The 72,089-nt window shown below is 40.4% G+C and overlaps 2 protein-coding genes across 6 annotated transcripts; both read right to left on the bottom strand.

Annotated features, from left to right (window-relative positions):
* Window positions 1–2,874: 2,874 nt before the first annotated feature.
* Window positions 2,875–49,887, bottom strand: svild (supervillin d). 5 transcript variants are annotated; one of them, XM_040039227.1, is made up of 29 exons: window positions 49,515–49,887; window positions 32,842–33,331; window positions 27,607–27,641; window positions 24,181–24,239; window positions 22,211–22,308; window positions 20,980–21,082; window positions 19,234–19,811; window positions 18,961–19,090; window positions 12,705–12,852; window positions 12,304–12,381; window positions 12,070–12,156; window positions 10,942–11,125; window positions 10,684–10,856; window positions 9,966–10,121; window positions 9,639–9,775; window positions 8,426–8,573; window positions 8,091–8,236; window positions 7,705–7,880; window positions 7,166–7,301; window positions 6,770–7,070; window positions 6,406–6,560; window positions 6,185–6,287; window positions 5,840–6,047; window positions 5,629–5,762; window positions 5,373–5,528; window positions 4,974–5,117; window positions 4,556–4,668; window positions 4,153–4,305; window positions 2,875–4,038 (listed from the first exon to the last, which is right to left on the bottom strand). In XM_040039227.1, the coding sequence occupies exons 2-29, from the start codon at window positions 33,219–33,221 to the stop codon at window positions 3,952–3,954; spliced, it is 4,506 nt and encodes a 1,501-aa protein (XP_039895161.1). In that variant the 5' UTR covers window positions 33,222–33,331; window positions 49,515–49,887; the 3' UTR covers window positions 2,875–3,951. The 5 variants fall into 5 exon arrangements, with proteins under 5 accessions (XP_039895161.1, XP_039895163.1, XP_039895164.1 ...); XM_040039229.1 differs by lacking the exon at window positions 49,515–49,887 and adding an exon at window positions 41,061–41,995; XM_040039230.1 differs by lacking the exon at window positions 49,515–49,887 and adding an exon at window positions 34,415–34,427 and having other exon boundaries at window positions 32,842–33,247.
* A 1,965-nt stretch (window positions 49,888–51,852) lies between these two features.
* On the bottom strand, window positions 51,853–58,095 carry LOC120738146 (glycylpeptide N-tetradecanoyltransferase 2-like). Its single transcript, XM_040039233.1, has 12 exons — window positions 57,775–58,095; window positions 57,559–57,667; window positions 57,204–57,348; window positions 55,649–55,767; window positions 55,392–55,483; window positions 54,685–54,801; window positions 54,380–54,550; window positions 54,055–54,163; window positions 53,771–53,941; window positions 53,458–53,625; window positions 52,945–53,082; window positions 51,853–52,195 (listed from the first exon to the last, which is right to left on the bottom strand). Exons 1-12 carry the CDS (start codon window positions 57,789–57,791, stop codon window positions 52,172–52,174), a joined length of 1,380 nt encoding a protein of 459 aa, XP_039895167.1. The 5' UTR covers window positions 57,792–58,095; the 3' UTR covers window positions 51,853–52,171.
* Between the last annotated feature and the right edge of the window lie 13,994 nt (window positions 58,096–72,089).

Below are 72,089 nucleotides of genomic sequence, written 5' to 3' on the forward strand. Positions count from 1 at the left end.
TTCAGAGACGTCTGCTACCCACTAGCTCGATAGTTAGCCGGGGTTCAAGGCTCACTAGAGCCCGTGAGAACACCGGACTCCCGGCAAATCGTTTTCAAACCCACCGCCGTCTTTCGCTACTCAGGTTAAACATATATAAGTCACTTAGATAACTTAAAATGTTATTGTTTGGCTTTTAGTATTTTATTTGTTCCTGAGTAAATCGGTTTGGCTGAGATTAAAGTTATAGTTTTTACACAGCTGAATAAACGTCAAGCAGACAACTGATTATCAGAAGTGTGAGATGCTCGAGAATATACTCCGGTGTCCCGTTATATTTTAGATAGCAAGGAGTTTATTAAACTTCACCAAAACAATCTGTAAATTTCATTAAAATGTAATAAACTATCGTCTTTATTTTTAGTTAGCACCTTAAACACTTAAATCTGTAAGCTAATGATAGTTATATAAGAGCAGATGCATGCTGGTGCAATAAGCTGTACGCTGTATGTCCAATGGATGCATGATCTGATTAGTCGACTAATCGCAAAAATAATCGGTGACTAGTCGACTATCAAAATAATCGTTTGTGGCAGCCCTAGTGTCCTTATGAACTGGATGGGCAACAAACGTCGACAGGGGAGTATTTGTTTCTAGTCACTTGCACATTGTATATGTACAAACTCGGGGTGTAAAGTAAGAACTCTTAAATTTTCTTAATTCTTAATTTCTTCTTCAGACTGAGTTTAGTTCATGTTTTTCCAGCTGAGGCCCAGCTCCGTCATCTAACATCCAGGACATCATTAGTCAAGCTAATCTGCTTTGTATTAGCATCGGCTTTGTTTGTCTGCATGTCAGCCACATCGTGGGCTGCTGTGGCACCTGAGCCAGAAGGCAGAACGATACAGGTGATTAATGCAAGCCAGAGTTTATGATAAATAAACCCACCAGCCTCTCATCTCTCTGCTGTTGGAGGAGCAATGACAGCATTCTGTAATCTGTTGTAGAGAAAGCTTTACTGCCGCATTCTTGTTGGCGTCTATATGAAATGAGAATGTAGATAAGCGATGAGGTGGTGAGTGTGTAATCCATATGGTGCACATCTATCTGGGTTTGTTTTGCTTGTCAGTGACCCTGAGAGTGTGAGGCACAGATGTACTGCATCCTAAATGAGCAGGTGTTGTCCAAAACAGCTATTCCGATGCATGAGTCAGGCAGGCAGGCATAACAAATATTCATGACTGCTGTTGACATGGTGTTCAAGAAATTTCCAGAACATCCGCCTACAAATGAAACTTTCTCATCTGGCAAGTTTGTTTTTAAAGTTTCTTGTTCTGCTCGTCAGCTTTTAAATATTTATGAAAGAAAAGGCTGGAGAGCTTTGTAGGGGGGAGAAAAATCAGTGTTTAAACAGGAGTGAAGGTTGGCCAGACAGACAGCACCCTCTTCTGGTCACTTCTAAAAACTGCAGATTGCAAAGGCGTGTCAGAACAGACAGGTCTCTGGACATCAGTATAGTGTTTTTAAAAATAAGAATCTATCAAATTAACATTTTTGTTTAATAGTGTGACTTGAAATGACTAACATATTGACATGATAGCATCACACACTTGCTGCAAATTTGTTGACTGCACATCCATGACCTCACTCTTCTCTTCCACGACATCCCAAAGGTGCTCTATCAGATTGAGATTTGGTGACTGTGGAGGCCATTTGAGTACAGTGAACTCATGGTCATGTTCAAGAAAATAGTCTGAGATTATATAAGCTTTGTAAGATGGTGAGTTATCCTGCTGTAGGCAGCCATCAGATACTGGATATATTTTGGTCAGAGATGGAAATGGTCAGCAACAATACCCCCAAAAAGTGCCAAGAACATATTCCCAATATCATTAAACCACCACCAGCCTCAACCACTGATATATGGCAGGATGGGTCCCATTCTGACCCTACAATCCAAATGTTGCAGCAGAAACTGAGACTCATCACACCAGGCAATGTTTTCCCAACCATATGTTGTCCAAATGTGGTGACCTTGAGTGTTTAGTCTCACTTTCCTGTCCTTAGCTGACAGTCTGGTCTTCTGCTGCTGCAGCTCATCTGCTTCATGGTTTGACACGTTAAGGCTTCAGAGATGCTCTTCTGCACACCTTGGTTATAATAACTGGTTAGTTACTGTTGCCCTCATTGGAACCCTATTTTGGCCCAGAGAACTGCCACTCACTGGATATTTTCTCTTTCTCGGACCATTCTCTGTAAACTACAGAGATTATGTGATCAGTAGATCAGCAGTTTCTGAAATACTCAGAGGAGCCCCTCTGGCTTCAACAAACATTTTAAAGTCAACAGATCATCCTGACCACATCACATCTACATACCTAGAAGCACTGAGTTGCTGCCATGTGATTTCCTGACTAGCAGATGAACAGGTTTACCTACGACACGTTCTCATCCTGACGCGGAAAATACAGACGATTGTGACAAGTCGATATTTTACACGTTGGGAATGAGAGCTGGTTGGAATGAATCTGTTTTACGTGTGAAATGAAAATGATAAACCTATCAAAGCATGATGTACGTTAAATCTGTTCACTTTCAGATCCCGAATCACTATGTGATGGCCACAACATGAAGCTATTTTATTGTTGAATTATGAGTGATACTTTGATGTGTTTGTGTTGGAATGGACGGCTGGAGCCTCTGCTCCAAGCGTCTCATCGTATTATCACTGGATTGTGCAGTTTCCCCTCTATATCTATCCATCTATACTTTTGTTTATGAGGCTAATAATGAGAGTGATGATGAAATTATTCCCAATACTCTTTGAATAATTACATCAGAATACATAATTTTTTTTAATACATTTTATTTGAAAAGGGAATACTGAGCATCTCATTTCCAAACCACCAACCTTTTATTTTATGTACTAAAAAAAATAAAAGCTGGCCCCAAACAAATCATACAGATCTTATTTAATCACAAAAAAGATGCATATTGCAACAAAATGAATGCATGATTGTGAACACCATGCAGAGAGTGTTCTAGTTCAGACGTGACAGGCAGCTTTACTACCAGCATGCTGTATATACCATCATATCATTACAGGGAGTACGTTTGCATTAAAGGCAGTTATGCAGCACAGTTTCTCTCAGTCTCTCCCCACAACACACACCTAATACTTTTAAAAGTTGCACCCTTGCTCACAAAACTCACACATACACAGAAAAACATAAATGAGACAAAGATTAGATTTGGTCCCAGATAACCAGAGGGGCAGTTAATTGTAAGAACAAACTAATCGATATTAATGATCAACGAGGGAATTTTTGGGGGTAGAGTTTTGCAGATTGCTTTGTTGCTCATGCCTCTGCACACATTTAAAAATGCTAAAAACTGAATATTTTTCTGTGTGTGAATCAGACGTCTGTATCAACACTCTGGTTAAAGAGCATCAGAGAATCATAGATTACAGGAATTGTGCACAGACCTTCAATTTTTCTTCCTCTGTTCTCAAAACATGTCGATATTTCATATTTCTGCTGTGCAATTGTTTTTCTTAACACAGAGGTGGCTTTTTCCATGACGCATTTCAAAAAAGGAGTAAATAAAATTCCCAAAGTATAAAGACCACAGGCATTTTTTCATAAACAAACACAGTTTTAAATGAGAAATAAAACTGATAAAAAACATTTATGGTATATTACATATTTATAATATGAGGATAAATGTAAAACAAAACATTTCTATTAAAAAAAAAAAAAAAAAAAAAAAAGGTTAGCAATTGCACATAGGCTAGAATATTTCACTGAAGGGGGAAAATGGCACTGTTTTCTAAAAATAGATCAACATTTGAACAAAATTGTACATTTGCTTTTCCTAAGTCTTTCTACAAAATGAGGCCTGTTTGTTTTTAATAAAACACGTTAAAAATAAAAAAAGACCCAACAGATGCGTGAAGAAAACGATGCGGTTTTAAAACAGACCCTTGCTTTTCTTCAGATTCTTTTGCTTCCAGTTTGGCAGAGCGTTGAACTCAACGCGACTCATCTCAAGAAGTTTCTATAAAACATTAAAAGTGAGCGGAAAAATAAATGTTGGCACTTATAACATTTTTCTTTATTTACCGAATTTAAATGTAACAAATAATTCTAATGGCCACGGAGCGCGTCCTACCTTGAAGTCCTGGTCTGAGAGGTAATCCTCCAGACGCAGAGGGTCCACTCCCTCTGGCAGCGGTTTCCTGGTCAGCTCCTCGATGGAGTACTGCTGCTTACTGAGCTTGGACAGGACCTCTTTCACCAAGATCACTTTTTTGGAGAGCCCAGCCTGAGGCAGAGGCACAGAGGCAGAAATACTCTACTTTCTATTTTTTTCACATTTAAGCTCAAACTCTGTCTTTTTGCAACACATTTAATCAAACATAACACCTGAATAAAAGGATAGAAAACAGCACTGCACTCTTGCTGCGATGCGTGGGACAAAATAATCTCCAGTTCAAGCTGTGAAGCTGTGACAGCTCCCTGACACCAACACTTCATAAGACAGAGACTGCAGTAAAAGACAAGCCATCACCCACCTTTGAAGTGATATTGGGGTCCTTCTCCCAGTATGGGAAGATGTTGGTGAAGGTCAGGGGTTCACAGCCTGCTAGGATCAAATAGGCCAGAGGGGGGCGCCGAGGATTCTTCTCTGTAGGTCAATGTTGTATTCAAAAACAGAAGGAAAACATAAGCCAAAAAAAGAGACCGGACATTTAAGTACAGAATGTTAGAGACTTTACATAAGAACAACATTACTCAGACAAACACGTTACTACGAAAATCATTCCTGCATGACTCGACCGTTAAAGTGAAATCTGTGATCTGAAGATTTTTATGGCCTCTCTCTTTGATTTATCTTCTTTTCTATATTAAAAAAATGATGATGAAGTATTTGTGAAGAATATTGCAAGACTTTAAATAAAATGTTCAAAATGCTTGTGTGTGACCTCTGACCTTTGCAGTACTGCAGCACAGTTTCCATGGCGCACTTCCTCTCGCTGTCCCAGCGCATTTTCGCAGATCCGGTGCACTGTGTGTCTTCAGGCTGCCAGCCCTGCCACAGATACACCTCCATACGGTTGTCGAGCAGAAACAAGGCTGAAGAAGAAATAGTGATGTGATAAGATAGCAAGCCATAACATGATTACACTGAACTTTTGTGTTGCGTTTGAATTGTTGCAAAATATTTGTGATGCATGTGGCATTAGAAGGCGTTCCTCTTGATTCCATCTTTCTTCATATCTGTAGATGTTTGCTGAAGATAAGCCTGAACTTGCTTCGCTAACTTTAAATTCTTTAAGAACTGAAATGTAGAAATAACTGAAATGCAACATTGCTCGCAGCTTGTGTTACCTGGTTGTTGTGCTGCGTAGAGGTTCTCCTGCAGGAAAGGCATCGCCATGACTCCTTCTGCTACCCTGGCGGGATACAGCACCTCCTCCCCTTCAAACACCCCGGAGCTCGCACTTAAGCTGAAGAGCCGCGGTGTGTGGTTGTACTTTCCTGGATCTGCAACACACACACACACACACACATTATCTCTCTATCTACATATCTACATTCTGCTAAACACCTGGATAGTTGCTAAGCAGCGCATGTTGGGCCGTACCATCCAGCATACAGTCGTAGGCCTTCTTGTCTTTCAGACCCAGAGCCTTCACAAACTCCGCAGGTTCAGATCCTTCCTCCACCTCCTCCACTTTCACGCTGCTGCTGAGGCTCAGGCCTAACTCTGACGGATGCCTTGAAGACACAGACACGTGTTGATCCGCAGCCGCAGCCAAACATCCATTCATACATTTACACATCCTGTGCCTTACCTCTGGGTTAGTTTGTCCACTGCTCTTTTGGCCACCTGCTTGGCGCTTGCATGAGCTTTGCAGCCGTGCCACAAGTAGAGCTGGCCTTTCTCAGCATTAAGCAACACCAGGCTGCCACGAGAGCGCAGACTGCTATGCTGGCAGTCCACCTCCACCAGCAAGGCCTCTGACTCTGCCTCACCACGGACACAAAACAACCTCCAGGCTTCTGCAGAGGTGAAACAGACGTGGCATGCTTTCATGTTTTCTACCAGAACCACCTAAATAATTCATTCGGTTTATGAAATATTGTGAGGCTTTAATCTTTTACAAGTCAAAGTTTCAACATGAGATTTTTTTGGTTACCTGTGTTGTTGGTGTTGTTCTCTCTGCTGCCCTTATGGATGATCAGACCTCCCTGGAAGAGCTGCAGGAAGCAAGGAGGTTCTTTTCCCTGAGTCACCAACACCTGGAGAGCCACCCGCGAAGAAAAAGGTGAACAAAGCTGGATCTAAATTTACTTTCAACAAGCAGGGATTGTGATTCTAACACTTATTGTGGTTATTTTTGGTGCATCTGTGACTCACCTGTGACCCTCTGTGGCTTCCGAGCTCCACCGTCATGAGAGCGGAGGTTCCTTTCTCACTGGCGCTGGAGTGGCGGCCCTGCCAGAAAAAATACGCAGCCCTCTCTCTCCCAGGACCTCCAGCGCTCAGCTCCCCAGGTTTCTGCCGCTTCCCCACTGGAAGAACAGAGCACAGAAAACCTTCTGCTTATTCGGTTCAGGCTTTCAGTGACATAACAGTCAGCTTTTCTTCACATGCTGTTCTGATGAATGTGTGCCGACATGGCAAGCATGTGAAGCCACACAAATTTATTATTATTATTTTTGCTCCCCACGCGCATCTTCTTCCACTATTTATTCTGAGGCTGTGCCAAAATGTGACTCACCGAGCGTGGTGACAGAGTACTTCCAGCGGATGATGTAGGCGTCGCCCTCGTGCAGCTGGCCCAGGCTTTCCTCAGGCACTTCCTCCTCTCCGTGCTCTCTTATGTGCCACGCCTCTACGGCCACGGTTGCTAACTCTGCCTGCCTCCCATCCTCCGTCCTCACCAGGCCGTGACCCCGCTGGACATTGATGCCCTCCAGAATGGTCTTCACCGGCTCCGGCTCATTGTTCAGCAGATCTTTAGCGTCACATGGGTGGAGCTCCAAGTCAAGTGGGGAGCGCACAGTGGAGTGGACCGGGCTCTGAGCAAACCAGGACACTTTTAATTAGCTTTAAATTTGTTACTTTAAAAAAAACAAAAACAAAAACCCAAACAAACAAAGCAAATCTCCTCTACCTTAACTTCCTCAGCTTGAGCCGCTTCCTCTTTCTTCCTCTCAGCCCAGTCCAGGAACTTCTCTCTGAACAGGGACGTCTCATTGTGCTCTGACAAACGACCAAACAGAGCCCAGCTCGGACGACCTTCCCCTTTCCTACATGTCACACACATGAAAGTTACCTTTAGTATTTTTAGTGTCTTCTCTGTGTGGCTGTACATGCACAGTGAGACCACTAGGGGCTGCAATATAACTAAAAATCTAACATAGCTCTCCGCTTGAACAGACAATAGAGGTTTCTGGCACAACTTCACCTACTTCCAAAGTGCATAGAGAAGAACAAGAGTCTGAAGAGGTTGAAGCTCCAGCTGCGCATGCAGTTTAAAGAACAGCTTTATTACTTAACCAAACAATAAAGCTGTTCTTTAAACTACGTGTGCTGCTGAAGCTCCAAACTTCTTAAACCATTTATAGCTGCTTTAAATGTGAGATGACCACATCATGCATTTAAAAAGCACCCCACAGAGGACAGAATACAGGATTAACATGTCACACTCACTGAGGCGTGTTCTGGTCTGTGCAGGAAGCATCCAGCGGGTTGACTCTGCAGTGGCTGTAATCGTAGCTGCCGCTGTAGAGCTGTTTGCCTAGTTTGACGGCCACTTTTCTGTCGCTCAAGGGCACATCTTTCCCGTGCCACACGTACACTTCGCTGCCAAAATCAAACACCAACACCTGGTGTGAGACAACAGCAGCAAGAGGAAGGAGGAGAGAGAGACGTTGGTTAAGTGTTTACTGAAATCTCTGTCTTGACTTTTATGGACGCGTCCTAAAGATCTTCAGCTTCCTGTAAGCTTTTAAAGACTTAAAGGCTTGTAGGAGAATGAAATGGACTGAGTTTCTATTCCACTTATCAGAACTTCCCAGACATATGAGTGACATCACCTCTTTAGAGTCGAGCAAGGACACACTTGGGATAGAGGCCCAGGCGTCTTCGTGAGGCACCAGCTTGTCTCCCTGGAGTCTGTACACGCCATTAGAGTCCACCACGCCACTCTCGTACAGCTCATCCTCCTCTGGCTCTCCCGCCCCTACAATCAAAAACAGGGTAAGCACATGTGTGCGGTGGTGTGGGGGCTCTGTGGTTAGACAGATAATCCTTCAAGAGAAGTGCTCTAAGGAGAGTTTGACAGAATATCTACTGGTACTAGTCAGTATTATTAGAGATACAGAGGTCAGAGACTGTGTTGGTGTTTACTTATGAAAATGTGTGCATGTACCTCTGTATTTGGTCTTTCCACCCAGCAGGGTCCAGAACTCTTTGGCCCATCTGCTCTCAGTGTTGATGCCCTCCTCCAGCACAGTCACCTGAGGGGCCTTACAGCCGAGGTCCCTCTTAGCCTGAACGAACGCCGCCATCTCCGACGCCTGTCCACACAAAGCACACGTTACAGCAAATACACAGCAGTCATATTTTTTTCTAAATGTGTAAGAGCAGACACATATTAGCTCATTTAATCCATCTGTAGTGATCGGACTTTGTGAAAAAGAGAACACAAAGCAGTTACACTATGCTAACTTGTGTGAGAATAGCACAGGCAACACTTGTGGCTGTCCCACATCCTGCAGGCCCTACTCAGACAGAGCCCTCACCCAACCAAATCAAGTATTCCCAGTAGTGAGAAAAGAAATGATGAAATAGAGGTGGAGGAATCATCTGAACCTGTCTCAGCCGGTGTCTCATTAATTCAGCAATTCTGTTTGGTAACCACAAGAATCCGTCACCCTGTAGTGTCACCTCTCCAGCTCAGGCACAGCCTTTGATCTACTGATGAAATTCAGCTGATATAAACACTGACACCATTGTCTACTTACCTGTATATGTTTGAGGGTTCAACGTATCCCTGTTTATATATTTTATGTTTTTATGTTCAATATTTTACATTTGGAAACAAACATGTTTTAGGTTGAACTCCTAAAACCAAAGTGGTTCTCTGTTGCATCTCTTTGGTGTGATGATTGTTTGAGTCACAGATCAAACAGTGTAAAGACGTCTTTATGTCAGAGACCTTATTTTGGTTTCATGGATTTTAAGATTTTTGGTTGAGACCTCAGGATCTTCAGAGAGAAATTTGTTAAAACTCACTTTTACGTGAAGATACTGACATATAATAACTGAAAAAGTTCACATAACATGAACGTCTGACAAGCTTTTTTGATTTCAGTGGCAGAAACAAGCTTTCATACATTGCACAATGCAATAAACACGAGAGCAGCAGAGATCACCTCCCACGGGACAGTGTCCCTTTGGTAGGTATAGTTAAAGCCTTTTATAATCCGTTTGTTTCAACTCTGAATATATCAAACATCAAACTTGATCCTGCAGTTCATGATGGAAACAGCCCGTCAATGCACAACATTATCTGCTCTGAATCTCTTTGTTTTTTCAAATGTGGTCATTAGGGTGCTGATTCAGTGTGTGAGGTTCACTACCTTTGCTTTCTCAATGACATTGGCGAACTCTCCACTCCACATGTAGCAGTGCTTTGGTGTTATCAGAAGAAAGCAGTCACCACTGTTTAGAGACTGAGCTGTGGGCTCCACCAACCGAACCTGGACGTGCCTCCGGCCTTCACAAAGTAACAAAAAAAGACCTTTTACTTATTTGAAACATTAAAAGGATTTAAACTGTGGAAAAAAAGAATTTGATTTACCAAATATTTTTAAGAAATGAAACAAGAAACATTTTACTGAACCTTTGATCGCTTCAATATTCAACACGTAATCATAGAAAGAGTTAATCCCCTCGTGTTTCCTCACCTTTGATGCGGATAAGCATGAGCTTATTGAAAGGAACTGCACTGTTATTGGTCACAACATCAGTGGACTTCACACTTCGCAGGTTCACCTTGCGAAAGTTTTCCTTGCTGGCCAGACCGGCCAAGGCAACGTCAGCCAGGTTCGAGTGTTTTGCCACTGGACAGGTGAGAAAACAAGAACAGGGACTCAGTTACACATCAGCTCTTGAAATATTAAACTGTTTTGAGGTTTTGATGATTTTCTGTTCCTTTTTCTAATTCTTCATAAACAAAGAGACGAGACACACTTTAATTATTTCTTTCATGTGAGCTATACTAGCACACAGCACACGTAGCTGTGGTGCTCGCTTCCTCTTTTGTAAACCGTGAAGACGTCAGTGTGGTCAGTCAGCAGAGTAGAATACTTGTTCAAGCAAACATCACACTAATATGATGCAATAACCGGCTGGCAACAGCCCCACAGCTTTACCTGAACATCATTTTCATATTTTCTTCTTACATACAGTGTGTTTACATTACGGCTGATTCACGACATAAACAAGAAATTCACTCTCCAGACATATTTCCTGTATAAAATAATTCACTGACTTTAATGTGATTTTTTTCTTTTTTAGAAATAACCCTTTTTGTGCTCCTTTAAAGCTATCCAAGACTTTCTGGCTATCTTGGGTGAGAATATACTGTAAGCAATGCTACAGTAGGAAAGTTTGAGCACTTACTCCTCTCCACTTGGATCCTCTTGGTCTCCACAGTGGCTACGTTAAGCCTCTGCTCGGTGTAGACCTGCCTGATGTCATTGCGGGCAGCTAAAGCTCGCAGAGGGTTCCTGGAGCCTTGGTTCCTTCTGGCTGGTCGCACCGCTCGCTTGTGCTCTGCTACTGCTGAAGTGAGCCTGATGACAAAGTTTAAGACTTAAAAATATTATAATACTAAAAAACAAAGGACAAAAAACCCATTTATATTTATTACAAACTTACTTTGGCGACTCAGTCGGGATTTGGCTTAGGTCTTCCTCAGTCACCACCACGCCGGCGTCCTGGATTGCTGAGGGCGAGACGGATCTGTAGAAGTTGCCGAACGTCTCTTCGTCGTCCAGCTTCATCACTTCTTTCTCCATCTCTGCTGTCACCTCGATGGTGGATGTCTTGCTTTTGCTCACGCCTGCGCCCACCAGCCATAACATCGGCAAGAAGAAAAGATGGAAAAGGAAGTGCTACAAAGACTTTTTGTGCATAACATTTCTGGCATTTTACAGGTCAAAGGTCACGTGTGGTGATAGATGTCCTGTGATGTCTATAGCTCAAATGCTTACACTAATTGAAAGTCAACATCTTTTTTTAATGTTATTAAATTAGTGTGTATTATATTAATAGGATGAAACAGAGAAGAGCTTACTAAACTGCACAGGGATAAAGATTTACTTAAAAAAAATAAAATAAACAGGGCAAAAAATTGATGAATAGAAGGAAAAATAACAATTCTGCAATTTTACTTGTGCATTTATTTATTTTTGCTTATTTTTCTTTTGTTTAAATTCCTTAAAGTAAAAAAAAAAAAAAAAAAAAAGCTCCAAAAGCTTAATTTAATCTGAAAAACAAATGTTCTGCCAATCTCATCGTTTCCACTAATCCACATGGTGGCCCAAACATTTGTGTTGGCAGTTGCTCTGCGTGATTCTTAAATGCTTAAAAATATGTTCCTGTCTGTTGCCTCCACATGTTGAAGTGGTCAAAATCATGTTTGTTTGTTTTTTGGCAAAGACACAATTTTTGTAGTTTTGCCTCAGCAAACGATCAGCAGTGGATTTTAAATCAAACATTCAAGATGTGACTGAAATGCAGACTTTCAGCTTTATTTCAGTGGGTTTAACTACAGTTTTGCATTAACTGTTAAGGAATCACAGACATTTTTATACAGACCTGTGATGTACAGAGGCAAAATGACAAAAACTGTGTTTTTCAACAGATTAAGTCAGACACAGCTCTAGATTTTAACTTTGGAATGACACATTTTTACAGACTCGGTATAATCGTGTACTATACGATTATGCAATACATCATCAAATTCAATACTGTGTACAATAATCAGAAGCAGAGAAAGTGTACCTTTATTGTGGAGCTTGTCTAGGAAGGACTCCAGCTTGTCGAGCCGTTTATCTCCTTCCACCTTGACATCAGATCGAGTGGAGATTTCTGTACAGCAGAGAAAAACTCATTTACTTTTCAGTGGATTTTCCAACTATCTTTTTCATCTGTAATTAAGTGGCAGTTTGAGCCATATTTAATCATGAATATACTTTTAAAAGACCTTTCAGTGAGGTATTAGAAAGATTTACAGACCTTCAAGAGGTTTGACGGGTGTTGCATTAGCCTTCTTCAGAGCTCGAATGGGTGACTCTTCTACTCCTGACACGAGACCTTGCAAAAAAAATAAAACGTTTCAGTATTGGTTATTTGTTTGTTTGTTTTTTGGTCTTTAAATTCAAATGTTTGGTTTTTTGTGACTGTCTGGACTACAGAGATATTTGTATCTACTTTACAACGAGTGCATTCAACCCGACGGCTTGGAAACGTCCTATTCAAAGTAGTACGCTTTGTGTAATCAAATATAGGTCGTCTGCGTCTGTTGGGAGGGTTGGATTTCTGTGTATAATGTTATAAGGGCTGCAGTTATTAGGATTGTTGTCAGTGGAAAACAATGAGCTTATTCAGGCCAACTAAAGCCCAGAGTATAGTTTCACCTTTCTTGGCCATGCGTCCAGCCACAGTGAACTGGTTTGAGTCGTTGGCCGCTCCTTTGCCTTTGCTCTTCCACTGCTCCTCCTTCTCCTTGAGAATTTTCATCCTGTCTGCCAGCGACATTTTGGGCTCCACATCTACGTTGGATTTCTGTTGAAACATTCAAACACTTTCAGCTTTGTGTTTGTTTGTGTGTGTGTTTGAATGCAAATCTGTTAAGGCTTACACTCTGATAAACTGTGTACACAAGAGCAGACACACATGACAACTTGGTGCAGTAACTATGAGAGAGGAAAAAGTGTTGCATCAGGAAAACAGAGACTCTGATGAGGGTGAAGGAAGGAGAGTGAAACACTCATACAGGCAAATATTACTCGAGTTAGGAAAATTTAATACTGGCAATAAAAACCAAGACCTTTTTTTCTTTTTCAAATCCATCTCTCACCCATTATTCAGCACACCGTTTCTTCTGTGATTTACTCCTGCTGCCATTTTTGCACCTGAACTCGACCATTAAAAGGGAATCGGCAGTAGTTTACTGGCCTCCCTACAGCCCAGGAACTGTGTTGCGGTAATTAATGATTTTCCAGTCTGAAATATTTAGGTTGTTTCTGTCACACGTTTCCCATTGCTGTCTAATTAGTAAGTCACACCGTGCGCAATGTGTGCCTTAGCTTTTGCAGTTGATTACACACAGCTTAGTCAGTGACTGCACAGATTTAAAAAAAACAAAAAAAACAAAAAAAACCAACAGAATTAACTGCTAACCAAGCATGAAAGGTCATAAAAAAGGTCTACACGATTAGATTTTACATTTATTTATGCATGCAAGCTGTACGTACAGCATTTAAGCAGCGCAGGATGAAAGCTAATGTTTGGGATTCCCCACACCAAACAGCTTGAATGTTCTCGGCAGATGAGTAACGATCTGTGTGATCTGTTGACTCTTACTCTATAACTCATCGCCTCATTTTTACTGTAAGCTCAGAAACCTTAAACTCTTACAGATGCTAGAGGCAGCTTTAAAGAGAAAAACATATTTAGCTAAATTTGGGATTAACAGAGGTTCAAAAGAAGCTGTCGGTGCAGTTTATTGTTGTTTTCATTATTTTTCTAACACTGAAGTGACACGAAATCATTTGGCAAAACAATTTGAAAAAACTACCATCTTCTTCTTCCAGATGTTTCGCCAAAGCAGATCATCTTCCTCCATCTGTTCCTATCCCTCGCATCCTCCTTAATCACACCAACTCATATCATCCTTCAAGGCATCCATGAGTAAACGTCTAATAGCAATTTAAACTTTATTATGTACCATAAATGTACCATTAGGTCTCTCTACAGTTGTTGTTGCAAATTGCTAAGTACAGTTAAAAGAAAACGTATGCAGACACAAATCTCTGTGAGGGCAGGTTTACACTCAAACACCACGTCAAGCCAGTCAGTTAGGAGACAATTATATTTTTAGGTAACATAAAACAGAAATCAGAGATCAACAAAGTGCAGTCATCCAGTTAATCCTCCATATTTTTTTTTTTAAAATACTTGGATTTACAGCTTCTCTCCCATGTAGATAAGACAGCGGGGTCCTGTTCAGTGTTTCATATGAGATAACAGACTTTTGTTGATGCTCCAACAGGCACAAAGTTGGAGACCCAAGGTCAGATCAGCACACTCCAAGAACAGTCCATCGGGCATTATGTCATTACCTTCAGACATCACTTAGTAGGAAAAAATAATCCTTTTGTGAATCAAGAAAAATCATTTTTGATCAGCCAATAAATCGCACATCTATAGAGCACATCCAGTCTCATATTTAACAATATTAGAGAAAACATATCTTTGGCCTCTGCTATATTTAGCACACTGAAATATAATAAATGTGCTTTTTTTACTGTGTATGAGAAAATGGAAAAACGAAGGGGGGAAAAAAGCATGCTGACATGCTCAAACAATTATCCACCAAATCAAATCGCACGTTCTCTCTCTCTCCTTCCGCGTCTCGCCATTTCAACCTGAACTTTATTTTGTGCTTTCATATCGAATGTGCTGCCATATGTGCTCAAATATTTGCCTTACATGAGACAAAAGCTCAAAGAATTAAGACTGAACCATGCTGGAATGCACAGACACCTGGATAGGCTAATAAAGAGCTTTTCTACTCTAACAGACAAATCCCTCTAAAACATTCCTGCTCTTTTGCTCATCTCACACACTAAAGGGTGAGAGTTACTCTACAAGGCGCTCTGTGTTTTTCTTAAAATCACTTCAAGAGCCAGAAAGCCCGAATAAACATTTCTGCATACCAATAACACACTTTTGGACTACAGGACTAAGTAAAGTCTGCTTCTTGCAGTCAAAAACTACAACTTCAACACTTTCCATATTATATTTCATGCCTGCTATAATACAAACAATATCTCCCTAATCACAAAGTCTTGGAACAACTCTCACACACTTGCACATTGCGATAGCCCTTCAAGCTAGCACGCTCCTCTGGAGTCAATCAGAAAAGGGAAATACCTTGGCCTGACAGGACCCCGGAGAGAGTGGAGGAGAGGAAAAGACCTCAAAGCCCCACAGGAAACCACTTTTCCACCCCCGCTTTACCGTACAGTGTGGGCAGCTTTTTGGGCGAACCACTAACACAGATATCAACCACCTGTAGTTCAGCAGACCGCATTCATGTAGCGAAAGAAAGTGTGTCGACAGCTCTGAGTTCTCAGTGGGACTCGGTGAAGGCGAGAGGCTGTCCGGGACACAAGTTGAGAAATACGAGCGAATGTTAAGCAGTTAAGTCCATGCATTGTATGTATGTGTGCACGCACACACAAACACACACACACACTCACCTGAAGGGGTGGGGAAAAGATGCCAAAGTCAAAGAAAGGGGAAGAGTCTGCATGTGAGGACAGAGGCCATAGGAACACAGCAAGACAGAGGAAACTAGGGGAGGGAAAATATAAGAGGAGAAGAAGAAAGGAAAAATATAACAAAAGAAGAATTAGAAAAGAAGAAGGGCAACAGTAAAGACAAGGATTATTTTTATAGCATAAAGTGGGTGAAGCTGAGACTGTTTTAAAAGCTGCATTAAGAGACAGCACATATGAGTCTCTGTCGATCGCTAATAGACTCTCTAATAGACTTTCTGGGAACAACACACATAAGTCTAATGACTAGTTAATGCACTCAAGTTTCTGTGTGGGGCCTGCACTGTCAGTGTGTTAGCTTGTGGAGGGATGCCAGACTGTTCTTTGTTAAGTCATCTCTGAAACATGAAACCCAAAAACTTAGCAAGCCTTCAAGGATTATACAGCAAACAATTTTAAACAATCTTCAAGAGTCAGTATGTTTTTGTAAAGGACACCTAAAACAGCTTGTTTTTTTATGTTATTAACCATTAGCTCGAAACGTGTAGCCATCACTCATTGCAATTTATGACTAACAGGCACAATAGACCCTCTTTAAATTAAATTTACAACAAAGCATCACTTTACAGCACCACGGTGTACAGATCAGCTTAGCAGGCTTAACAGGAAACATCTGGAGCCGATCATGGCCTGTACCATGCGTGTTACATTTTCTGGTCTTCCACATAGTAACCGAAGAGTAAAAACATCTGAAATAACTTGGCAGCGTATGAGATAAGAGAAAGTGTTTAACATGAAAACTCGAGTCTGACTGATTCTGGATTTTTGAAGCTGTGAGAAAAAAAACAGATCTATTAGACAGGATTCTCTGGACAAACTATGTGAACGCACATGTCCATTTACTCAAAGCTTTCCTCTGTCTGAAATTGAATCACTAGACACTTTATTAGATACATATGTTCAACTGCTTGTTCATGTAAATAACCAGCCAATCACATGGCAGCAACTCAATTCATTTATATATGCATACATGCTTAAGATGACGTGCGTAAGTTTAAACTGAGTATCAGAAAGGGGAAGAAAGGTGATTTAAGTGAATCTGGACAAAGCATGGTTGTTGGTGCCAGACAGGGATTTGCTGGGATTTTCCCAAACAGTCATCTCAAGGCTCAGGGAATGACATGAAAAGGAGAAAATATCCAGTTAGTGGCAGTTCTCTGTGTGAAAATGCTTTGTTTATGTCAGAGGTCAGAGGTGAATTGTCCGACTGGTCTGAGCTGATAGTTTCAAAAATTACCATGTTATAGGATGCAGAAGCGCATCTCTAAACATACAACACATCACACCTTGAAACAGATGGGCTACAGCAGCAGAAAACCATACTGGGTGGGGTTCTCTGCTGTTGGCATCTGTTAGTGAAGAAAAGGAAACTGAGGCTACATTCAGAGGGACTCACCAATACTGGACACTAGATGCTTAGTCTCATGAGTTTCAATTTCTACTGTGACATTCGGACGGTAGGGTCAGAATACGGTGTAAAAAACATGGAAACATGAATCCATCCTGGCTCAAAGGTTCAGGGTGGATCAATGGTATGAAGTCAACAGATCGCAAACTGATAGAGTACCTTAGGGATGTAGTGTAACATGAGATTTGCATCATGGATGCAATGAACTTGCAGCAAATATGTGATGCCAAGGATGAAAATCCCAGAGGAATTTTGAAGCATCTTCTTGAATCAATCCCAAGAAGAATTAACGCAGTTCTGAAGGCAAAAAGTGCGTCCAACCCAGTACAGGCAAGGTACAACTAATGAAGTGTCTGACAACTGCATGTGCATCTGCTACATTTCAGACAACTCATACCCCAGCGTAGATATATAGGCGATAGGCCAATATCAGTTGGTAATATTTGTCTGGCTCTAATGAAAACCGATGGCCTTTCCACATGAGAGAGACATGTTCCACATGGGAGTAAATGCCCCATGGCTAATGCAGACATGGCACTAATGCCGGTAATTTAGTCAAACCCTGTATTAGCTGCATCCGTGACATAAGTTGGTTTCCCAGACCTCTACAGTAGCAGCCATAATAAACAGTAGGTTCCAATTCACAAGCCTCAGACAGAAGTAAAGGAAGCGATCCAGAGACATTTCAGACACCAGCTTGGCACCCGTTCATGCGTGCGAGTGTTGAGGATGCAGTTTTTGTGCCATCACTGGAAATACACTAAAAAAATTTTTTTATGGCTTTAGCATGGATTTATCAGAACGAATAAAGACCACACAAATATGAAATGACATCATGCTTCAGTATTTGGGGATTTGCTCAAATTTTGGCTGCTTGCACTCACTCATAAAGTGGCTTTTTCCAGACCTGGATTTGTTCTAACGTTAGCTCATATTTGGATGAACCCAAACCAGTAATCCCCCGAGAAAAAACACTGATCTTGACAGACACCCAGCCAAAAATAAAAAATAAAAATATATAAAGAAATATGACATCATTTCAATCTTAAGAGTCCATTTAACCGTTTTGGGGATGTCCATGCAGAACACACTGGATTTTTTTCACTTGTGCAGTACCATCCAGTACAAGCACTTTCAGTGGACTGGTTTTTGTATGGTGTAGTCTTGTGTTTCCACTTGAATACTTGCTTTGTGTGGGTGGTCATGTTTTTGTAGAAAAGAAGAGCGTGTAGAAACCTGCATAAACTTGCATCACTGCCAAGTACGACAGTTGCTTTAGCATGTATCTACTAGACCGTTTACACTGACCTGTGCAAAACCGTATGATCTGGATGTTTATATATATTTCTGAGAAATGAAAGTCTGTTAAGAACAAAAAAGCTAACCCTGTGGAGGAAATTATTGTTTTAACTTAGAGAAGTGAAGAAGAAAGGAGAGTGCAAAAGCCAACAAAGGAAGGAAGCATAAGCTTGGAAGGCTTGCAGGTGTTTGGTCATGGTGTAGGATTTTATTTTTACAAGGGGTAAAAGGTGTGTCCTTCATTCTCTCTGGCAGGCTAGCTAAGCCCTGGATCTCTGGCTTTAGCATCGCCACTCCTATATCCGCTGCACCGCCAAGCCCCCCTGACCTCACACCTCTTTGGCAGCAATTCAGGCAAACAAGCTGATTCAGCAAAGGAATACATGTGTCCGCAGCCAAGTCTTTTCTTTGCCTTTACACAAAACTGATGGTAATCTGCAACATATGGCTGTTTTTGCTCATTACCACCCTTTTCCCAGTGAAGAAAAAGCCCTGCAACCCTGCCAACACAATAGCCTCCAGCAAAAATGACCAATATAAAGTTTTGTAGAGGTGCAATTTTACAAAGTGAACAAGTTTGCGACCAGCAATCACATATTTGTTCAGTAAGTAAAAACTCACCTTTTTCTTCCAGGCACCTTCAGCATCTTGGAGCTGGTTGAAGCGGTCAGCCAGTGACGTCTGGAGCACCTGAGATGGCCTCGCCTTCTTCGGTGTGTCCTTCTCACCTTCTCTACCGAGCTCAGCCAATCTAAAAAGAAAACAAGACACATGAATCCTTTTTGCTTCTCTTTAAAAGTCTGAACCTTTCAGTAATTTTAAAGAAGTTTAAATTTCCATCTTATGCATGATATTGATTTTTTTTGTCTCAATCATGTTTCTCCACATGCTGACCTCTGTTTGAATGACGAGCTCTGACTTCCATCCAAACTGCTCTCGAGCTCCTCGACATCTTCTGACATTGTGGAGGACTTCTCCAGGCTCTCATCAGGGGAGGGACTCCGCATCTCCTCATAGCTCCCTCCACCGCTACTGCTGCTGCTCCCCCTCTGATATCTGTTGATACTGATGCACCCTCCGTCTGGGATCTCATCTGTTAATGACTCATCCTCTTTGCCATTTTCCCCATTAACCTCTTCTTCCATCTCTTCTTCCTCCTCCTCCTGCTGCTCCACCTCTTCCCGCTCTTCTTCTTCTTCTACCTCCACCTCCTCCTCCTCGTTGTCTTCACTCTGAGGGTGGCTTAGGGTGACACTACTTTGTTGTGCTGGAAAACGGTCAGGCATGGAGCCGTCGCTGTGGTCTGACTCCACACTAGTAGAGCGGCTTTTCTTTAGGATTCCCTTGATGCCTTGAGGCCCCGAGTCTTGGCGCTTCAGCACAGCGGCAGACTGGCAGGGAGGACTGGGAGGGGGAGAGGCGTCTCTGTTTCTGCTGAGTGGGAGAGCTCTGTCAGAGTGGAGACTGGAAGACTGTAGAGGGGAAACAACACAGAAGGGTTTTTTTTTTATTTATTTTTATTAGCAGCCATTATAATATGAAAAGAAACCCTGCAATACAACTTTTAAATCTAACAGCTTTCTCAGTTTTTCAGCATTTAGAGTGAAAATCTATTTTTCTTTCTCCCTCTCTTCTCCATATTTGTACAACCTAATACAATCAACACAAAGACAGATTCAAGTGCTTACTCACTGCTTTCAGTGACCTACTCCCACGTTAAGGTTAGTGAGTCACATTAAATATGATGATGACTTAGCCTCACTCCCCCCCCTCTAAGAATGTCAACATATCAAATACGGATATTGTCAACAAATCTGAAAGACTTTTTTGTCTTTTGCAATATAAGGAAAAAATTCCGATAGAGAAACTGGTGTCAGAAAGCAAAGCTTTTTGAAAATATTAGAAATTCCAAGGCCAGACCATGAATTTCTTCCCTGCAAAAAGAGGAGGCATGATCATGTCTTTAATATGCTATAACTTAGCAAAAGCAGCTGTGACAGCAGACACCAAGAGGTCAAAGGTGATGAGAGGGTGCTGATTTAGGAAGAGACGCACAAAGTAGTAAGACTGCAAAGCCAGCTGGGTGTAAGAGTAAAGTCCAGTGCTAACTCGGTGGTCTCCTTTAATGAACTCCAGAGTTTGATACGTGTGTGGGCATTTACACGAAGAAGTATGTGTGTGTACTTCATCTGATTACTTTCGAGAATCGGTTTGGGTCACGTTATAATATTTTGTCCAGATGAGGGAGTTATAAATCAAGTTTACATAAAAAAAAAACTAAACTAAACTAAACTAAACTAAACTAAACTAAACCAGACCAGGAAAAAAAACAAAACCAAGCAAAGAGTTTTGGAACTAGAAATTGCAGATGTCTAGAAATAGGACATTATCAAATCCGGTTCTTTTGGATTCTTTAGAGCCAAGAAAGACACAGCTCAAAAGTGGTCCTTTTACTTTAAAAATTATCTTTATTTTACATATCCGGGGTATGGAGACCTGACCACAAAACACACAACCCAGAAAAGAATTCACAGAATTTCGCTTTTATAGGTTTGCCTATTGACTCATGAGAATCACTTCTTATTTTTATATACCTTCACAGTTTTATGAATGCATTATTTTTCATTTTGATAAGCTGACCTTTTCCTCTGTAGTGGCAGTGTCCTCATGTTGCTGTTTCCATGAAGGTTCGTCTGCGGACTCCTTCTCTTCCATGACTTTGCCTGGATCAGGTTTATGGAGCCTATAATATATCAGAAAAAAAACAGAAATCACAAAGATCTTAGAACAAAATTAAACATTATATCAAGTTGCTGGATTAAACTGGCAACACTGATATGACTTTAAGCTTACTATAACATAAGGCTGCCACTGTGACAGCTTACATGGTGAATCCACAGTAATAAAAATGAGCTGATGATACTCTCACTGTTTGTATTTTATTGATTTATAACTTAAGAAGCTCTTGAAACAGTAGTCTGATGTCTTTGAAACTTCAGCCATGTTTAATATGTGCATGTATGAGTATAATGTATACAGAAGATATGAGATTACATACAGAAGACATGTTAGCACAGCAGGCTTGCCCCTGGACTGTTCAAACCTTTTATTTGTGAGGGGCAGCCAATCAGAAAAGAGGTGACGACCTAAATCGACTTGTTTCAGACAGCAGCTAATCTGAGGGGGCAACACCAACGTCCAGTATAAGAGAAAAAATATCCTGAAATCATCTGAATCATGCAAAGCTACTCAAGAAGAATAAAAATATAGATGCAGGTGTAAATAAGAATCTAACCATTATTCACTATACATGTTGCAGGCAGTGATGAGGTTTAGTTGGAAATGGTGATGCACACACATACACACTGAAACAATTCCTGACTTGTGGAGAAGCTGAGAACAGTTTGTGGGATTCATTCAAACTCCACATGGACCAGAAGGGCCAGGAATGGTTTCAGTTATACCTTAAACTGTCCACACAGTGGTTACAGTGCTAAGTACAGTGTGGCTCTCACTGCAGCAGCTATTAACTTCAATCTGGTTTGAATCACTGTGGCTACCACTGACACCTGAGTGCTTGTGTGTTGATGCATGTGCACGAGCGTGCGTGCAAGACAGAGCAGTATTAAAGGCAAGCCCTGCAGGTTTATCTGGTTTATCTCTGCAGCTGTTTACAACATTAGACAGCCTGTAATTACCTCTGTGCTCCATTCAGTCTGCTCGCCCTGCATGTCACCGTGTTTCAAGGTATATCTAACTATTAATGTTGTGCTGTATAATGTATCACAGCCCACAAAAAAGACACTACAGCATTTAAACGGTTAATATAGTTCATCTAATAAAAGCGTTCGACCTGGCTGGAATTGCTTACCTTGTAGAGGTTTCCTTTTCCTCACTGTCGATTACCTGATGCTTTCCTTTAACATCAACTTGTCGGCCGCTGCTTCCATCTTCCATCCCCTCCACCTCCTACAGGTAAAGAAAAAATGGAGGGAGTAGTATCTTAAAGGCTAGGTTTAAGTTTTTAACACATACTTCTGAAGTCCTACGGCAGCTGTAAAGGATTTCTTGATATAGGAAGTAAATAAATGAATGTGGCTCCACCTCCCTCTACTTGAGAAAAGCAGTTAACCCCTGCAACGCAAACAGGGTGTTCCAGGAAAAAAAGATAAAAGGAAGTATCTGATGTCAAAGAGCAGGTATGACATATTCATCCACCCTGTGTACGTGCAGTGTGAGAATTAAAAAGAAAGAGATTAGCTGGGCTATATTTTTCATGTTAATGCAAGGGAACCGTTGAGGCAGGTCTCTTGTTTTTGTTGTTTCCAATTCTGCTCGTGTGCTTATTTTAAATGCTAATAAAACAGCATTAAGAAAGTATGACTACCTTTAGACTGAACTATGGTAACTCTTCACCCAAGCTCGTAAACTAACAGGTTGTATATGTTGTGTTGTAACATAATAGCATCAATTTACTCATCAAACTTGCCAAGAAAGCAAAAGTGAAAGGATTTACATGTCTTCCTTTATATTTCTGTCTAATCGTCAGATTTTTTTTTCTTTAAACCTGCACACTGCAGCTGTGTGGGACCTTTGTCAGTAAACACTTTACTGAGCCCTGAGGTGACCTGGTGAAGATAAGTGGATCTCCAGCAGTGAGGAAATTAAACTCCATCGAATTAGAGAATTAGAGGCTCCTTACAACCTAGGCAATGCTCACTGATTACAAAGAAGGAACACATTTTTCCACCGGGGAGGATGTGCTGCCTTCTGCAGAACAGATTTTTATACATTCAGGAAATTCAGTCAGGAAATTCTAAGTATAAATGAGCTGAATCTCTCTTTTATTGCTTCCATCCGAGCTGGAAGACATGCTGTAACCTCACTCCTACTCTGTCTCTTCTGATGGAGACACTGACTCACCTGCTTTTTTCAACAGGAGGAGAAATGAGTGATAAGGGAAACGTGAAGACAGAAAATGGGCATCTGTCACTGGTGCTGACAGTCGAGTGAGGCATCTTAAAATAACAGATCTAGGTCAGAAGAACGGATGGAGGGGGGGGTGGGGGTGTACTGCGATTTTCAGTTGGGCTCCCAAAGAGAGGCTACTTTCCCAGCAATTTTTTGGTTCAAGCAACTTGCTGCCATCTGGGTTCACTTGGCCAGTCTTGGCACCGTCCCTAGTTTGCAGGCCCAGTTAGAACAGCTATTTACATCAAACATCATGAAACCTAACCACTTCTGAAACCTTAGCAGCCTGGGAAAGACCAACACTCAGTTCATTTTAAGAACACATGTGAAGCTCTCCCATAGGATTGAGGACATTATTGACATTTTTGTTTGAGTGCATCTTTTTATTTTTCCACCACCAATTCCACTGCCTGTGTGAGCTGAAGTCATGACTTTGGCCAAGCATGCATCCAGGTGCAGGACATCTCTGTGCTGTATGGAAAGGCTCAATTTGTTATTAATGGTGCAAACCTCCAGAGGGGAGTTGGAGTGCACACCAGCTGCAATGGAAAGCTGCTGTGAGTAAATCAGCAAGGGGGCTGAAAGGGATAAACCAAAGACAAACGCACCCCAAAAAAAATAAAATATGTACATATGGCAACTGTTCTACCACTAAACGAACAGCTGATTGCCTAACCTTGATTTCTAATCTGTCATCTAAAGCTCATAGCCTTTTATTTTCATGAATGGATTTGATGTTTGTTCCCTAAAAAGGTGCCAGGTCCTTACAACGAGGCAGTAGAAACAGATTTATGTGTCCACAACAAGTGCAAATATATACAAACAGACAAATGCATGAAGTGAGACAGATGGCAAACCAAAATACTGTACCTTAAAAAGAGACACGCTGGAAGTTGCACTTCTCTTGGAGTCGACAGGCTTTTTATCAACTAAAATGAGCACAGCGAATAAAAGAGTGAGAATTAATTGCTCCACAAGTGTCTTTCTTTCTGCCAGTGCAGTAAAAAACGATCAGTGGGAGTGTATGCAAGGGAAAATGATTCAGGACAGTGTGTTTGGCACAGAAAACATTGCATTTTTAAAGCTTGTACAAAAGTAGACATAACAGGTAATTTAATGCACTACACATCAATCTCTCTCTTGGTCAAAAAAAATTAGTCATGTCAAAGGGCTCATGAGCTCCACTGGCTTCAGGGGGAGCCTGAAAAGTCAGTGTGGAGTGCCACAGTGAATTCAGCGAGTCTTTCAATAATGCAACAGTTCAACATCTGATGAGAGGAATACGTTTACTTGTGCATATGCGTTAGAGAGAAATAGAATTGGGTCTCATGTGAACTCCCTAATCAAGAACAGCCCCGAGAATATAATCTTCTAATCTTAACAAAAGGAAATCATTACATTTTACGATACTCCAAAACAACACACACTTCTTAAGTCAACGCACTTAAATTCATCCCCGCACTCTAAATCTGTTTTTATCGCCCCGACAATGTGACATTTTTACGCCAAAATAACAGCACGTCTCTGACAAACTCACTGTTTCCAATGAAAGAAAAAATAAAAAGAAAGCTCCACTTTTAATTTATGTTTCCGAGCTCCCCTGCTGTTGAGAACATACTGTTTCATCATCTGAATTAAATCATGCTAAGCATTGCAGACTAGTGACTCCACTCAGACTGTACTCTTATAGCTTTGACTTTAGTCCAGTCTTTAACATCATCACCCATCCAAGATCCAAACTAGAGAGAGGAAAAAAAAAAAACTTCCACTGAAGTTTAAAGACTCGTCAGGTAGAGTTTCTTACAAGACTGCGATCTTTGTTCTACTGTTGATGCCCAGGTCAAAGGCTCAGGTCAAATGTAAATAACAGCCAGGCACTACTACTTTTAGCTGCTCCCTTGTTATTGGGGGTCGCCACAGCACATGGCTCCAGATGTTTGACACCTAGATGGCCTCTCTGACACAACTTCAAAGCAAATTTCTGTCACTGTCTGGAATTAAACCAGCAACCTTCTGCCAACATATCATTTTTTAATGTTATTCTGTGAATATTTTGTTCCCAAAATCAAGATTGAAATGAGCTGTTTAAAGCTATAACATGGTTTAACTGAAATAACATAAGTAATGGTCATGTAATCCTGTTGTTTCCGAGCTGGGGTACATTTAGCTGGGAAACACAATGATTCAGTGTCCTGTTGGTGTTGACAGAAAAGAAAAGTCACTCAATACTGAAGAATATGGCAGTTTGAGACAGTCAGAAGAATACTGCCTGCAGCTCGTTTCTGTCCTCGTGCTGGGTTTTAAATTTCAAACCCTCTCATTACAGATCAGACCGAGTTCGCTGGGGAGAAGTTACAGCTGGTGCAGTGAATAAAAGCAACACCAGTGATAGCCAGTGTGTGTGTGCACCTCAGTCAAATACACTATGGACACAATAGTGCTATCATTTATAATTTATGCCTGCAGTGCACCTTTTACACTGAGCAAGTCCAGGTTAAAATTTGTTATATGTTAAAATGAAAACAATCATGGCAAGAATATATTTAGCTCCATTTCTCTTCTCTAACATATGATTTTCATGATTAAATAACAACTTTTAATTAAATCTAAAGCTAACTTCCAGAATTCAAGCACTAAAAAAAAAACAAGGAAACATGATCATTGTGTGAGCCAATAAGATGCTACACAACATTACTCTGCTGTGAAACACTAAAGTAACTGTTTTGCTCACCGCACGATTCTGAAAACTTTCACCTTCCACTTTTTTGTCTAACCCAGCACTTACACTTATCTCTAAATACAAGGTAACCAAACGGAAGGGACAACAAACATGTAAGCAGAGAAATACACGGGTAAGTGGACCAACCAGTGGACAAAGAAAGGCATGGCCACAGATTGTTGCATGCATCCACACTAAAACAATCACTCAATCACTTATCTGCACAATGTCATACAAACACACCTCTAAACAGCATGTTACCTTTTGCACAATGTTTCTGTCTTTTGCACAACCCACTGTGATTTTTGCACTTTTCTATTTCTTTATCTTGTGTCTGTATCATTCTGTTCTGTCTGGTGTTGCACTGGTTATTTGCAATGTTTGCACACTTTGCACTTTATGTAGTCCTGCCTTGATTGTCTGTTATGTGTAGCAGCATGGTCTTGGAGAAACGCTGTCTCGTTTCACTGTGTATGGTACAACTGCACATGCTTGAAATAACAAAGCCACTTGACTAGACTTGAAAAAAAAGTGTTTTTGTTTAAAATGTGGCATTTATACTACATTTATGGCTAGCATCCTACTTCCTGTATTTCTTTCACATCCACTAACAACAGTCACTAAACTGGACCTACAGACCGTGTTTATGCTGTTGATGCCTTTTGTACCATTTTAACAAAACATCTTAAAAGAAACAAACAATGTGCTGCTTGGTACAGACCATCTAAAAAGGTTTATGCTTCAGTTTTAATAAGTAAAATTATAGTATTTTATCAGTCTGATACTTAGCATCAAAGCAAAGACTGTATATGTGCCTGTGCACTGCTAAGGCACATAAATGGTTTATGAATTCCTTGCTAACCAAGTTTGCTGGCATTAGCTGATTTAGCTGATGACTTAGCACTCCACCCTCTCATTCTAATATAGAAGCTTCCAGATGGCAGCAGCCCAAATGCTAACAATAAAGTGTATAATTCAAAGTACAAAACCACTGGATGATATAAGTATAAAAAGGGTTATCAGCTAATAAACTTGTTTATATTGTCAATTATATCAGTTATTATTCTCCTCTAAATATTTAGAGGAGAATACTAAGTAAACAGAAGATAAAAAATTACTTCTCCATAGCTTCTTTTCCACAGTGGACACAAATAATAATCCTTGTAACTATACTTGTATGTAAGATATGTTTCTGTGTTTTATCTACACAGCTTGGACACAGCTTTAGTTTGTAAAGCTAGCTGGTTAGCTGTCTCATCAAGTAAATGACAAACAGCTTCTCTATTTTATTTATTTAATGGAAAAAAATATCAGTTTAGAAAACCTAAAGCAATGCTTTTTTAAATTATACATCAACCACAAACTGAGCAAAGAACATTTCAGATGTATTTTTCTTCACTTCTCGATAAAAGAGTATTAAAAAGCCAACGTCTATAAATCAGGAAGGTCATCTGACATCAGCAATGAGCTCAGTATTCCCTTCACACTGAGTAATAGAACTTGAATGAGCTTAGTGATAAGGCAGTGTGTGGAACAATAGAGGATCAGAGCGCAGTGAAAGTACGAGTTCATCTTACCCTTTGGCTCCTCTGTGTCATCAGTTTCCAGCAGCCTGGGAGACAGAGAGAAATGAGGTCACTCTCTAATGCAATAAAGAGATGACAGAAGTTACACGTTTTTCACAAGTGATGCTGGCAAACAGCACCAAATATATGTATATCACTCTTAAATACACTATTATAGCCCACAAATGCACACTTAAGTCTAAAATAAATTGCAAGAACTGCAGCAAGCAACTTACTGCGTCTCATATGACATAAATCCATTTACTCATGCTGCTCTTCCACTCCCGTGTCAGCTATGATATAACAGCAAAGCCTTTCTTGCATCTGAAGATATGGCCATTCATTTCCAAGTAATGGGCGTTAAAAATGGATGGGGACAGCAGCTGCCTGTGGGGTAGCAGCAGTGATGTAACAGGAGGAGGGGAGAAATGCTTTAATACAATAGAGGACATCTGCAACGGGTCAAAGGTTATTGGAGAGAGGGAAGGCAGAGGCTACACAAACCCTAGTTCATTTCAGATGCATCATTCAAGTACATCCCACTGTGCTTCATTAAAAGCCCGCAACCACACACTGTTGTGAGAAAGTGAACCTCAAAGTTCACACTATAAACAAGCAGCAGCAAGCGCTTACAATTAACTGCATCACAGAGTGCTTCTTGAGAACGAGGGAGTGTGGGTTTAGCCTCTACTTTAAGAGTCTAACCTCTTAAGTTCAGTTGTTCCTTCAGTGTACATTTGTCACCAAATACTTTCTGCATAGTGGAAATAAAAGGAATCTGAGATAAGCAAAAGTAGTAGTAGTTTTAAGCAAATAAAGCTGATTAATTGGCTGGTTTCTTCCAGCCCTCTTTTCCTCAAAGACAGACTTGACACAGTTGGATTATTATCAGGATTTGATAATCTTCCTAAAGCTATTTTGAGCAAATATGGCTACAGATGAGCAAGTGCCAGGTACCATACTATAATCAAATGTCAGTTTATGAAAGCTGCCTATGCCCATCAGTCCAAAATTGATCGCATGCCACACCCAGGCATAAAGGATGTTTGTTTCCTCCTTTTTCTTATTAAGTAAGCAGTATATCTTCTTAGCTGACTCTTAATGTTAACCGTTTACATGCACAGGAGCTACAACTACACTATGCAGCTGCAAAAGGGAACAAAACAACATTTAAACGTTGGCTTGGACTCCGTATTATTTCGCTTTTCCCTGTACTGCTGTAATTTGTGAGCCTAAAACTACTACAGAAGTGTTTTTTATTGCAGTTTCTTATGAGTAATTCTTGGCTTGGATTTGTTTACTACACAAACTTTTGTCAGTTCTTAACAGCCACGCCTCCTGATAGTTTTGTGAAGACATCACGCTACACTGGCAATATATTCTTTGGCCTGTATTTATGTAGTTAACAATAAACTGAAGTGATGCAATACTCAAAAATCTCTGGCTGCAGAGATTTAGATTTAACACAGACGTATAAAACCTATGTTGTGTGTAAGCAAACCACGAACCCCTCTGAAACTATTCTCCGTCACAACATGACGTGCGCCTTCGTAGATCTGTAACCATACGTCAAGTCAACACAGCTCCAAACTATTTTGAGTGGCCTGTTCAGCACCGTTGATTCCTCCTACGCATTCCCAGCTATATTTTCTTTTTTGGGGCCCCAGTTTTTGATTGGATCAATGAGAGAATGATCATAACATTATAATGTAAGGACTCACAGATGTCAGCTCATTTGTGGAAGGAGATTGCCAAAACTATTGGAATGGAGACAATGGATTGTACAAAGAAATGGAAAAACTTGAGGGACGAAGATGTTTGTTTCTTGAAAACAAACAAAAGAAAAGAAAAATTGACCACAACAAAGAGTGGGAACGCAGGAGGAAAAAAGTCCCAGCACTTTGTTTCTGCTGTGGCTGGCAGCACATAAAACATCAGGACAGGACCACAAGGTAATTAACACATAATGCACCTCACACAAGTATGAATGCTGGTAATGGTGACGGCAACTTGCGTAGATTATGTTGTAGACTCCACAATGATTTGCTGCAGAAGTCCAAATCGGTCATTGCTCTGACTTACATGTATTTGTAGACCTTATAACCCTCATTGTTTGATCTCGGACAGCCCATTTTTAACAACCAACCTTATAAGTCTCAGAAACACATCACCTTTGCTACCCACACGTTGACGGTCAGCTGAAAGTAGATGAAGAAAACCGGAATGCAGTTTAGTGGGCGAAAAGCAAAACAGAGGGGAACTTTCCAATCCAGCCAGGCACTTGTGTAATCAAACAAACACTCACAGTAAAAGTGTTCACATAAATTTATGTTTAGCTTTGTGTGCATCATATTAAATTATATCATGAGAGAAAATGAAATAAGAGCATAAAAACAACACTTGTGGCTGCAGCGTTGTTAAAAGCTGTAATTTTATTACATCTGATTTGTGTGCTTAACTTTTTGAGGCATTTGTCTTTGCTGTGGCTCAGTACTGTAAACAGTCCTTAGCCTTAATCCCAATTCTGTTTTGTTTATAAAGAGGTACCAACCCCATAATGTCAGTAGCATTAATAGTTGTGGTTTGTTACACATGCTTGATAGCATAGAGCACTTTCAAACCAAGATTACTATGACCTATGCAGCAACTTGTCCTGGAAATTCTATGTATACTATCCCAAACTCATATGATAACATACACACACACACACACATTAAAAAATAGATACTGTTGGCTTTTAACCTTCTGTAACTGAATATAACTTGTGGTAACTAAATGGTTGCCCAGGGTGTTGCACACTCACCATCATGTTAGATTGCACAGTTTACCTGATAGGAGGCAAACTTTCTGGAAACAGTCACAGTCTGGACTGAGAGCAATCGATCTCAGAGAGATTAAAGGTTTGCAAATAACTGATGTCTAATTTATCAATTCAGACAGATTGCCAGCATGTTGCCATCAGTCTGAACGAGTCTTTGTCAATGAGCACAATTCAAGGGGACTGGACTCAATTGGCAGCAAGCTGGTTGTATTCTGGTTATATTCCTATAGAATGAGAAGGATGCTGAGGGCAAATGTAGTGGTTACATTTGCATTTAGCACAGGTCATTGCTATGTTATCAGAAACAGATTGTTGAAGTGAAGTTGAAGTTGGCAACTTGAGCTCATTTGTCTGCAGTCAGACTAATATTAGACTGACTCTGTCTCAATAGCAGGTTTTAGTTACAGTGTTGACAATCACATTTTGCATCAAAATAATAGCTGAAGCGAACGTTATCTTATCGAACATAACAGATATCGACAAAGTTTAACTTGAGGACATAATTTAAAGTTGATATCACACAGTGAGGGAAGTACTGTGATAATATTGTATTGTGGGGTGATTCCGATTCCTACCTCTATTAAAAACCAGGAGTCTTTAACATAAAATTAAAAAAAATAAATCATAATAAAGGGAGAAAGAAGCCAAAGAGTGCGCTTTCATGCACACAAACGCATCAGATGTTGGATGACAAAGCATTACCAAACGGATTCTTCTTAAATTGCTAAGGGTGCAATGTAACAGTTTAACGTCAAAAAGCAGACTTTTGGAATGTCACCCTTCAACTGCAACTTCACGAGGAAAAGATTCGTGTCTGTTGCAGATAAACGCCTGTTGACAGCTTTCATTATCACCGAGACAGCCAAGCTCCAGTTTCCTGTACGCTCTTTCTGTAAAAGACTACACAAAAATGTTGCTCAAGTTTCAGTAAATATGTGTGACCCACTAAAGACATGAGAGTCAATGCTGAACGCAGATGTCTTAAAATAAAGGAAAATATATGAAGTACTAAAAACCATTAATATATGGGAATACCTAGACAACAAAAGTTTCTACAGTACCATACTTATGTATGTTGTGTAAGCCTGCACAGCTGGGCTGTGATGTGTAGTGAACATCATAACAGAACTTACAAAAATAGTAGCTAACATGACAGGCATGTGACACAAACACCTTAACCTGTCAACCTGCCTTTCTGCTCTCTGTAATTAAAAACACAGTCCATAAACTGCACTCTGTACTTTCCCCAAACACTCTTTCTGCAGTGGTAAGCCGACGCACTGAGAGAAGTTCCTCTCACATTTCATAACCTGTTTACAAAAAAAAGAGAGAGAAAGTTCTAATCCAAATAAAGCCACAAAAGCAGAACGATGATCACTGTTAAAATATGCATGTAGAAATAAAAAAAAGACATATTTATTTTAAAACATAATCAAACTAGCCAAACTTGCCATAAAATATGATAACGTAGAACACTGAAACATGCCATGCTGCTTGTGATCTATTTTTATTTTAAGGCCATAACCCAAGGCATGTCTTTTCCAATGTATAAAATAGCTTGTCTATAATATGCTTAATTAAGCGCAAAGCATGAAAAGTTGGCAGAGCTCAACAGCTCTACACTCATTCCCTTCCAACTCTGATTTTATCTCAGCACTCTTATCCATCTCTGTTCTTCTCCTCACCAGCATCACTCCCTCAGGCAGCTTTATTCAGGAACAGACAAGTCCAGTTATGTGCATGCAGCAGAATCCGCAGCATGATTACAGCCCCAGACCCACGACTGGACATGTTTTACTCCGTCTGTGTACAATTCTCAGAAACAAGCATTCCTCTGAGAAACCTCCAGGTTCTTCATCCAGTCAAGCTGACAATAGAGGTTCATTATTCGCTGGTTTTGTGAGCCCCTCATATAACTGTGAAGTGAACCAAAGCAAGCAGCATGTACGTAATCACAGCAAAACACACCATGGCAAAATAAACAAGGTAGTCCTGTTCTTTGCACACATGGCCAATTTTGGAAATGCTAGCACTTGTGTTTACCTCAAACAGAAGATAGCACAAAGTGTTCTCCAAATGCGCCGATTTGTTACCTCCTTTTCACGTACTGGGAGCCAGCAAGCCCATTTAAAGTTATTTAATACCTGAATAAAAATGGCCCAATTGCTGCAAATGTTCTCTAAATCAAAGAAACCTCAGAAAAGCAATGCACTACGTTTTCTTCTCCTGAAATTAGTTTTAAGAGATTTACATGTGCATCAGTTATCTGTTCTTAGAGGATTTGCTTGCACAAGTCTGTGCAGCTCTGTTTCATGACCCTGGCCAATTTTATGTCACCATGAAAACAACAATGAGACTGGTCTTGTACAAACAACGGGTTAGTGTGTGTTTAATATCTAATATTATGACAATGTGGATAAACTCACCTGGAATAGGAGGACATCTTTATGGAGGGCACAGCTTCTGATTTTGAGGATGTAGTCGTTTCTGTTTTGGGGTAAGCTGTTCTCTTTGTGGGTTCTTCATTAGCAGGCTCCACAGGTTCTGCTACTTTACTCCTGAAGCCCCTCCTGGTGCATGTTTGCTCTGCTCCATTATCCTCACATTTCTCTTTCTCCTTTGTTGTTAAAGACACTGTTTCGGATGTGCCTGGAGTTTTCCTGTCCTTACGCACGTACTTTGAGGTGAGCTCCTCTGTGTTGCCATAGCGCTCAGCCAACTCCCGCCTTCTTTCTGCCTTGTAGCGAGCAATTCGCTCAGCCTTGGTCTCTGGCGCAGAGCTCTGCAGGGTGTCTATTCCATCCATTACGCTGTTCGACTCGGTTTAAGAGACTAGTTTCTTGATATGTGATCCAACTTTTTTCTTTAAAATCTCCCGTGACAGCAATGTCTCACTCCATCAAAATCATTCCAGCGCTGCAAACAAGGAAGGAAGACGTCATTAGTGCATCCTGCAGATACAATTTCAGACAACTGGCCCATTAAAGCTGGTTAAAACCGGATGTACCAACACATACAGTAAACAAGAGAAGTGAGGGCACTCCTGTACAACATCACTTAGACGTCCAATGCAAAACAGATGGGTAAATGCTTCAGACTTGGCACAAGAGGCATCAGTGCATATCAGTAACAGCTCAGACACTGCGGAGGACATTTTGCACAACCTTGACCTCAATAGACTGCATCCAGAAAAATAATAAACGTTGCTAAAGCACATCAAAGAAGGATTGTGAACTCTGAGATAAGACTAAGATAAATTACATTTGTTTTTTGAACGTGTAGTATGCACAGAGGTGGGATGTTGGGGGGGTAACATTACCATGCTAGCCTGTGGAAATATCGAAAATACTGACTGACAAGACAAATTCAGTAATCAGAAACACACACATTGGTGCAGCTTTCATAAGAAACTAAGCAAATTGCATCTCTCTCAGCCAAGCCCTGCCGTATCACATCTGGCCCCCACCTCATGAAAATGATGTCAGCCAGATCAAAGACGCCTGACCACCGCTGTGAGGCTCCGATTTGAACCTCTATTACATCGACAAACTTTGAGGTGGTTGGAAAGTTGAGGTGGGGGTATAGAGTGGTAAATGCACATGCAATATTATCTTAATCCCATGTTATTTCTTACAGCTTTGCACCTAGCTTATCCGCTCTCAGAATTATTATCCAGTGTAATGACTGTCTTTACAGTGCATTGAAATCTCTATGTTGTCCATTAGTGTGAATCAGTAAATGTTTATTTTCATCTCTACATGTCCATGCATGCTGAGACAGGCTTCAGCTACCCGTGTCTGTGAAAAGGATCATCTTTTAATCATCTCCTTTCCACATCCTTCAGGCACCCCCCCCAAAAAAAAAACCCACTATAAAATAACTTGACTTTTCAATACCAAGTGAGTCACAATGATTTAGGGAGAAAGAAAAAACAATAAGACTGTTAAGTTCAACTCACTTTGTTCCAGTAAGTATTCACAGAGGAGGAAAAAAAGCCACACACGGTCTGAACGCAGAGCTCTGAAAACGGCACTGCCAGCTGACAACAGCAATAATAATAATTAGGCACCGTTTCTGACCGCTGGACCAAAAGCACTGGGGCTTTTCCACAGACGTTTCTCACAGCACAAGTATGCTCACGATGCTTTGGAAAAGTCACAGAGAAGACAGAGGGGCGTGAGGTATTTTTATTGGGGAAACAAAGAAACCGTCATTATACAAAAAAACAAAGTCTTTTAGAGGCTCGTCACACCATCTCTAAACATTTAACCAGAGCAAAGTCGATGTGACACCACAGATAAACGTTAGCCAAACATCTTCATATTTGCCGATAAGCCAAAAGCAACAACACCACAGGTCATTTTAGCCAATGCACGTGCATGACCAGTATACGTATCCATACATTAATCACAGATGCATATACCATAGAGGGGCACATGTTAAACATAGCCCCCCGAATTCCCTATAAATACAGAGCATGAGTTAATTAAGAACATGAGTTCTCACACTTCAGGGATATGGGAAAATAAGTGTTCCGCATCTGGGCAATGTTAGTAATGTGAGAGGCAAGAAGAAAGAGGAAAACTGAGGAATGGGTCAAGGCAACAGGAAAAACAAAGGTGTGTCTGATCATAAGGTAGAATAAATGCTTTGACTCTAAGAGCCTATTCTGTAACAGTGATAAGCTAGAACAAATATTGAGTCCTTACAATCTGTGACCACCTTTTAGTTAATAAATGACTCCCTTTAAAAGAGAATACAGCTTTGAAATATTACATAGGAAACTGGTGTATATTATACAGAATGTGTATGTGTACTAGGTTGCCACAAACAATTATTTTGATAGTCGACTAGTCACCGATTATTTTTGCGATTAGTCGACTAATCAGATCATGCGTCCATTGGACGTAAATCGTACAGCTTATTGCACCAGCATGCATCTGCTTTTATATAACTATCATTAGCTTACAGATTTAAGTGTTTAGGGTATGTGCTAACTAAAAATAAAGACAAGATGATAGTTTATTAAATTTAAATGAAATTTGCAGATTGTTTCGGTGGAGTTTAATAAACTCAGCCGTCTGCTCCTTGCTATCTAAAATATAACAGGACACCAGAGTATACTCTCGAGCATCTCACACTTCTGATAATCAGTTGTCTGCTTGACGTTTATTCAGCTGTGTAGAAACTATAACTTTAATCTCAGCCAAACCGATTTACTCAGGAACAAATAAAATACTGAAAAAAAGCCAAACAATAACATTTTTAAGTTATCTAAGTGACTTATATATCATGTTTAACCTGAGTAGCGAAAGACGGCGGTGGGTTTGAAAACGATTTGCCGGGTGTCCGGTGTTCTCACCGGCTCTAGTGAGCCTTGAACCCCGGCTAACTATCGAGCTAGTGGGTAACAGACGTCTCCGAAAACGTCAGAGCGCTTTTGAAAATATGTGGTGTCTTGATAAACTGAGCAGATATTTGAGGTTTACACAGCTACATTCTCGCCTGAAAATATGTTAAACGTTTATTTTGTGACCCAGAAAGAATAATAAGAGTAACATTAAAACTAACTAGCTGCTGCCATTGTTGGAAACATTGAACAGTGAATTCTGGGACACAGTTTCTTCTTCTTCGGGGTTTAACGGCAGCTGGCATCCTTGTACATGCTGTGCTGCCATCTTCTGTTTCAGTCCGTTATTACACTCTTAAATCCTACTACTTATTCCTGCGTCTTTTGGGATCTTACAAAGCTTCGACGCGTCGACTATTAAATTAGTCGTCGATGTAATCGTGACTAGTCGACTAATCGTGGCAGCCCTAATGTATACGAGTGCCATCCAGTAAGAGAAAATGTGTCTGTTGGTCTTCACCTTGGCCCCATTCCTCCTCAACCTAAAATAAGAGATTTTCTACACACTGAGCGACCACAGTGTCTCCCTTAGTTTACTTTGCGACTGTGTTGGACGGCTCCATGCCGTCTGAGCCTTCTTACAAGCCTGCAGATGTCCTAGACACCTACTATTAATCTGCTTTGTGTAGAAAAGATCCCAACAATCCTTAAAATTAGTCAATGAGTACAGTTCACATTGATTCCAGTTAGTCTGATGTCAAGCATCTGTGCTCATTTCACCGTTTCTCCTGCAGACGCCCAGGTATATTAAGTGCCACAAACTATGCTTGGCAACTTATGTTAGTGCTTTAGTTTTCATTCTGTCACCCCTTCAAGAAAATGTGCCATCGCCAATCAAATTAATTACACATGGAAAAGTCCCCTGCATCTATTTTAAAAGTTCAGTGACTGCCCGCATGCTGGTCCCAGCTCTTCCTGTCTTTGCGTTTTTGGATCACAGACTAAGTCGCTGTTTTGGTGGTCTTTGGTAACTTTTAGCTGCCTCTCCAATTAGTGTTTTGCCTTATGCCTTGACAATAATAACTTTTGTGTACTGCATTCCTGCTCTTGTTCTGATGAGCAGCTGCAAGCTGGAGGGCCGCTGTAACCAGAACTGCAGAGCTGAATCAGGACTACAGTTGCAACCAAGTGCAGTCTTGGCTGAAACTGGTTTCTTGTCCCACTGCATGAGACAAAGAAAAAGAAAGAAAGAAAAAATTCACTGTCACAAAGTGCATGGGTATTAAGGTATTTAAAGGCTAGCTTCTTATACATGTATTACTTAACAACAAATGATGTAAGCGCCAGAGGTTGTGGTTTGAAGTTCACATACACTCATCATCCTGTCATGGTAATTTGGGGTTTTTTCAAGCGGTTTTCCATGGTGGAATAATTGTGCTGCATACATCTTCAATTACTTCAAAACACAAGAGTTGGGGCACACTGGGTCAAGACAGGCTCAAATGAATTCACGCAAATCTTTTCACAGGTGCTGAGGATTGACAAATAAGGCCTATTAAGTTCTCATTAGTCATCATGATTGACTACAACTGCTAATTTCTCTTTGCTGCCATAAAAAGGATTTGTTTGACAGGACTCGTTGGATTGACCAATACTCAGGAAAATGTCCAAGAAACTCAGTTTCTCCTTCTTCGATCTGCACTAAGCTTGAGCTATTTGGTCCCAAATGAAAAGACGTATGTGAGTGGTGAAATCTTCAGCCAGAATTATACCAAAAGCTTGTTGATGGCATCAAAAGCATCTGGTTGTGGTACAAATTACTAAGGGACATTTAGCCAAATATTAGTTGGGGGTGTTTGTATGTATTTGAGGCTGTATGTATACTTCTTTTCTTGTGTGGATTGGATTTATTCTGGATTTTCTCTAAACTTGTGCACCCAATTTGTTATTTAAAGTCATTGAAGATATGTTGTACAATCATATCCACCCTAGAAGAAAAACGGCTCGAATTAATCATTAAAAGCCCCAAATTACCATGACATTTATGCCCATGATGAGTGTATGTAAACTTCTGACCACAACTGGAACGTAGCTCTGTGGGAAAAACTGCAACTAAACTAGAACAGACTCTGGGTACACATCCCAGCTTAGACTAGGCAAAAGCTTTTAAAGCAGAGTTCACAACACAATACGAAAACCAAATGAGAAATTAAACACGCACGCCTAATCAACTGGGAACACCGCTTCCAAGACTGAAGCTTTCCTGGGTTACAGAGCTCAAAAAGAAACAGATATTTATGATTAGAGTGTATTAGATTTCTCATCAAGCCTAATTTGTTTTAGGGTATTTCACAGTTTACATTCTTATAATATGGTAAAACCACCAAAATCAAAGTAGAACCAAAGCAACCCTAAATTGTGACGTTCCCTGACCTGTTTGAAGCAAAGAGCCATTTTCGCAACAAATACTAACACAGAAATCTTTAATTTGACTTGACCTTTAGGTTTGAACTCAATGCTACACCAAAACAAAGCCTTATGAAGGCAAAAAGGATCCTTCATTTAGATGTTGATTTCAGGACTGCACGCGCGTGTGTGTGTGCGCTTACGTAATTCACCTAGGTCACTACCTATAAAAGGAGAGCTCCACAGTGCACTAAAGCTTATCCGTGGAGACCCAGAACGTCGAGGCTGCTTTGTTTGGAAGCCGCCTCTGTTATTTTAAGCAACAAGGGGACTCAAAATGCAGTTGTGAGTCATACTTTAAAAATCATCACCCCCTCTATCAGCACATGTGGACTCACCCAGAATATTTGTTTTGTTAGGTGATTTACAACACCAAAACACTGCATGGTGCCTTTACCTATTTATGGTTATTTCTTGAGTAATGAAGACAAGCGCAGCTACCAGGATCAAAAAAGCAGTAAGATAGGCCTACATAAGTGAAAGGAGTAATAGCAGTCGACATAACAATAAAAAAGGGCCAAAGCTCCCAACAGAACAAAACATCTGTTTCCATCACAGCAGCTAAGTCATCTGGTTCAGTATGATTGTCCCTGAAAGGGGATCACATCACATATTTGAGAGCAGCTTGTTAACAAAGACAAAACAAAACATCTTGTTCTTTTGTTTTGTGTCACTGGTGACATTGTGTCTGTCTTGTTCACTATGTAGTTATACCAGTCAGTCCTACCGGCTAATTTATGTGGGCAATAATATTTCTGCTCCTCTAGGGCACGCAAACAAACTGAATCATCGGCTTCCAATCACTAGAGTGTTCTCTGACCTTTTGTTGCCCATTGGGAGCTGTTACTGTCTACAAGAGGAAGATCTGTCTCAACACAGGCCAAGTATGTCACTTCCTGGCCGTGCCCCATATCCTTCTTCCTAAAAGCTTTTTCTCAACCCTGGCAAATGTCCAGTGCTCTCTTAAATAGAAGGGATGGGTAGTGAGAAAAACTTTGAATTGTTTCAGGCAGCATCTATTTTGGACTCAAAATATCTTCAAATCATTTCCTCTTGTAAGTCTAAGTACTGCATGACAGGGCCATCTTAAAATGTTTACTCCTCTCAAGTAAGGAGTTACTTGAGATTACATAACGTCTGTAAAAAATGCAATATACCACAAATGCAGAAGTTACAACACTTAAACTCACTGGATAAAACAATTATGCTGCCTGCAGTTAAACTGTCAAGTGTTTTACTGGCTGGTATAAGCAGCTCAAATGAGAAAACCCAGTTAATTTTCACCATGTCACTGTTGGTCACTGATGATTTGAGTTACAGGAAATGAACACCTGTTGACATATTCATAAGAACAGCATACACAGAAACTACTCTGAGATAAGGGCCAGACAGAATGCTGCCCTAGAGGCAGATATTGACCTGTAGTCTACCAGATTAGATTTTGTCAGAAATCACATGTCCAAACAAGAGGACAGAGCAGGACTGTGGTCAACACTCTACTCATGAATAGTAGATTTGTATGGAAAAGGCTTTTAACTGTGTATATATGCAAAAAAAATACATCACTGGTAAAGAATGAACCAAGGTGCATGTAAGCACTGTTTAGCAAACATTTAAGGTGTTATGACAGACAGTCAGTCAGCCTTTCACCACAAAGCCCACAGCTCTGTAAGTCATCAACTTAATGAGAGAAGTCACAGGACCAATGAAACATATTGAGCTCACAACCAAAGACCGATATGAACTCGTGTCCAACCTTTCAGTATTGTTTCAGTTCAGCTTTGCCAGAATTCCCACAAGTCTTCTGTTTTTTCTCATTGAAAGCCTAAACACCACAGACATTTACACCTGACCGCCCTAGACTGTGACAGCTCTCAGGTTTCAAATCTGCCAAGTTGTTTTATGGCCATTAGTACACAGGATATACATGTTGTTTTGTATCATCATGACAACATTTTAGCCACTTCACAAATTCACATAAACAGTAAACCATCAGAGAAATGTTCTTTTCCTAATCGTACAAAATCGGGGGGAGCTGCTAAAGACAGAGCCAGCCAGTTGCTGACACAGTCTCTTCCTGAGGGAAGAGGGTGGAGAGTGGAAACTCTGCTCCACTAAGAAAACCAGGTGCCAGTGCAAAAACAAACTGGCCTTCCATTTTTAAAATAAAGAAGAAAAAAAGGATTTACAGCTGGTGGTGTGCTGAGAAATCCTCAGCCAGCATCAGGAGCCATGAAGGAACAAAACAAAAGATGGAAGTAAAAAAGTGTGCTCTTTAGTACAGAGGAAGGAAGCATATGCGAGCAACTTCCAAAAGTATTCCTTCCTTTGAGATTTGGCCATCTAATGTGAATCCCCAAATTTTACTGATGAATTCCAGTAAAAGTAAGAAAAGATCAGTGTTTACTGCCTCTGAGGGAGACTGTGACATCACCCATCCAGCCCTCAAGTAAATGTACCCAATTTATGCACGTCTCAGCTCAGTGTGCAAGTCTCTACTGCATTTTGGACTCATGTATGTTGTGCAATGGTTTCTATCGTACTTCCTCTCCACAGGTGTTAACATGAGGGGGGTAGGGTTAAAGTGATACATGCACACATAGAAACAGATGAGAGACATGTAATAATATTAAATCCTTAGCCCAGTTAAGTCCAACAAACATCTGTAAAGGAAGCCCTAGGCCTGGTTAGCCCACCAGGAGCTCTGCTGCAGAGTCACAGGTCAAACACCCGAGAGGACAAACTTCCACCTTCACTGCACTTCAAAAGCAGTCAAAACTTCAAAAATATTCTTACTCAAAGAAGTAATATAGTAATATCAAATCTTACCATTATTGTGTTCTTTTTATGTCCAGAGAAAGCAACATGTCATCCTACCGCTGTCGACAACAGAAAAATGACAGGAAGCACAAGAAGTCCTGTGATTTGTTTGGTATACAATATGTTGCATTGGGTGTGTATGACTACAACCAGGTCATGTGCCTTTCCACTGAAAGCAGACACAGGTCACTAGCCCTAATGCAATAACCCCATGTTTTATACGTATATCGATCCATGCAAGCAATCAAACCAATGTTTTTCAAATGGAAAAAAATGCATCGTGATGTGGCCCGGGAGGACGGTAGATGGAGGGTGTGTCGATTTTTCTTTCTTTTTTTTTTTTAAGCAACCCTCACATAACAATTAACCACATAGTGAGTGTTCAATGTGTGTCTCATTAAAAAGCAATCTTTCAGCACTTAAGGTGGTTTAAGTGCCCTGCCTGCAACAACTGGCAAATTTTAATCACAACTCCAACTGTCCCCGTCGCCGCTAATAGAGTCCGCTTCAGAGTTTCAGTCTGACAGCAGGGTGTGTTTGTCTATCTTGGCAACGGGGTCTTCAATCACATGACTAAACTATCCCTTTGATCTGTGAGGGAAAAGAGGGAAATGGAGTTAAAGTGACAGAGGAAGGAAAAGCAGCTGTAGACAGAAGAAGAGTACGGAGGGCAGAGGACGATACAAAAAAGGGATTGTGAACGGAGACAAGAGGGTCCAACAGGAAAACGTGTGGGGAAAGAGGACGGGAGATGGGAAGAAAGCTGGAGAAAATGGGCTTTTGTGGTGAAGGGGGGGGATGGATGTGATGGCTTTGTGGGGCATGTGTTTCCAGGGTGCCGAGAGGCCTCAGTCTGGTGATATGGGGGTGAGGAGCAGAGGGAGGAGGACAAAATCTGCTACTGCAAAAAAAAACAACAGGGTCTGAGACTAATCCATCTCCCCCTCTCCCCCCCCTCTTTCTCACAGAGACACAAAGTCCCTTAAATCCCTTTTACCAGAAGTCCTGCTGACTGGAGCCAGTAGCCCGAAAAGCAGTTGACATAACAACCCTGTGGGTACTCGTGCTGTAGAAATGCACTGACCCGCTTCAGGCAGCACTACTTATGTCACCAGAAAGACAAAGAAAGCGTGCAGCTTCCCCTCCTGGAAATATTTAATTTGGCTACATGTCATTCAAACACAATCAAGCCTCAAAGTTACACTGGACAGCGCGAGTGTGTGTTTTTTTTCCTCTATTTACAGACTACGTTTTTGTCCAAGCCGTCCAAGCTTTCCATTTTCCTCCATTCAGAGAAGCCATTAAGCATTGCATATGGGGAAAAACAAACACGCAAACACACTCACACAAATGCACTGTGCACATGCAAAGAGGGGAACACAAGAAAAAAAAAAAAAAAAAAAGAAGAAGACAGGCGAGGAGACTGCCTCTCCAACAAAATACTGCAATCATGGAAGCTGCAGCGGTGAGAAGGAAGGGTGGGGTTTATGGTACTTTATCTAGCCAGGAGATCATATACGTGCACACACACAAACACACACACATGCACAGCAGAAGCAAACACCCAGACAGATGTTGGGGTTTTTTTGTTAAATGGGATACATCTAGCATAGTAGCTGCAATTAAAGCCACAACCCCCAGAGCAGGCACACAGAAAGAATTTTAGTGCTCCAGCAACACTTCCAGCACATCGGTTTTGCCAACTTACGATGGAAAATGTGAAAAGTAAATGACTAAAAGCCGTTTCAATTTTACAAAAACCTCTACTGGGTCAGTTAAGCGAGGGAGAACTGATGTTTGCATCCATTGTTCCTTCTCTTCTGCATGCACTTCCACGATTTATATCAGTAGTTCCTGCTGTGAGGCCACTTTTGATCAAATGAAAATATTGTTGCACAACCAAAACTAAATTCAAAAACTGCCCAGAGGCAGGACATTTGACAAATAAATGGGTTTGCACATGTTAAAGTAGCAACTTCAGTAGCTAAAAATGACATGACCTCAACTACATGAGAATTAATCCACTCTCTCTTTTCAGACAGCTGTTCGATAGCTGTATGTGAAATAAGAGCATGTAACTATCTCTGCTGTTGTTCTTCCTCACAGCTGAGTTGAAGACCCTGACAAACCATAATGAGATTTTTCCGCTTGGCAACAACTTATCAGCATAGAGTTCTTCCAAGGAATAGCAGCCTCTGAGATACCGAGAAGAAGAACAGAGAGAAAGAGGACGCAAAATGAGGACTGAGGGGGGGAATTAGTGGGGTGGAATGTCTCATCCTGCCAGTGGGGTTTCTCCCTCTCAGCTCTGTGGTGTCCACTGTGCAGGGCAGACACCATCTGGCCAGCTGGAATGCTACCGAGCAGGGGGTGAGTGGAGGGTTAAAGGGGGCGTAGTATCTTGCAGGGGGATGGGTCATGGCTGAGAGATAGAGTATTAACAGTAGTGGTATTAACCACTTAATGCCAGACAAACTAAAATGTGTCAAGTAAGGAGAAAAAGCAGAAATACGACATTAAACGCTCATGAAAAAAGTGAAGCCCCCCCCCCCCCCGAATTTTCCAAAAATGCTGTTTTGCAGTTCATTCCAAAGTTTATGGCTAATTACATTTACATAAAGTCTACTACCCCACATATGACATGCATATATGATGAACAAGAGGCCTTATTTGGATTTGCTCTGTAAGCTTGAAAAACTTCCATGCAAACTTTGGCTCAGAACAGGAAGTATTGCTGCCTTTAAACACTCCCCCCAAATATGGTTTACCAATAACTGTGCATGTTTTATTCATGGGTATTTCATGGTAACATCTGCCACTCATATGGGTTTGAAGGCAATAAAAACGCTGGCTGCCAAGGACAGAAAAAAAAAAAAAAAAAAAAAAAAAAAAAAAAGCACCGCAGATACACTAACTACCTCACTTATATTTTACTCTGAGGCTTTGTTGTCAGTTGACGGTGGTGTCAGATGAAATTCTGCTCTGACAGCTAAAAAAAAAAACAAAGCGAAAGGCAGTACGGAGAAATCCCCTGTGCTCCCTCAACGCATGGAAACTATTACGCGTTTGTGCAAATCAAACGAAACCCTGAAGTATAACCATATGTTTATGTGCCATGCAAATATTAAATTGGTTAAACAGACGTCGTTATTGAAGTTGGTCCCGGTGGTGGTGCTGCTGACCAAATACAGTTTGCATCTTAGCGCTGAAGCTGGAAGCGGTCCACTCTAACTGCTAGCAAGGTTTATAAATATGTCTTAGTGGAGATTAGCCCAAGGATAACCCTCTAGCATCTTCCCAGTGGAGTTCCTATTCCTCACACTGTCACATCCCGTCTGGTTTATATAAATATTTGTACTGCTGAACTTTTTGGCTGTGCAATTGACATCAAATCCTACTGAGAGCTGAGGAAGAAAAGATGGGTCAGAGCAAGAAAGAGGGGAGCAACAGGGCTGAGTGGAATTGTGCCTGACTTTCTCAAGTACACTGTAGCTAAAGACTGAGAAATTCTCAGTATACTTAAATTCCACTGACCAGGTGAAACAATATCTACTCTAATAACTGTCTTATTTACACTGCACACGTTCCCAAAACAGCTGAGTTATAATCTCTCCGGCATGTCTTGGGTCTGTCCTGTGGCCTCCCCTTATAGGACTTGTCCAGAATATCTCATCCAGAAGGCATCCTAGTGCCCGGACAACTTCAAGTGGCTCATTTCAATGAATCCCAGAATGACCAAACTCCTCACCCTATATTTACGGGAGAACCCAGACCCACTACGGGGAACCGTATTTTAGCCACTCGTATCCACAGTCTCATGCTACCCAAAGCACTTGGACATAGCATCTTATACTCAGTTCTCTCTTCATCACAGCAGACCAGTACAACATCCTCATTACTGCTCCAAGACACTTAAATTCCTCCACTTGGGGGAGCAACTTGTCCCTTGCCCAGAGTGGGTACCCTCCCTTTTACATATAAAACATTAGCACTCAAATTAGATGGCAGAGTCATCTTTTAAACTCTTAGTTTTAGCCTTTTGGATGCTGGAACATTGTTTTGTTTTCATTTTATTCCTGAGCCCGAAGTTATTGGTTTCTGACATGGTTAGCCAGCTGTGTCCATGCACTATGTATGCACACTACAGCCAGAGATACCTATTTATTACTTAATTAAGTACCACACAATTAAACGCTAGCATTCCCCTCACCATAACTGAGGGGACTTTTTGGACAGACTGTTACTTAAAGTGTGATAAAAACCACCTATACCAGCGAGTACCTGTCAAGTTGATTTAATTTAAGTTAGAATAAAAACCAATGAGTTTGCACAACTGGTGTGAAAGGGCGAATTAGCTACAGAGACCAAAAAACGTTTATATAGTAGGCTGGAAACAAGTTATATTATGTTTAATACAAGAGTCTGAGGACTGATTGGCTTGTGGGAGTCAGCCCCAAGTGGCCACCTGAGGAACTGCAGTTCTGCACCATTCAGCTTAATTTTTTCAGCCCTGGAGGTTTGTGCCAGTCTGTACATGTACACTTTATTCTGTCAAAAGGGATATTATTGTGAAGTGACTAAAGCCTTCTTCAGTCATATGATTGTGATTACAATGTGGCAACAAACTCAAGGAGTGTCCATACCTGCCACGCATTGCTTCTGTCACGACCAGACATCTCGGAAATTCCACTAACGTATCAAAACCCTGTCATATGACAATCATCAGGATCCTGGGCTCTCAGTAGTTGTCACTTCACTCGACTCAAAGTTAACAAAAGTTTAATTCGGGACCTTTCCAATTTATAAAGGTCAGGGACATTGTCTTGAAATCACTGAATATGATTGACCACTTTTCTGCTAGTGGTTTCCTGTGTGGGTTTTAAGGTCCCAACATAGCACTGCACTGGTAGTCTGTGGGTGGTACAGCGAGACACATGTCAGCAAGTTGTAGTTGTAGTGACAGTCACCTGGGGGCACTGTCATAAGTATGTGGAATAACCGGTTGTCCCGTTAGCTAAGCCTCTACCACAGAAAAAAACAAAAAAAAAAAAAAAAAAAAAACCAGAAGTGACAGTATGAAAATAGAGATAACAATAAAACGAAGCCAGGGTTACAAAAACTGTCTAAAGAAGTAATTTAACTCTTCTTCCTATTTGTGCTTTGTTGATTTTTGATGTTTTCTTCCACACTTCCTCCTCTTTCCTGATGTCCTTGTTGTTGTTCAAAACAATGCTTCAGTCATTCAGTGTTTTACTACTGTCAGGCTATGTGAGGTTTTCTTTTTGTAGGACCTGCATACATACCGTATTATGCAAAAGCCTTGAGCCACCCCGTCATTCCCTTACATTTTGCTTGGGAAATAAGAAGTAGGTGCAATGATTTATGGAAACATATGCAAACATAAATGGAAATACAGTAGATAAAGCAAAACAGAGTGAATCTGAACTCTTAGACAAGTTTTCCTGTAATTTCTTTCAGTACTCTTCAGGAACAGTTTGCCAGCATTGTTTAAGGACATTGAAAGTTCTGCTTTGGATGTCGGCTGCCTCCAAAATTACTATTTTATGCATTTTAAACTGTGTCAACTTTGACATTTTTCACAGATTAAATAAAAATAAAACATCGATCTTCTTTGAAGTGAAACTAAATACCTAAAGATATAATTTAAAACTCTACTAAGGTGTCTGCAATGAGTAGACACAACACTGGTTCATATCTTGAGGTTTTTTTTACCTTTTTTATGCTTGAATGATTCACAGCAAACAAGAAAAACAGGAAAACATTTCTCTGAAAACATTTCTGTGAAAGGACTGGACCGAAAATAAGTGAAAAAGCAGTCAATGTCAAGAAGACCTTCAGAAAACCTGGAGAACTATTGCTCAAGATCACTTTAAAGAATTACAAGACAGAAAGACTCCTTGGAGAACTGAAATACAAAGCAATGTGATTTTAGTCGGTTGTTACTTTTCTTTTTTTTTTTTAATTAATGTGGAAATCTTGGTGTGCTTGTTTTGGTACTTTGCCTTTAGAGTCTTGTTAAAACAGTCATTGCCCAACTGACAGCTCTAACTTTACAGATTTTTTATTTTTAAATAAACATCCCGTAATTACTTTTGAGCGAAGCAACACTATCGGCGGTGCAAACACAAAAAAAAAAAAAAAAAAAAAGAAAAAAAAAAGAAAGAAAGAACAAGGAAAGAAATGCGCAGCCACCAAGTAGCAGGGCAATGTCCCACGGTCTTTGATTCCAGGGATGATTCCAGGGAACTGGCCCATGGTTAAGAGCCTCGTACACCTTGTTATTGTTTTCTTGTGATGGCAATGATCCAGGAATTGAGTTTTCTAGAAGAGAACAAAACAAGTCTGTGCAGCAAAAGCCCTCATCCACGGCACACTTCTCCACTTGTGTGGAGTAACAAGATCCCTGCAGGGACAATCCGTTACCACCCCAAGACTGACAGGAGGTGTTCGGATGAATGATAATACCTCCCAATGCCACTGCAAAACACTTACTTTTGCTTGACAACAATGGAGTCTCTGTCTCTCTTTGTTTATGGTCTTTGCATGGCTCAAAGAAAAGGCAGATAATGTGCAGCAGCACTATGCAGATGAGAGAGAGGAACTGTAAATAAAAGCAGGATGCATTGTTTGCTGATCTCATAAACCCATATTTTATTCACAATAAAAAACAGAAAAAAAAAAAAAAATCACATGTTTAGTGTGAGACATTTTTGCTATTTTACAAAAAAGAAATTTGCTCATTTTAAATTTGATTGCATCAACATGTCTCAAAAAAGTTAGAATTGAGGCAGCAAACGGCTGGACAAGTAATTGGAGGTATAAAGAAAATAGCTAGAGGAACACTTTGCAGCTAATTAGGTTAAATAGCAACAGGCCAGTTAAATCCTATATCAGACATACCTGGTAAACCTGGCAAAACATAGGACTCAAAATCAAAAAGTACCCCCCCCCCCCAAAAAAAGTACATTTTATCAATATAAACATTTGATGTGTTTCCTATGTTCTATGGTAAATAAGATATGGGTTCATGGGATTTGAAAAGCATTTTGCTTTTATTTACATTCTGCTAAGCATTTCAACCTTTTCAGTGTTGGGTTTATTCCCACAGAGAAACAGGCCCCATTACAACAGCGATTAAGAGCAATGCTTTAACATGTGCCATCCTGTTCTGCGCCTGACACACAGCACATAGTACATCTTATCAAGGCATCAGGGTTTTTTTCCCCTGAGTTGCTCAACACCAGCTGGCTCATGATGGTCCTGGGAAGCCTGTTGTGACACAAGCCACTGAAATGCCTTACAATGGGAAAATTACAGTCAAGCCTTAAACACAGTACCCCTGGGATTCAAAACTTTAGTTCTATTCATAATTTCAGAAAAAATAACAGCGACTCTTGAAATCATACATCAAACCCTTTTTGACAGATGAAAAACAAGTAAACAGAATGTAATCAACTCTAGGGTCACCTTTCCCTTAAAAACCAAAAAAAAAAAAAAAGGACAACATTTTGAATTTAAATATGCTTCGTGGCATGTGACAAGAACCAGACCCAATCATATGATCAAAAAAAGAAAAACATACTTACAAAAAACATACAAAGACAATCATACACACCTCCCCAGCAGTCTGCCAGTATTTGCACAGCCATGGTAGTCTGACACAGATAAACACGACTCTGGCTCCAAACTATTATGTGCCAGCTGGAGTGACATTACTGTAACAGCAGTGGGCCCTGAAGCCTTTTCATTTTTATCGCTCTCTCTCTGTCTTTTTTTTATCACTTTGTTTTCACAGGTGGTTTTGCAGAACAGGCCTCAAATGTTCACTCACTGCGCCCAGGGTTAGTTCCCCTCTGTGGAGAGTGAGCTCAACAACTCTCTGCTGACTAATTTGCCGAAACCTAAGTAAAAGAGCGAGGGGACGAATAAAACCAGCTAACTTTAACATGCAATTTGATATGTCACACTTGAACTGCCTTAACGGGGGGGGACCTATAGATGGAAAGGAGCGTTTGGGGTCGTTTTGCTCAATGAATACAATTAAAGGGAACAAGCCGGTAGTAGGCGTATTCAAGTGCAATATTAACCAGAAAGGTTTAAACTGGTGTTATAAAAAGCAACATTTTACTCACACCGAGTAAAATACGAAGCTAAATATGAAAAAGGCGATGACAGCCGATTTACAATGAGTGTTTCGACCCAATGCATGCATCATATCCTTGTGCGCAACATTTTTTTTTTTCCATATACAAAAATGCACGACTATCAGAGATGAGCATTTCCTCAAACAGCCATTAAATGCTTCAAATTGTTCACAGGAAGTGCAGTTTGTGCTAATGCCTTCAAACATCCAGCGTGACAGCACCGGAGTTAGTTACACCATAACAACACGGTCATTACAAAAAAGGGGGGAAAAAATAACCCCCTAAGTTTTAAACATACCTGCGACCCACCGTGGAGGTCTCCTTACGCGCCAGCAAACAACCACATACACGCCGAGATATTAAAGAGACCCTCTGTGATACAGCTGTTCAAACACTCGCTCTGTTTTGGAAAGTTTGGTGGCAGCACTAACGTTAACCTGAGCACGTAGTTCAAGCCGTCAGATAGCGTTTCACCGGCAAGAGCGAGTCCTCCACGACAGACGGCATGAAAGCAAAGTGAGCAATGAGTCAGCACTTGCCTTCTTCAGAAGACAGATAGGCTCTCCATACCACCCTTCACCGAAACTGAGGGGTCAGCACGGCGGAGTCCTGCCTGGTCAGTATGCAGAGAGAGAAAAAGCTGTGATAGCGGGTACTGGAAGCAGGTCGAGTGGCTTCAAACTTAAAATGCTATCTCTTCTCTGATTGGTTGGAACCAAACGGCGGTGCGTTCGCGTCTTTCCAGTAAACGCCCCTTTTCCTAGCTGTAATGTATAAATTACGACTGTGTGTGTGTGTGTGTGTCTGTGTGTGTGTGTGTGTGTGTGTACAGTAAGAAAATAAAAGTAATTATATACCAAGAAGTTAAATTTAGTAAATGCCAAAAGCTTTACATGACTACATTATGTGTATTCCTTATTGGGGCATTTCTTGTTTGTGCTGCTTGATACACCGCATTGTACCGCACTGATTAAAATAAAAACAATAATTGAGCCAGTGGCAAAGTCTATGATCTGTTAGTGAGGGACTGAAAGCTTTAACACTATTTATAGATCCATAAACTAAAAAATGGGGTGGGGGGGGGGGTATACAAACCCAACACTTTAAAAACACACTCTCCCCTCTTTCTCTTTGTGTGTCACTGTCGCTGCTTCTTATATGTTACAGATTTTCTTACACATGCAACCACATAATGCAAAGCAGGTGAGTTCTATATCTGGCACTTTGGTTGCTCATTAAGCGAAGGCCCGCTTTGATATCTTGCAGCGCACCCTGGTGTTCATTGAAAGGCACTGTAGGTACAGCACTGTGAAATAGACATGAGCCAACCCTTCATTTCTTTATATTTCGCAAGGAAAATGAGAAATAGGTGCAAAAACATGTGCAAATACACATTGTAATACAGCATCTAAGGCAACAACTTAGTTTGAAAACTCTTAAGAGCTTGAAAATCAGAATTTGGAATGAACACCTTTATTCTAACCACACACCGAACTATCATAGGCAACTTTTCATTTGGATTGAGCACGTAAGACCTTTTGCCCCTGATTTTCAGTGTATCGTGTAATGTGCCATATCTTAGCTTTTTCTTCCTGTTTCTCTTTCTTAAGACTGGCTTCTTGACAGCCACCCTTCCACTGAGAATATTTAAAAAAAAATGAGGGAATGCTTAAAACCTATGTACAATGAACAGCTTTTACACTGTACTGCATTCAGGAGAGAAAGTAAAACAAAAATTTAATATGTGTAATTTGTCTTTTTTTCATCAAACATAACAAACAGGTTACAAACAGGTTATTCTGAAGCAATACGGTCAGCTCTTGATTTCCAGAATGTCTAAGATGTAGAAAAAAACTAAACTTCCTGCTGTGTGATAGATACAGATTTATAGATTGTGAGAGCATTGTTCACTTTACAGCATTTTCCTTTGGCTTCTTTGCTGACTGTTAGCCCTACAGAGAAAACCCCCCAGAAATGCTCATTAATGTTTCACTTTCACACTTCTGGAACAAATCATGCCTAGTTGAGATTTAACTTGAATGGCTTCATTCCTGTCATGGTGTACTTGGAAACTAAAAGGGAATAGCAAGAGCAGATAAGAAGACAGACTGGTTTGTGTACGTGCGTGTGTGTGTACTGTGTTTACATATCTTTGTGGGGACCAAAAATTGGAAATTTACTGTACTTGTCGGGACCAACATCCCTTATGGGGCCAAAGTCCACGTCCCCATGAGTTTGAAAGTATTTTTGAGACTCAAAATGTGGTTTTAGTGTCAGTGTTACAAATAGGTTATGGTTAGGGTAAGGATTAGGGTCAGGCATTCATTTTTTATGGTTAGGGTGTTAGGGTAAGTGGCTAGGGATATCATTATGTTAATTAGATGTCCCCACAAAGATATGAAAACACGACTGTGTGTGTGTGTGAGTGTGACTCTAATGCCTTTGTCTTCCAATCATGTTTTTGTGCTGGTTACACTCTAACAAGAGTCATGCCATCACAGGTTATATGAGTTTCCTCTATTAGTCAGAGGCTAATAGACTAATACAGCGACATGCCCTTCTGCGAGTGTGCGTGCGCACACACACACACACACACACACACACACACACACACACACACACACACACACACACACACACACACACTGGTGTTAGGATGTGCAGGGTCTATCTACTGAACAGCACAAATTCTCCTTTACGTCAAAAGCAATTTGTCCCTGTTACTAAAAAACTGGACCCAATGAATAACTGCCATAAAAATCAGAAATGCATCTGGAAATTTAATTCAGCCTTTATTCCTCTTCTTGATTTTTTGAAAACATGTGTTTTGCGGTTTTCCCCCCCCGAAACCCCAAATTCCCCTTTGCTGATACTGATGCAGTTTGACGTCCAGTCTCCTGAAAGTCCTTTCACTCGCTTCACCGCTCTGCCACTCTGCCCTCGTCCAGTAGCAGGTCAGTTTGGGAACACAAGGCCAACCTGTGAAGCACACGTCCATTATATGAATTACTGATGAGCAACAGTTATCAAGGACAGGAGACACCTACACTGAACCTTACAGGGTGGACTCGCAAACATTTTTAAGCAGTTTCTGACATTGCCATTTTATTTATTTACTTTTTATACATGACAAGACAAAACGGGTGAAAAAACGGTAACGCTGTCAACTCATAATGTAGCAACTTGTCAAACACAAAGTATTCACATCCAGAATCATACTTCCATTTATTGTCTATTTTAATCTAAATGGGATTATACTTTATAAAGTAAACATCATGTTATAATAAACCTGTCTTGAAACTTGATTTGAGGCCATGAACTAATTCAAAAAGTATACAACAAGGTGTTAAATCAAGTGAGACGTAGCATCATTTTCTCGTTGTCCTCACTATAATCTTAGTCGCCTAAAAAATGTGCATTTAAGGCATTTGCAAGCACAGGAATCCATTGGGTCCTGTTAAAAACGATGTATACCCAATGATTAAATAGCATGTGGAACGACTTTGAGCAGCAATAACCTGCAGTAGTGGTTTTCTCCACATCACCGTGGAGGACTTCTGTCCCACTTTTCTTTACAGTTGATGCACTGAACCCACAATCTGACCCAAAACAAAACTCATCAGTGCTTTGACCCAAGATTAGACAATAAAGTGGTGGACCATTGCATGTAAATGTAAAGAATGACAGTAATGGCTCTTAACTGATTGCAACATTAATGCACTGAATACCTTGTCTGGGCTCATATTAGGACACATCCAGTTGTACAAGTAGTAATGAACACTCTGGTCAATGACACTGAACTTGAGCTTCTCCAGGAAACTCTTGTTGTCCATCACATCGATGGCAGAGAAGACATCACAACCTTTCTGTTAGCGAGGGGATGAAAAACAATAACGTGACCATTATATGCACAAAATCAATTATACACAGCTTCATAGCTTACAGCATATGAAGTGGAGTGACACATAATGGCACATAATTCAGTTTTTAGATGATAAATGGTTATATAAAGTGGTCATAGGTGTGAATGGGAGTGTGAATTGTTAGCCCTGCAACACACTAGCAACCTATCTAGGCATTACTCCACCTTTTGCCCTACGACAGCTGGGATAGGCTCCAGCCACCACCCAACCAGAGACCAGAGACTAGGGTAACGAATATGAGGATGTACTTTGGCCTCTGTAAAGGATCCCTGGCTCCCATGCTTTATATGAACTAAGTTTTTACAGTGACACACTCACAGACTTTGCCAGGACCAGGGTGTCCTCCATCAGGTCGACCAGCTTCGTTCTAGTAGAGACAACATAAAGGAGGCGAGCTCCTCTGAGGCTTGTGTGGACCGGGTGATTCAGCACTCTCGAGGAGAAGCTATAGAAACTCACTATATCTGTCAGGGCACCATTATCACCCTGTGTGGGAGGAGAGGAGGCAAATACATTTTTAATGACTACAGCATAATATCATTTTAAATTCCCCCCAAAAAAGAACCCCAGCGAAAAAACTTTTTTTTTCTTCTTCGATATAATTTAAAGTAGAGATACAGTGAAGTCAGACCTCAACCACATAGGTGTCGATCACATTCTCCCTCGGCAGCAACAGATGCTCTACATCTTGCAGGGATAAGATGGGGCTGAGGTGAAACTTGCAGAAGTTTGTCTGGAGTAGTGAATGTATCCCTGGGATATCTTCTCTGGTCATAGGGCGCAGACCTTGCACTTTTGTCACCTTGGAAATAATTCAAGCAAGGTGAACGAAAACAGGAGAAATGCTTTCGAGAAGCGCTGCAGTAGCAACATGCAGCAGTAAACTTCTGTCTCTAGATGGCGGCACAGACTAACCTCAGGTAAGCGGTTGAACTTCAGAGCTCTCTGCAGGTTCATGCTCTGTCTCAGTGCTGGGTGGTTGACCTCCATCAGCTTACGAGGATTAAGTGGGCGATGCCAAAGTCTAAAAGGATTTATTTGACAGAGACGTTCCTTCATAAATAAAACACGAAATGTAACCTAAGTGAAGCATACACAATCACCTAAATGTATAATTAGTTATTGTAGATAAAGGCGGAAGAGTCTGGCATCCATGGCAACGTGACAAAAACGTGCTGATTTTATTCCCTTTTGCACCGTGCCTTTAAATTGTGACTCAACTACGTGTGGCAGCTACTACCTGCAGGAGCTTATTGGTGTGGGCAGTACTATGCCAGTGGTGTAGACAGCCTGGCAGAGCCCCTGCTGGTTGACCCGTCTGGCGAGCTCTCGGATCAGCACTGGAGTCATTCGCTTGAGGCGGAGCTTCTTATGAACACACAGGAATTTGACCTGTACCACCCGCCTCTCCCTGCAGAAACATTTTGAGTCCCAGCTTTGAGATGTTCACGAGGAAATTGCCACGGTTACGTGCTCTGAATGCGGACATCACTCATCAGACTTCACACAAACACACATCTTTGCATATATTTATGAGCTACTCACATCTCATAAATGCGAACATCTGCAGGAACAGCAGCGATGAAGCCGACTAACTTCTTATTGGCGTCTACTCTCACACCGCAGTGCCAGTGAGCCACCCAGTTAGGAGGCTGTAGAGCCCTTAAGAGAAAACAAATAATGCTGTTTGCAGCACAACACTCATTTCATATAGACATAGTTCACGACACCCTGAAAAAAAAAAAAGAAAGAACTCAGCATGATGTGAATTCAGAGGCTGAATGAATGCAGCAGTTTTTTCAACCTCAGGGCCAAACACTTGTGCCAATTCCTGGAAAGATAGCGCTAATTATTCATTTCAAAGTAAATGTTATTATATTTTGATGCAAGTAGCCCCGAAGGTACTGCTTTATGGAGATTACTGCCAAAAAAAACCCAAACAAAAAACCCAAAACAGCAGTGACGACATTAAAGCAGAGGCTTGTTAAAGATATGATGTGTTAGGCCAGGTTGGGGAAAAAATGTCCTTTAAAGACATTTAGTGTTTTAATTCAGTGTAACGCAGAGGCTGAAAGCAAAGCACTGTGATTACACAGAGCAGAGTCCAGCTGTGAATCTGTAAAAATCTATGAAGTATGCCTGAGCCGTATGTGTGTGTATGTCTGTGTGTTTCTCTATTAGATAAGAGGTTTTAAAAGGTATTAATGCTAAAAAGTAGACATCAAAAGGCACTACATCTTTTCGGAGCTTACCACTGCAGATATTCCAGAGAGAAGTCAAATCTGGTCGTATTATCATCTTCTTCCATGTAGTTCTCATTTAGCAGACTGCATAGTTCTCTCAACTGAAATGATAGAAAACCGCTGAATTGGATTCATTTTATTTTAAATAGCATTTGATTTTCCTGAGCCACACACTAAGAAGTTGGTCCTTTACTTCTGAAATGCTAGAAAAAGACTGCCATATATTTTCTGTTATTGCATACAACAACCTACAATAAATAACTTACCACTGGAGGGCTGCTCAGGTCCAGAGTGTCCCAGGAGAAGCCCTGAGGTAGTGAGTAGGGCTCCTTCCGGATACTTGCCTCACCCTCTACTATTGGGCCATGAGTTGTAATGCTGTCACCTGAGGGCAGAGAAATAGACATGTCTGCATCGAATGACATTCAGATAACACTATTCTCAGTACAAGTGAATGAAGGAGTGATGTACAAATGCACTTTATATACTATCTACTATAAACTTACAATATATTTTCAAAAGGTCAACACAAAGTCAGTGTTTCAGGACTTCTTATCATATGTAAAAGCAAAAGGAAGGTCAGCTGAGCACAAAATTTTTTTATATATATATATATATATATATAAATTTTTTTTATATATATATATATATATATATATATATATATATATATATATATATATATATATATGTGTGTGTGTGTGTATATATACACACATACACACATGTGTATATATATACACACATACACACATACACACATATACACACATAATGAGAATGCAGTATCATACAGATGCCAGAAACAGTGGAAGAAAAAAAAAAACTGTTTTCCAGAAGAGGTCCTGTATCTTGCCGACTAACAATCCATACGTGTAGCTGTGATACGTTTTGCTGTAAAATGTAAGAATGCACCAATACAGTCCAAAACTACTTCTTTCTCTGTATACAGACTTCAAATCCAGACCTCATGAGTGAAGGGTGGAACTACTGAAAACCCCAAGGACACTGCGCACTAATGCTGTAGTGAATGTGACTGAGTGAAAGTGTAGCCAGATTGGACGAGTAAATAAGTCTTTGGCTGTTTTAAGATGGGTTTGGTGGTCATTCAAACATACACATTTTATATGTTAATTTGAAACAAACCGAAAGGAATTAAACCAGTATTACAATCAGATGTCACAACCACTGCACAGTTTACTGTGCTGGGCTGGAAACCATTAGCAAGGCTTCCTTCTGTATAGCCAGTGTCATTTACTTATAGCTCTGTTCTTGACTCAGCTATGGGCCATAATTTGAAAAATCAACATTTCAGTCTATTCAGTAAGGATTGAAACTACAAATGTGACTGTGAACTCAACAGAAGACAGTCACTATACTTTCATGTACATGGAATTATTGTTTTCCTATTGAGTCCTTTGTAACTGGAGTTATTTTTGCAACCACGGGAGTTTCCTGTTGGTGAACAAGACTCTGACTCCACCAAGTCCTTAATTGTATATAGCCAGTTATCTTACAGATTAGCATAGAAACTGGACACAGAAACAAGTAACCTAATCATATTGGGATAGCTAAAGCTCCATAATTACCTTGACTATTAAACCACCTTTCTTATAATGCCTTGTTTGTCTAGTCTGCTAAAACCAAAGTTTATAAAGATTTTGCTATCTTTGGACACTTGGACAAGCTTGTTTAAATTTTTTATTTGTGCTAAGCTAAGCTAACCCACAGCCGCCAGAATTATAGCAGACAGACGAAAGAAAAAGTTTAGTGTTTTTATTAGTGCTTTCTTAGGTAGACTTTTTCTAAAAGACGGATTACCCAGTTTAGGGACAGGTTGCGTGTCCCAAAAGCAGTAGGTGTGTTTTTTGGCCTGCTGCAGGGTCTTTGGCAGACCTGGCTCCAAGGAGAAGAGGTGAAGCGCTCTCTGGATCTCCTGCTGCTTGTTCTCTGGCAAAGCATCCAGCTAGTACAGAACAGGACATTGAAAGGACAGGTCATTGTGCAAATATCCCACCTAAGGAAGTAAAAGTTTGACCGTCAAAAAGAAAAGAAAAATCAGCTACAGCTAGAATACAAATGCACTGAAAACGAAATGTTTCCAGCAGCCAAATATTCATAGTCCACAAACAAAACATATTGAATATCACAGTCAACCATGCACAAAAAAACAAACCATGGCGAATGGGTCTCTTGGCCCCTGTGGTCTCCAGGCATCGTCCCCCTTTTTCTTCTTTTTGCTCTTCTTAAAGCTGCCATTCTTGTCATCTGGCAGCTTCTCATCACTGAAAGACATTTTTAATGCCCTAAAGTTCCCGTATATTCCTCTGTACTCAATACTGAAACTTTAGATGTTCAGTTAATGGAAAACAGAATTTATTGCTGTACTTACTACTTTGACTCAGCCATTGTAAGCAAGTGTGACTCCCTTAAGCTGAGGGTAACTGGTGGTGTTTTGTGGTTTTTTCATCTCTTATCTCTGCAAGCAGTGAGGGGAGGAGGGCGGACGCCTCAGTTACCCAACCCAGCTCCCACCCAGTGGATAGATAACCGAGAACAATACGGACAATTACGTATGACTTCTCACGGTCTTCATATGTCAGACTGCTGCTAAATAGAGTCCTCTGGTAGATTAAAGCTTACAGCAGCTTGATCCAGGTAGAGGTTTTAATTGGTTGGGGCTGTCTAATTGCAGAGTTCCCATACAGGCGCCCTTTTAAAATTCAGCACTTTTCCAGAACTTTATATCTCCTGTGGACTTGACAATCTTTGTGCTTTTTCAGCACAATGTAAGAAAACACGGCTACCGTAATTTGACCATATAATCTCACTGAGGATTTTTCTGCACACAAGCAAATGATAGCGATTGAATTCAAATATTACCAAAATATTAAAGTAACATCAGTTTACAGTTTAAAGTACTAGGGAGTAATAAGAGCTCAGTGTGGCTGAAATACATTCACTTGCCAATTAATTAGGTACACCTGTTGGACTGCTTGTAACTCAAATGTCTATCAGCCAATCAAATGGATGCAACTTAGTGCATCTAGGCCTGCAAGCATGATGTCAATGACCTGTTGAAGTCTAAACTGAGCATCAGCATGGGGAAGAAAGGTCGTTGAAGTGAATAACTAGTGAGCAGCAGTTCTTTTGTTGATGCCGGAGGTCCAGACCAGACTCCTTTGCGCTGATAGGAAGGCAGCAGTTACTCAAATAACCACTTGTTACAACCAAGGTCTGCAGAAGATTGTCTTTGAATGCACAGCACATCCAACCTTGATGCAGATGAGCTGCAGCAGCAAAAGAGCAGATGTCAAATGTGTATCTGAATAATCTGCAGCAAATGTGTGAAGCTATCATGTCAACATGGACCGAAATCTATGTTCATGAATCTTGTTAAATATGTGCCAGGAAGAATTAAGGCACTTTTGAAGGTGTCCAAACCAGTACTAACAAGGTGTACCTAATAAAGTAACCAGTGAATGTACATATTCTGTCTTGTTTATCAGAATAAAAAATGTCCTTAAATGAAAGGAAGTGTTGTGGTAAGGAATGTTATTGTTGTTGTTATTGAGTTTTCACCTTATAAGAAAAAGTGCCTTGAGGCATCTGTTGTTGTGATTTGGTGCTCTGTAAATAAAACTGAATTGAATGAAACTGAATAAAACACGAATCCCAGCATAGGAACAGTTTCTGGGATGAATAAGCAAACTTTTATATAATCATCCATGCAGCCTATTGATCCGGGCTGACAGAACAATTTCCAATAATAATAATATCACAATATCTACAGATTTATTTTAATTAATAAGTAATTTTTTTAAGGCTATCGTCAGATTCATCTAGAACTCTGTGTTTTTCCGTAGCCAACACAAGACTTCACAGGTATATTTATAATATTATCCTACTGTGTGTATTATTGACACATCATTGATATTTAATTTAGAAATACCACAATGTTCATCAACACACACATCAAGAGATCTGTGCTCTGCATATAAGATCAGCAGAGAACAAAATATTAAGGTACCGATTGCTCTAATGCAGGAAAGACGGAGAGATATTCCTTTTTTCTTTGAAGAGAAGGGAAGTCTTAATTGTTTTGTAAGAGAGCAGAAAAAGGGGTTTGTAACTTCAAAAAAGATTAATCTAATATGTCATTCTTACACTTGAGTTTTTTAAATAAATAAAAGATCAAATAGTTACATAAAATTATGGCTTTTGTTCATGTCATAGTGCATGAACAATGCAGTCCATCAGCAGCTGCAGACTTCTCAAAGAGCTGTTATACTCTTTATTATGCAGCTCTGTATGTGAAAACACAGAGTGGCTGGAATAACATTTTTGTTATGCGTGGAAAGTATTAATAATTTGGGGACAACTTGCTTTTTTATTGAATAAAATACAAAGCTCAGAACTTCTCCCCCGCTACAGTAATTTTGGCAAAATCCCTTAAGGGGAATAACAGTTTGTTGACTGCAAAATGTGTTATGACACAAATATTTGTGCTCTCTGGTCTTAAGTTTAGGCGCTTTCTTTTTGTTTCATAAGCGCTGATCTCCAGTTAGATTCAAACTAATCAGCTGCTTTTGGCCATGCTTTCTCCCTGCTGCCACTTTTGCTAATAATAATGATAATTCTGACATCTCTTGCATTGTGCATGACAAATATTCTCTTCCGTTATACCCCAGGGGAGGTTTATTGCGGTCCCTGAGGAGTCTGTTGCATACTTTCTTGGATTCGTCTTGCGTGCATCCTCCGGAGTACTGAGCTCAATTCATCTGCATACCGATTTGTGCTATAAATGGTCCACTCCGCTTTGATCCGAGTGTTTTTTTAACCAAAATATACATGTAAAATAGATGCAGCCTGCATCTTTTATTTATTTTATTTTTTTAAATGTGCACCCTGGAGCTATTTTTGTCTATACTTCTTGGTTCTGCTGTGTTATTATCCTGCCACTCAAAGCTAAATGCCAACAGAAGGATGCTCGTAACACCTGTCATCTTTCAGGGTGAGGCAGTGGAGTTACCTCAGACAAAACTTCTGATGTGACAACAAAGAGACAGCGGCAAGAGTGGGCACTGGAGCGTGCTCATCTTGAGTTTCAGGTGCTTTAACATAATGTAACAATTACAAATTACTCAAGGCCACTGCACTGCAGCTACAAAACATGGTAGAGACAGCCGGTGGTAACTGGTGGCACAGCTAGCTCAGCTGCGCAACCTGAAGGCGCCAGTGGAACGGGAGGAAGACGAGCTGATGACATTTCCAACTGATAGCCACACAATGAATTTCTAGTGAGCTGAAACAGCTTTTTAATAAATTTTATATTCATGTTCATCTTCATACTAGCATACTTTTTTCTAGTTCAATCCCATTTCTCTTATAAAGCTGAAGTTTCCCCCAGAAGACATTAAAATTTAATCTTCTAACGGAGTCGTAGTCCTATCTGAAGGAGTCTGAAGGGGTACACCCACACGTGGAAAACAATTTACCAGTTATGACAAGAATAGGTAAAGCTCGATGAACTAATAAATCGAATGTGTCTGTGATGATTTCTGTCATAAACTGACATCAGATGCATTTGCCGGTACATTTGCCAGTACAGTTTCTTGCTCAAGATGATAGTGTTCAAAATCAGCATGTGCCTGGTGACCATCGAGTGCTATTATGAAGCCAGCATAAAAAGGATAAGATTTGCAGTTAGATAAAACTGGAATGTTCAGCCTCACACCATCATATTCATGAAAGGGAATATTAGGAAACAACTGATGAGGAGGTCAAGCTCCTGTGAGGCAGACCTGTTACAGTCTGCGGTGTTTCTTTATCTGTTTCATTTTCTGTGTTTTTACTGCGTCTGGTAAGACAACGGCAAAATAAATCTCTTCATTGTCACTGATTGCGATTGATCTAATTAAATTTTGCTCATGTTTGTTTGGGGTTTTTATGTTTGGTATGATGAAAGTACAGAGTAAAGTTTTTTGTTTTGGCAGTTTGGCTGAAAAGTAAGACAGGCCAAGTTTCCCTGTTTAGGTGACATACACCCCATCCTGGATCCTGCGGTCCTTGCAGTAAGGTGGTCAGTGCCAGCTGTAGCTGTAACTCTTGACCTAAATGGTAGACACCCAAGCTAAATGGAGTCATAAATCTGCGGAAGGAGTCATATCAAGCTTAGTTAACTTGCAGAAAACGGCCTTGGAGCAATTCTGACAAACTGACATGTGACTCTGGAAGGGGAACCAATGCTCTGCTCACACGTGTACTGCAGGGAAGTGCTGTTGAATCCTGAGAATGAAGGTTAAGTACTTTGAGAATCCACTGGTGTGCCTTGTTAACGGAAGCACATTCTGGGGACAAAGGAGACGACAAAGTCAGTGGTCGGTGAGGTTGCGGGCTCCTGGGTTGGACGAGATCTGTTTGAGGATCTGCTGTGGGGCTGTTGTGGTTGAGATATCTTTTCAACAGCGAGGAGGTCTGGAGGTTAAGCTATTGAAGAGGAGAGCGAGTCTGTTAGTCGAGCCTCGGATACTCAGAGTTTTCCATCCTGGTGATGGAACAGCATACCAGCTTTTTATCCTCTCAAGGATATCTGAGTTTGTCCAGGCAGTCTACATGTGTTTAGTGGACCAGGAGAAGAGCTGCCCGTTTGTCAGATCTGTTGCTGGTGGGTGTTGGACTCTGCCAGCGCTGTCATTTGTCACCAATTCTGTTAATAATTTTTATGAAAAGAATTTCTATCTGCTGCGAAGTGGTGAAAGGAACCAATTGAGGTTGGTTGGCCATCTGCATACGATAACTCCTTGACACCTCCTAGGTAATAAAATTGTGTATACCCTAATGGGGGGAGACCGAGGACATTGTTGAAAGATTATGTCTATTGATTGGCTTGGAATACCTTGGTGTTTCCACAAAAGGAGCAGAAGAGGAACTGATGGTCCAGCAGGAGTAGCATATTCTCAGTCTGCTGGTCATCTGGAATTGGCCCGTCTAAATGCAGAGAGCTCTGTTGTCAGATAGAGACAGTATACAAAGTTGGTGTTACAACCGATCAGTGGGTAGTCTTGTTGTTGTTGGTCTGTCACCCAGCAGAATTATAACATTCAAAGAGCTGAATTGAAACTGAGCATTAATAACAATGAAGACTGATCACTGCAGCCACTGTCAGTGCTTTTCAAATTGTATTTTCTGATCTTTGAATTTTTTTTCACAGTTCTCTGTGAACTTGACAACCAATCAGCATTCTGCAGATAGACAGTCAGGATTTTGAAAGACTCCACAGGAGTGTGTCTGCAGCGGGTGCACATTTGCAGAACCATAAATTACACTTAAAAAGATGGCCAGGTGAAAGGGAGGTCTGATATCGCTGCTTAGACTGTTGCCCCCATGACTCGAACACAGACGAGCAGCAGAAAACAGGTGGAATTCTCCAGACATAGAATGGCAGACCTGGTCAAACATGACTGGGAAGGCATTCTGTTTCCACTATTAAGTATCAAATTTTACAGAATGACTCCATGTTTCTAGTTTTGCAATTAATTCCTGCATCACAATCCCAGAGACAAAAATTAAAAGCTTTATATTTACACTCTCTAGATGGCGCAAAAACACCTGCAGCCCATTACAACTGATAATAAACACAATGCAAGAGCAGGAAGGTTTTGCTTTCTACTCGGGGGATACGAAGATAACCTGCCAAAGGTATGTTTGCCGTGTGTGTGTGTCTCTGAGTTTGACATTGTAGGTGTTGGTACCTGCTGTACACACACACACACACACACACACACACACACACACACACACACACACACACACACACACACACACACACACAAAGTCAGAACCATTACTAATCTGTAAATAGATCTGTATTGCTGTGATCTCTCTGCCGAACAAGATCCTCCTCTCTTTGCCTCGCTTTCTCTTCTTCTTCCCCATCTCCCTCGTCTGTCTCAGACTCTGTAACTCTGTTGTTTGCAAGTCTGGATGAATGAGCAACAATCTCAGCGTCTCCCTTTCTCTCTGCTGACTCTTGTCTTTCAGTTTCTCTGACTCACTGTCGCTCAGATTTATTTTTCAGCTTGTTGTTCTGCCCTCGTCTTATTCTCTCTCCCTCTCGCTTATGCATTTCTTTATCTCAGCTCGATTCTTTTTGTCAGCCGCGGCTGTCAAATGAATCATCACGATCTCCAGATATATCTGAGATATTTCTAAAAAAGTGCACAGGAGTAATTACTCCATTAAACATCTGTTTATCTTTATTTCTGCATTCAGCCTAAATAATAACTGGACTTATCTTTGCTTTCTTATTTGTTCACTTGCCACTTTCTTTCTTTCTCTCTTTCCCATATGTGGTTCCCCCATTGTCATTTTGACAAGATAAAGATACAGACATGAAATTAATAGAAATTATTGGGGTTTTTTTAGACTTATTTGGACAAGAAAACATTTGATCCTCTTTGAAACAGTGCCTGTAGATAAAGGTGGGAGGTGGTAATTATCTTTAAACAAAAATATCAACAGATGAAAAGCAAGTGCACTCTCAAACTCAGATGGTACTGCCTCCTTAAGGAAAAACGAATTGTTGTAAGCGTTTGGCATAATTGTCTACCAGCCTCTGATATCGGCTCACAGATATTTTTCATTTTTTTTCCCATTCCAAAGTTCACAGTCATCAGTGGTGTTTAAAGGTTTTCTTGCATGCACTTTTTAAAGATCTCTGTTTAGTTATTTCACTTAACTGCACCAATCTATTGTCATAATAACACCCCATCACAGATTTCTTTACTTTAATCTCAGGAATGCTTTTTTTCCTTAAAATTTATTAGAATATTTCTTATAATATCACCCTTCTTCCTCAGCTCTGTAATTATTGTAATTTTTTAACTAAATATGTCTTTAACTCTGTGTTTTAACTCCACAGCCTTCTCTTTCTTCTTTCTGCTTTGTATTTAGTGTCATCATTCTGTTGAACACTCCACTTCCATTTCAGATTCAACTTTTGGACAGATGGCCACACATTGCCTTCAAATACTCTTTGATATGATGCAGAATAGAATATTTATAGTTGAATCAAGGACCGCAAGCTGCTGAGTCTCCAAGGCAGTAAAGTAGCTCCAAACATTTCCACCACCAAGCTTTACACCTGGTATGAGGTTTGGATATTCCCCTCACAATAAAAGCTAGTATTCACAAAAATGAGTGGAAAATTGAGAATTTTGCTACGGATGCCCAATCCTGTTATGTTGGGCTGTGCAGCAAAGTGTAAGTAGTTCAAATTGTACATTTAGCCCTTGATTAATGCTACAAATTGATCTTGAGATGTTACTGGTATGTCAGATTTTCTTGTTAATATCATGTGATCAGCTGTCAAACAGTTTTTTGAAACATTTGTCTGAAATTCCTTATACAAAGTTCCTGACACAGCATATAGGGCCGTGTCACTTACGGAATGACATGGCCATTGTTAGGAGGTACTACTTGGTTTGGGATAGGTAAATGCCAAGGTCTAGAGTCAAAATACACCCTTTAAAAAGGTTAAATAGTGTTAAAAAGTTCAGTTTTCTAGATTTCCAGGGAGTTTCTCTCCAACTACAAATGAGGACACACCAGGTGACTGAGGTCACCCTGCAAAGATGATATTTCCTGATGTTTTTTTACGGTATTATGGTTGTACTTTTTCATACTGCCACTGATGGGGCATCAAACCAGTTTGTCAACCAGTACCTAAAATGGCCTTAAGTTGCCCAATTGTTTTAATATTTCACAAATATCATCAAACAGTGCAATACATCTTTTTGCAGGATGGTTCCTCAATAGTTGAGTTTGCCTAATTGGTAACAGTAAAATATTTGCATTGTGGCAGTAGTATAGTGTCTGGCTATACTATACAAGTCTGGCTTTCAAGGAGCCAGACTTTCTTGTAATTTTTTTTCAAGTGATCTTGAGCAGTTGTTTTCCAGGCTTTCTGAATGCCTTTCAAAGTTTTTCTACATTGTGTTTTCATTCATTTTCAGTACCTGACAAGCAGAGTGTTGCAAAAACACAGAATTTGTTCCAATTTCTTTTTTTGAATCTATGAAAAATGCCAAAGTTAACACAGTTTGACAAGCATGAAATAGTATTTTGCCCCAAGAAGGTGATTCCTAAAGAGCTATTAGCTGAAAACCTGGCATATCTTAGCATTGACTGGATACGTGGCAGACAAAGGAAGAAATGGCAGACCTAAACCCTCACCCAAAACCCAATTCAAAGCAGCAAAGTCAGAAAGAAATAAGAAATAGGAAAATGACCTGACTTAAGACCTGAGAGACACATCTGGCATTTCAGCTGATCCATCTTCTGTTTACTGAAGCCTCATCAGAAATGGTCTGAGTGGAAGGGTGGCTGTCATGAAGCCATTCTTAAGGAATGGAAACAATAAGAAAAAGCTGAGATATGCTACATCAGGCTGAAATATGCCAAAAGAACTGAACTAAAAGTGAGCACAGTCATATGTAGCGATGAATCCAAATTTGAAATTGTCGTCATTATGTATGGAGAAGGTCAGGAGAGAGGTAGAGCAGTGAGTGTCGGCAGCCAATACAGTGGAGACTCACGGTCTGGTGCTGCATTTGAGCCAGTGTTGTTGGGGATGTTGTCAAAATTGAATAATTACAATTGCATAAAAGTAACACCAGATCTGAAGTAGTATTGGTTCATCTTTACAGAGAACAGAATAAAACACAGCCAACATCCAAAGAAGAGCTTTGAATGTCCTTCAAGAAGCCTGGAGAACTATTCCTGAAGACTACTCACAAAAATTACAAGAAACCTTGCCTAAGGCTGTGCTGAAGAATGAAGTTGTTCATACCAAATATTCACTTTCAAGTTCGTCAGAGTTGTACAAACTCTGTTTTTGCCTAATCGACTGTATTTCCAGATATATTTGCACATTTTTCTAACAAAATATAAAGAAATGAGTGATTGTTCAAGAGTTTTGCACAAAATCTGAAAGTTCAAACTTTTTATGGGGTTAGCCATTGAACCAAACTTCTTGGTCAAATTTTCTCATTAAACTCGAGAAGGCAGAGGTTGTTTCTTTCCTGTCAGTGTGAAATTACTACCAGCCCAATTCTGGCTCCAAAACAGCAGCTTTTCATCAAGGAGTCCATGACGGGCTCTCATGTTGCCAACAACTCCGAAAATGAAAAGCTTGTTTTGCACTGATTGGAGTGTCCTCCCTCGTAAGTCAGGCAATCAAAGGCATTGTTATTGTTATTTGGCCATGTTGCCACACTTGATGAAAGAACTGGACAAAAGTATCTGCATTCAAAATTAGCTCTGAGCTCAGTATCGTTGGCTTTCTCTTTCTTTGTGCAACTTTCATTATTAAAGTCAGTCAGGAGAGTTCATGGCAGGAGAGTTGGGGATCTTTTCTGGGGGTGTTTCTCCAACTTACACGTTGATGAGTAAAAGTAACTAAAAGTGACAAGAAATGTTGAGTGTCTTGTTCAAGGGCATGGCAGACAATTGAGAAAATCCCCATGGTCTGAGATTGAAATGTTGATTTTCCAATAATGACTATTACTATTGGCAACCTTCACCTCACCTTTTCTTTCTGTATCACTCTGCAATCCCATTATCTATTCTGGCAAAGAAATGAAACAGAAAATGGGGCAAAACCACACATTACCTGTCTGGGTCTGCACCTTTCTGAAATTTATTTGAGTACACCCAGAATCTCCCCATCCCCCAAAAAAACATTTACTATAAAGACTACTGCAGGTATTTTTCTGTTATGATGATAATGAAGTCATTAAAAAACATCTGTACTACTCTGTGTGTGTCCATAAGACCGTGGATTGCATTTTCAAGCAAAAACATCACAGTTTAAGATTAAAACCTGGTTTTGAACGCTGAGATTAAGGGTACGCACTCTGCCAACGCTTTGATTATTTTTATTCTACTATTGTTAAACTTTAACAATTCAAGTACTACTTCAAGTCTCGAGTGAATGATGCAGAGTCCTCCTAAGTATGGGTATTTGGCTTCGATTCAAAGCAGCCGTTTCATTATTTCTGGCCTGGCGCGATATTCAGTCTACAGTAGGCAATCTCTTGTGCATTATAAATCCCACATTATATCATTTGACATGATAGAGAAATTCAATAAAAACATCATCCACTTAACTGCCAAATGAACACAAAATATGTTGTATATAAAAGTATACAGTACTTGTGACATATACACTGGACACTTTATTAGGTACACCTGTTTAGCTGCTTATTAATGCAAGTATTTAATCAGCCAAACACATGGCTGAACTCAATTTATTTATGTATGCAAACTTGGTTAATGCAACCTGCTGGTGATGTAAGTGACTTTGAATGTGGTATGGTTGTTGGTCCCAGACGAGCTGGTCCGAGGAATTTAGAACCTGCTGATCTGCTGGGATTTTCACACACAACCATCTTTAGGATTTACTGACAATGATGTGAAACAGAGAAAACATCCAGTGAGCCGCAGTTCTCTGGGTGAAAATGTCTTTTTGATGGCAGGGGTCAGAGGATAATGGCCAGACCACTTTGAGATGATGGGAAGGCAAATAACCACTTGTTACAACCAAGGTATGAAGAACAGATGGATAGCACACATTCATCTCAGACTGTTTTTTTGAACATGACAATGAGTTCAGTGTAGTCAAATGGCCTTCACAGTCACCAGACATCAATCCAGTAGCGTGCATTTGGGATGTGGTAGAGCAGGAGATTCACATCATAGATCTGCAGCTGACAAATCTGCAGCAGCTGTGTGATGCTATCATTTTAGTTCAATAAGGACAGATCATTAGACTGAATTGAATCTGATTTATTGATATAGAGAATTTAATTATGCTATTTGGATGCTAGACTCTGATGGCACATCACAGCACAATGAAATCCCAGCAGTCACAGGAATTAGGGCAAGAGTCTAGCCGGTGGTGTAGATGTTTTGGAGGACTGGATGGAGTGACTTGCGTGAGGAGTTGTTGAACTTACGCGTAAGATTCATTTCTGAAGGCAAAAGTGGGTGTAGCCAATAAAGTGGCCACTGAGTGTACACAATAACACACACACATAAATGCTGCACAAACCATGAAGAGTATGCATCAAGTTGTAGAGTCGACACACTTTAAATATTCAAATAATCTAGCAAATAATGTGAAAGCCCAGCTTGTACTTGTTTTGGACTCCAACAATGTACTTTCATCATAATGGGCGTTGTCAGTGTGCTTCGCAAGTCTGGTACGCTAATGAAGATGGTTTTTCTGTTAAAACAGATGACAAACTTTGAAATAGGACAGTCTTCTGGCATCATATGATTTCATCTCACCATGTGGCAGAGCACTGACTGAGCTTTGTTGTTGGTGTCCTGTATTTATATTCTCTTACACGACTCATCACTTTAAAACCCTCTGGCTCTCCATCCCTGACAGACACAAAATAACCAGCATACATCTTTTTCCAAAAAATCGTTGGCAAGTATGAGGCCACAATAAATCAGAGGACGAAACATTGTGCTTGTAAAGTGAATGAATATGTGGTTTCTACTTTTTCTAGATCCACACTTGTCAAGCACTAAAGAAAAAAAAGGGTAAGACAAGTGTAGTTTGAATATAAAATAGTGCGATTGTGTGATTCAAGCCTTTATTTGGTGAGACAGTGAAAAGAAGACTGAAACAGTAGGAGAAAGACTCACAGTAAATAGCCTGAGGGTTGATTTGAACCTAGGTCTCTGCATTAGCCTTGCAGGTTGCCCGCTCAACCTTCTCAGCTAAACAGGCTCTTTTTTAAAGTCATTTTTAAAACTGGAGAATAATTTTAACTTTATAACCAAACCAAAGCAAATTTTTATACACATTTTAATTCAAAATAATAACAAAGATGTTACTTTTTAAGATCAATATTGAAATTTAGGAATATAAAATTGGATACATCTGGCAAAACTGTTTTATTTCAGACAGATTAAACGTTATTTATGAATCCGCACTAAGATAATGTGACGATGCAGTCAAAAAAACCCAAACAAACAAAAAAATTACTTGATTGTCACAAGTTAGCCAACTGGAATTTCAAACTTGCTGCCAACAGGAAGGTTGCAGCAAGTCCCTCTGGTTCACCAATTTGTCCCTCTGGTGGACAAATTGTGCAATTTCAACACAAATAACACAGTCAGTGGGTTTTTGTCTCATCTATTGTTTACTTTCTAATTTTAAAAAAAGCACCATTATTAATGCTGATACCGATACACTGGCAAATAGCTGAAATTGGTCAATGACATCAGTCCACAAGTTGAACGGTCAGGTGTTCATCATTTTAGTTGAACACCATGGTGTCATTCATTTATTTATCCACTTTTTGCAGAGGGTTGAAGGACCTGCCTACCTCTTTGGTATGTTTAGCTAACTTAAATAACAACTATTAACTGTGTAAGGTGCAAAAAATCCAACATGTTTTCACAGTGACTTCATGAAGTGCCCTTTGTCAGAGAGCTTCAGGTGTGCAGTTCGGAGCTTTTCTAAGCTAAATACCTACGGACACTATGAAAAGCAACCTTTTTTGTTTCATAAGTATCCTTTGAAAATAAATTGGTTTTTTTATGTACTTGGTGGTAGGGATGGGAGTAAAGAACTAATTCTTGTAGAGAACTGGTTCCCAGTAGTTCAATTTCTGTCATGGTCCTGGGTCGTGTGACCCAGTGTGTTATGTTTAGCCTATTTTGATGTTTATTGTTTGTTTAGGTTCTCTAAGGTAGTCCAGCCATTTGTATATATTACCCTTGCATTAAGTCTCCCTTGCCCTTCGTGTGTTTATGTCTGTGTGTCTTGTACTGTCGAGTTCATGCTGTCAGTTATGTCATCTCCCCTGTACTAAGTTTCCCTGGGTCATGAGTCCTGTATGCGTGGTTATGTTTAGTTCTTGTCATGTCTAATTTCCATGTTTCCTGTTTTACTTTGTAAGTCTGTATTCATTGTCAGTGTATTCAGTTGCACCCTCCTGTCCTGTCGTTAGGTTCATGTGTGTCAGCTGTGCTCCCATGTGTGGCCACTTCCCCTGATCATCCCTCATGTGTATTTAGTCTCTGTGTTTCATGTAGTCTGCGTTGCGTCGTCTGTGTTATCTCCCCTACCCCTTGTCATAGTTTCCCAGCCTTAACTAGTCCTAGTTTGTACTTTGTTTAGCCAGAGTTTTCCCAGTCTATGTTCAGGTTTTCCCTCAGTTGCTTTGCTGCCTTGTTCCTTAAGTTTTCGGCCCTAAATAAAGGCTCGCCTTCTGTTAAGTCCGGTTTTGTGTCCTCACCTCTGTTTGCTCTTGGGTCCTCCACTCACTCCACACGGTCTGCCCCGGCGGTCCGTGACAATTTCTTGGAATTGTTAGCCAATCATTTTGGCTTGGTTTCACTTTTTGTTGCAATCAACTGATTTGAGTTTGAGTGCCAGAGGAGAAAAATAGTGGTTGGTTTACAACATCACTTTTATCTTTTTACAACTGCATCCAGGACAGAAATATTTGCAGTAACATAGCATAACTGCTCTTTGCAAGCACCTGTGCAGACAGCAATGCTAAGCTAGCCAAGAAACCAGAGTGATATTAAACCTGAGTGAATGCCAACCCCAGCCCTGCAGCCAGACCCTGAACCTTAACAGGTAACAAAGGCAGTGATGAGCAGTCAGGCTGCAGCTTCCATTTCTACCTTTTCATTTTTCTAAAGTAGAATCAGTGTGGCGATCGCTTTAAAGTCTCTTTGTGCCAGTTTTCATCTTTGCTAAATGCTTTCAGCTTTGTTTTTATACATAAATACCAAGAGAAAGATCATATGTGTGTCCTCATTAGGATAAGGATTCTTGTGTTGGTGTGTGAGACTGTAGCCTGTAGGTTTATATTGTTTAATGGAAATGAGACAATGCATTTCAGGTAATTTTACAGAGAAACGCCAAAGTAATATACAGTAACGAGTAGTGCAACAAGTTATTTTCTCCTGGCATTAAAGTAATGTATTACTTTTAAGAACAGTGATCTGTGTAATATGTGTAATGCATTCATTTTGTTTGAGTAACAATGATCATAACAAAGAGGGGAAATACATCTATGCACAAACATTTGACCACGCGGCATGCAATTAATTCACACAAATGCAATGTCTTTGCTTAGCAACTGCGAGAACTGAGAAGTGATATCGAAATTGATAATGAATTCTTAATCACTGAATTTCCCTGTGTCTTTCTTACTTATGCAGTCTTAGGTAGAGTAAAAGATATTTGATGGTGCCCATTGCCCTTAGAGATTAGCAGCAGATCTCTTAAAGCCTTTAGGAGTCGAAGGAGCTGCCTCTCTGCCAGGAGATTTGTTTGTGCAGATCGCTTGTACTCTGTAGCAAGTCAGTGGTTTGTCTATTGTCAGATCACTGTTTGTGGGTATTTAACACTGCTGACACTAGGAGTTCGAAACAGGCTTTATCATCTCAGGCGTGCTACGATTAGCTTCTTGTCCGAGTTACTCTTATATCTTTGCACCTTCCCACTTCTCAGCATCCAACATATTCACTTCAAGAACTTTTACTTAATATACCAGACCTAGAGATATTCAGAATGAACTTCATTTGTTCATTTTGGGTTAAAATCTCCAAATTTCAACATAACTTGAAATTTTAAATTTCATATCTCAAAATTGTGAGTTACTTAGAGGT

The sequence above is a fragment of the Simochromis diagramma genome, unplaced genomic scaffold, assembly GCF_900408965.1.
Source record: "Simochromis diagramma unplaced genomic scaffold, fSimDia1.1 OVJJ01000402.1, whole genome shotgun sequence".
NCBI classification, from domain to species: domain Eukaryota; kingdom Metazoa; phylum Chordata; class Actinopteri; order Cichliformes; family Cichlidae; genus Simochromis; species Simochromis diagramma.

Excerpts from the sequence above, each read along its gene's own strand:
- svild (XM_040039227.1), bottom strand. The coding sequence starts at position 33,221 with ATGGATGGAATAGACACCCTGCAGAGCTCTGCGCCAGAGACCAAGGCT. Across the intron at positions 12,157-12,303 it reads ACCCGTCAAACCTCTTGAAG|AAATCTCCACTCGATCTGAT; the intron begins GTCTGTAAATCT and ends TCTGCTGTACAG. Across the intron at positions 5,529-5,628 it reads CTACGACTGTATGCTGGATG|ATCCAGGAAAGTACAACCAC; the intron begins GTACGGCCCAAC and ends TGTGTGTTGCAG.
- LOC120738146 (XM_040039233.1), bottom strand. Across the intron at positions 54,802-55,391 it reads TCTCTGGAATATCTGCAGTG|GGCTCTACAGCCTCCTAACT; the intron begins GTAAGCTCCGAA and ends TTTTCTCTTAAG. Across the intron at positions 53,942-54,054 it reads AGTTCAACCGCTTACCTGAG|GTGACAAAAGTGCAAGGTCT; the intron begins GTTAGTCTGTGC and ends ATTATTTCCAAG.